At 36.8% G+C, this 60,948-nt stretch overlaps 1 protein-coding gene across 2 annotated transcripts; it reads right to left on the bottom strand.

Annotated features, from left to right (window-relative positions):
* Nucleotides 1-395: 395 nt before the first annotated feature.
* On the bottom strand, nt 396-42,964 carry PNPT1 (polyribonucleotide nucleotidyltransferase 1). Of its 2 annotated transcripts, none has more exons than XM_061155412.1 (28): nt 42,780-42,964; nt 38,410-38,470; nt 37,761-37,835; nt 36,961-37,066; nt 34,927-34,976; nt 33,873-33,936; nt 33,726-33,773; nt 31,305-31,418; nt 27,559-27,745; nt 26,473-26,524; nt 26,112-26,169; nt 22,391-22,487; nt 21,821-21,923; nt 17,480-17,550; nt 15,482-15,518; nt 13,486-13,552; nt 13,307-13,396; nt 12,053-12,106; nt 7,525-7,631; nt 6,996-7,067; nt 6,848-6,911; nt 6,446-6,529; nt 6,026-6,109; nt 5,179-5,285; nt 5,033-5,088; nt 3,457-3,535; nt 1,898-1,945; nt 396-677 (listed from the first exon to the last, which is right to left on the bottom strand). In XM_061155412.1, the coding sequence occupies exons 1-28, from the start codon at nt 42,938-42,940 to the stop codon at nt 519-521; spliced, it is 2,355 nt and encodes a 784-aa protein (XP_061011395.1). In that variant the 5' UTR covers nt 42,941-42,964; the 3' UTR covers nt 396-518. The 2 variants fall into 2 exon arrangements, with proteins under 2 accessions (XP_061011395.1, XP_061011396.1); XM_061155413.1 differs by having other exon boundaries at nt 37,761-37,831.
* Between the last annotated feature and the right edge of the window lie 17,984 nt (nt 42,965-60,948).

The raw sequence follows: 60,948 nt of genomic DNA, 5'->3' as shown, positions 1-60,948 counted from the left end.
GACTCTGTGCGAGCCCATAGATGGCAGCCCCACCAGGCTCCGCCGTCCCTGGGATTCTCCAGGCAAGAATACTGGAGTGGATTGCCATTTCCTTCTGCAACACATGCATGCATGCTAGGTCGCTTCAGTCATGTCTGACTCTATGCGACCCTATGGATAGCGGCCCACCAGGTTCCTCTGTCCACAGGATTGTCTAGGCAAGAATACTGGAGTGGGTTGCCATTTCCTTCTCCATCGGTCTCTAGAGGTTAAGAACTAGTTTTATTTTTCCAAATTATTAGCAGCTGGGAGTCTTATATGTATAAATGATTTACTTTTAATAATAAATATGTATTGATTTATAATGTAAATAATAATACAGGTAACTCGGAATTTAAAAAATGGAACACGTAAAATGAGCATTTTCATACAAATCATTAGAATATATTTATATTATATATAAATCTACATGTTAGAAGATGCTACTGAAATTTTGCTCTATAGAATATAGAATATCACTCTAGAATTCTTAAAAAAAATCACCGGGAAGAATTAGATGATGACTGTGAAACAGATTCTCCCATTACAATACTACTTCTGTCATTTAAAGTTTTGACAACAGTTGTAGCTGGAGACTGGAGCACTTTACGAGAAAGCCTCATTCTTCCATCAGCTGGATCACGTCCAAAGTATTTCACCTGTTTTAAAGAAACAAATATACTTTAAATATACTGGCGTGCTGCAGTCCATGGGTTGCAAAGAGTTGGAGATGACTGAGTGACTGAACAACATACTTTATAAGTTATAGCACATTGACTGATACCCAAATTAAAAGATACTTGGTCCAAAAAGACAATGATTAAAGTTTTCACTTGTTCACTGAAACCACACCTCAGTGCTAATTGGAGGTATATGCTAATAAATACTTGGTTAAGTAGTGATTATATATATATATATTTTTAAGTAGTGATTATAAAAAGAGAAAAGAGACGGATATTTAGTTGCCCAATTATAATCTTCTGTTAGACTTATCTGTGCCTTTTTGTTTGTCCCTATTATGGAACAACAGTAAAAAGCACGGTGAATGAATCTAGACAAGAGCTTCTTGACCCTAACTGTGCTACAATCTATTTAGGATTATGCTTAGGTCACTCAGACTAACACTCAAAGGACCATCTATCATGCTGAAGGTTGTTCGGCTTGACCTTAGACACTGAAGGTCAGGGGGAGATGTGCTAAGTTTTAAGTTCCTTCTGATGTTAAAAAAAAAAATCTCATACAGAGAGATTATGTTGTAGTTCTTACTTTTCCCCGGAGGCTTTGTGGATAATGGAATGACAGATTGGGAATAAACTTATGTCTAGTTTTCACTCAGGTCATAGGTATTAGGTACTACTGGAACAGAATGTAGTGTAGCCAAAAAAAAAAAACAAAAACCCAAAAAACAGACTGGCAACCACTTCTTTCATCTATTCATAAGGACTATTACAAAGGTCAATTTTGTTATCAAAATTCCAGAACTGACATCATGGCTTTCATCAAACTTAAAAACTTTCAGCCTCAACCAGTATACACTGAAGCAATTCAAGTCTTAACTCCTCAAAGTTACTTATCATGTTTCTCATGTCCTGTCTCTGAATCACTGATTCTACATATCCATCACTGAGTTGCTCATGTATTTTTAAAAGCTTTAAAGGGGGACTATTGTCCTAACTAACCTGTAAGCTCTTTGAGGGTAAGAATTGTATCTAAATCCCTAATGAGTCTGTTTTAAGGAAGAAGTTAAAAAAGAAGACAGCATATAAATAACATAAACCACAAATGTAGATTTGATTCTTTCAGCTTATTTGATTAAACAAATAATTGAAACTTAAAGTATAATTTACAACTTTAAGGCTAAAACGATGAATACAAGTACCTGAATTTCTTGGCCAACTTCTAATCCTAAAGCACTGGGATGTTTAATCTGAAAGACAACATGTTAATCTATTAGTTGTCATGCATAACTACCTACTATCTATGGTAGTACACATTTTTTTCCAAGTGGAAAATAGCTTTATTGGTTTAATCTATGAATCTAGGGGCAAGGTATATAAATATTTGGCCTATTATTTTTTCAACTTTTCTGTAGGTTTAAAAATTTTCAAAATAAAATGCTGAGGAAAAATAAATTGCAGTCTTACAATGATTATATATTCATGTACTCTTATCTTTTCAGAACAACGTCCTATATGTGATGGGACTCGTAGGTCCAAAAGTACTTGTACCTTTACTAGACACTCCAAAAATTTGCCCTAATTTACATTCCTGTAAGTCCATTTTTATCTTTACACTCTGATGTACACTGGGAATTTTCAACTATCTGAAAAGCTGAAAAATGGGAACTTGGCTTTACTTGCATTTAAAAAAATTGCTATTGACACAATATCTTGGTCAGCTTAAAAAACAATTTTTCCATGTTCTTTGCTCATTTTTCCTATTGATACTCATCTTTCTTACTGGTCTATACAAGCCCTCCATATATGAAGCCTCTGTCATATGTTAAAGTGTTTTTTTTCCCTTAAATTGTTGCTTGTCTTTCAAACTTACTATAATTTTGCCAAAATTTTAAAAAATGATGGGGTCAAATGTTATCACTTTATTTACATTTTTGGCTTTGATATCATGCTGAAAAAGATTCTTCCAGTTCCAAGATTAATAAAATATCTGTATTTTCATCTAGTGTTCTGCCTCAACCCTTACCCTTCCGGATGTCCAGATTTTCTTTTTCTGCCCTCACTGCCTTAAACATTTTTTTCTTTTTTACATTTAACTCCTTGATCCAAATAGGACTTTGGTATAAAAAGAGGAAAGATCTTGTTTTATGAAAACAGGCTATTCCAATATGATTTATTGAATAATCTTTGTTTCTCAACTAAAAATGCAACTTTTAGTATGTATTATATTCTTATGCACATCACTGGGTTTATTTCTGATTTTTGATGTCCATTTCTGGGCCAGTAATCCATTGTTTTATCCTGTATTGCTTTATATAATATTTTAATATTTGGTAAAACACCTATTATTTCTCTGCCCCATAGTATTCTTGAGTAGTTTCATATTCTTAAGTCTTCCAAATATAGAACTATAATAAAGATTAAGGACATCCTAAGAATTATCTTTCCATGACTGGCTAGTCAGGAAAATTGGGAAAACAGGGCTGTAGCTAGATGTTTTTAGAAATTGCTATGTGTTAATTCTAGAACTGTTCCACCTCAAAACATTCAAGAATGTTTCTACTCCATCATCGAAGGAGAAACATTATCTGGTAAACAGTGTAAATCCTTTTGTCAAGCAGTATTTCTGTCTTGTTTGTTTTGTCTTTGTATTTAGTCTAGTAGTGGACAAAGTGTACAGTCCTTATCAACATAGGTAATTTCACTATGGTTATTTTAAGGCAGTTAAAAAAATAATCAAATCTGCCTTTCTTGTTTTTACCTTTCGTTGATCAAGTTGTGTGTTGTGGAGTAGTACTGCAGTCATATTTGGATAGAGTTTAACCATTACTCCAGTGTCTCTATAGTAAGGAAATAAGCCTGATTAGAATAATAAGGAACTTTATTATCTACAGATAATTAAACTGTGGTTATGTTTTCACAGGAGAACAAAGTAAAAAAACACATAAAAACCACTCTCTAGTACATGTTTTTTATAACTATAAGAAGTATGATTATCTAAGTGGGATACTTATTTTTCTAACAGAAAATACATATTGTATTTAAATACTTACGGATCAAAGGACAGAGAAAAGATAAAGGAAAAATAGGTAGGGAAAAGCTTTTGGAATATACATTCTTTTATATTTCTCTTCATAATATTTTCCAAAAGCTTTTGAAATGGCCTTAAATATTTTAAAGTAAGTGTAGAATTATCAGCAACCTGTTAAGTAGTGATTTAAGGAAGTGAAGTGAAGCGAGTCAAAGTTGCTCAGTCGTGTCTGACTCTTTCCGACCCCATGGACTATATATAGTCCATGGAATTCTCCAGGCCAGAATACTGGAGTAGCCTTTCCCTTCTCCAGGGGATCTTCCCAATCCAGGGACTGAGCCCAGGTCTCCGACATTGCAGGCGAATTCTTTACCAGCTGAACCACAAGGGAAGCCCAAGAATACTGGAGTGGGTGGCCTATGCCTTCTCCAGTGGATCTTCCCAGCCCAGGAATTGAACTGGGGTCTCCTGCATTGCAGGCGGATTCTTTACCAACTGAGCTATCAGGGAAGCCCAAATTTAAGGAAGCGGGTTAGATAAAATGGGATACCTATTTTATTAAAAAAGATAGCTTTTTTCCTTTACCCTACTAAAATAAGCCAGCAATTTCTTAGTTTTCACTTGTGATATTAAACAAACTATTCCACTGTCTTTTATAATTCATTTCAATTAGTTTGAACATTATGTTGTATTTGATAATTTCTTTTTTCTTTTTCTTATTAAGTGAATTTTCTTTCTTTTGGTGGGGAGGTGGGAGGGAGGGGATATGGGATCATAGTTGCCTGACCAGGGATCGAACCCACACCCCCTGCAGTGAAAGCCTGTAGTCTTAACCACTGGACCACAAGGGAAGTCCCCAAAAGGTAATTTTCTGCTTCAGAAAATTCAGTCTTTTTAGCTAAAAAAAATGAGTTGAGGTTGAAACTGGCATTTAAAAAATTGTACTACTTAGGCATTTAATACTAACTTTAAAACAAGTCAACAAGAAACTACCAAAAAGAAAAAAAGTACAAAGAGAAAGGAAATATGTTTAATGGAAGATTAAAAGAGTGGGAACTTCGGTTAAAGAAAGCAATTCAGTCAGAAAAATCTATTAGTATAATAATCATCACAGAACCATGTTCATGAGAATCTACAAACTGGTGTAGAAAATAAATTTTATCTTAAGAATAATGATTATATGGTAATTGACACATAATCTAAACACCTTATACTTGCAAAATAAATAATGCAAATGTGAAGTTAATATGAGGTTATAATATAAAATCTTACACAAAAAGTAGCACAGCATTTTAGTTGATATTACCTGATTTCAGTTATTGTGGCGGTGTACACTGCTCCAAATTCTAATTGCTGCTCTTGCTGTAAGTACAAAATAAACCATAAGATTCATAAAGAAAACAGTAACAAAAGGTAGAAAAAAAAAGTAACTATCAAAAGCTCAATACTTACATCATCTTTGCAGATATCAGTAATGAAGTCTCTTGCTTCATGCATGGCACTAGGTGTTGGTGCAAAGATAGAAAATGTTTCTTCATCTACCTGGCTGATAGTGACTCCTTTTAAAAAGATAATTTATTACATATTGAAGTTAACTTGCTCATTCCAGTGGAGAAAAGACTTAACACTGTGCCAGGCCCTGGGGATACAATAGTGAACCAGTGTCCCTACTTTCTTGGTGGGAGAAAACATTTAAGTTCTAATTTTGGTTCTGTGCTTTTAATTCCTCACCGTTTCTTCTTTTTCCCTCTTTTTAGAGTGGTCGTCGGATGGATGAGGGATGAAATCATGTCATTTCTCAATCTTGAGAACTGCCTAAGGTTACTTGACTTCTTATGCTCCTTCTATAACCTCAAAGCTGGTAAGTGACTAGGTATCCCAAAACATTGATTCCAGAAAAAAAAGCAAAGTAAAGCATACTACTTCTACACATATATTCTCTAAAGAAATAAAAGAGTCTAAATAAATAAGACTAAATGAAAAATAGAACTCATAATAAGAAAAATTAAAGAAAACTCTTCTAACGTAAAAAGTAGTTTTTCTAAATGTCTGATTTTTAAATGTTGAGGAAGAATGGATTAATTCTAAGCCACGCTTCTTGAATATAAGTAAAGATGATCGTTTACTAGTTAAGAGGCATACACAGAAATAAAGACATGTCGATGTTACATCCTTTTCTCATCTCATTGAAATGTCAACGTTACATTTCTCAAACATATTTTTGGAGAAACACAGTAGAAATGTAATGGCAAACCTATATGACCTAAATAAAAAATCCCAAACATCATACGACTCTTACCTGTTTCAGCCTGAAGTTTTTTTAAATGATATCCACCTGGTCCAACAAATTTTGCTCGTTTTGATAACGGAACCTGAACAGTTTCTGAAATGCAGCATAGACAAAAATAGAAATAATTCACATTCATTCATTCATGAATATATATATATATGTATGTACTTATGAACCTAGAAATGTACTGGTCAGTCAAGACTTGGATAAGACACACGTAGAAATATTTTAGTATGAAACAGAAAAACAGTTTACTATGTGACTAAAAAAGTTCTTATGTTTCAGATTATCCCCTCAAATTTAAAGTATTTTAACTACAAAAGCATTTAAATTGTTTTGTTTTGTGTATGAATTAAAAAAGTTTTACATAGCAGTGTACTTCCATATAATAATGTTTACCTTATCAAATCAATAATTTTAATGTATTACCTACAACAGGTCCATTTTCTTTTCTAGATGCTCGAGGTTTTGAAATAGTTTTGTTCATTATCTGTAATATCTCCTTTTTTGCCACTAGAAGAAATAAAAACATAATAATCAAAGTTCTTTGCATCTCAATTACCTTAAAAATTCTATTTGTATTCCCCTCTCCATAAATCCTATCTTGGGGAGTCAATTTGTAAAGACTGAATTTTCACTGGTCATCCACTTTGGTGATAGTCATGTACCTAGTAACTTAATACTTCTTGGCTTAGGTTATTACGTTAAATTTCATTTTCTAAAGCAGTGTTTTAGAATAAGCCTATTTTAAATAATACACCTAATGGGAATTATAATTCACATTTAACACATAGTGATGAAAGAAGAATCAGGCATACTGGCTTGGTGTACCTGAGGCTTGCTGAATGGCTTCCATTACAATTTTTATTGGTATCCCAGGTAATTTGATGTCAGCCTAATATGGAAAAGTCAAAAAACTATATAAATATTGATTTCTGATATAATTAAGTATTTAAAAATAAAATAGGTTCTAAAATACCTGCAATGCAGTTATTCCTTTAGAAGTGCCAGCTATTTTGAAATCCATGTCACCATGGTAATCTTCAATCCCCTTAAACAATTTAAAAAATTAAGATATAGTAATAGTTTTAAACAAAAGTAAAATTCATCCATAGTCACTGTAGAGGAATTTTTAAAAATAGCTTTATAAGTAAACTATGCCCTTTAGAACATATATATTTCACATATTAATAAAATAAACTCATGTATTAAATACAAAAAAATATGGTGTTTTAAGTTACATATATTTCATCAGAAAATCAGTTTATTTTTAGATAATGTCCCATAAATGCATAAGGACTAATTTATAATCATCCTAAAGTGAGCTAATATGAATACTCATACTGTAATATTTGTTTTTAACTCACATCCTATAAAATCCAAGGCAGATATGCAGGAGGAAAGTAAGAACACGGACATTTTTCTAGCACTAGCATTCTTCTAAGCACTTTGTTATAAAGTGTGTATAATCTTCACCATTAAACATTTGAAAATGTGAATATACTTGCCAGAATATCTGTCAGCAAACGATAGTCTTCTATTTCACCTTTGTCAGGATTGTTTTTGGTGACCAATCCTATTGCCACACCTGCCACAGCAGATGAAATTGGAACTCCTGTAATTGAGAAAAAGAACTTGTGTACAATGTGTATGTACCAGCCGAACATAGGTTATTCATCGTTCTGTTGACCTTTATTCAGAATACTGAGTGGGTACCCTTTCCCTTCTCCAGGGGATCTTCCCAACCCAGGGATCAAACCCAGGTCTCCCACATTGCAGGCAGATCCTTTACCAGCTGAGCTGCCATGGAAGCCTTAATAAATCATCTGCCTGCCTCATTTCTTCTTAAATATATAATAAAAGTCCTTTAACATAATTCTTTGTTCTCAACAAAAACTTCTCTAATAATGGCAAACTTAACTTTTAAACTAATCCATTTCTTTGTGCTTTGCTTTTGGAGCCTTCTTTTTCTTTTGAAAAAATAATCATGTATTTGATAAATCTTTTTAGCCTGAGTCCTTCAATCCACTTCCCCGTGACAGCACCATTAGGTTTTGTGGATCCTCCCAAAAATTATACCCAAGGAATCTAAATGTGAGTCTAATCTTTTCTTTATCTTATTCTTTTGAATAGCTGCAGAGCACTCCCTGTATGTGCTTATAAGAAGTGGGGTTACTGAGTTGAAGCGGGTGTGGATTTACATTTCTTACAATGTCAAACTGTCTTCCACAGTGTGTAGTAGTTTATACTTTTACCAGCAGTATATGATGCTCCCTGCTACTCTACATTCTTGTTAATTTTTGTTAAATCTTTTGACCTTTGCCATCTGAATGATAAAGATGGTAACTTACTCTTTTTAACTTGATTTCTGTTTTTATGAGAGAAGTTGAACTTTTAAAAAATGTTTTAAAACCATTTATATTTCTTTCTCTGTGAACTGGCTCTTCATGGCCTTCAGCCATTTTCTTACATGGTTAGTCTTTTGTTATTGATTTGTAAGAGTTTTTAATATGGACAGATCTTTGTTAAATATATAGTCTGTTACAGTAAATAAAATACAAATATGAAATACATGATAAAATATTATTTTTTAGTCTGTTGATTTTCATGTGTTTTTTCCTGTATAGGATTTTCTATGTAATCATAGTTCCTGGATTTTGCTTAGAAAGGTTGTTTTTTTTTTTTAAATTTTTTTTGGCTACACTTCACGGCTTGTGGGATCTTAGTTCCCCAACCAGGGGTTGAATCCAGGCCACTGTAGTGAAAGCACTGAGTGGCCACTGGATGGCCAGGGAATTCCCTAGAAAGGCTTTATTTTTTTCTGTCCAAGAGTTTCATAAAATCTTGTTTAATTTTTTAAAAGGAAATTTAAATTTTTAATCACTTGAAACTTACATGGCATAAAGGAATGCGGTAGGGACCTCATTTCATATTCTTTATGCCAACAGTTTTAACTATCATCTATAATGTTGATGACTTAAAATCTATCCCTCCTACCTAGTTCTCTCTGATAAACCTAGATCTGTACAACCCATATGCTTGCTGGATATTGCCAGCTAAATGTCCCTAATATATCTTAAATATGTAAATAAATAGAAAAATTTAAATTTCAAAATTTAATCACCCTTGATAAATCCCTTTTCTCCTGCATTCCCTGTCTTGATTGAAAGCAATGACATATTAGAATCAACACTTCCTTTCTCTCTTCCTTCATCTTAATCAAGTCACAAAAATCTGATTAGAGGTTCATCCTCTAAATATTTTTTGTAGAAAATCTGTCCTTTCCTCCAAATACTGAAATATCCATTGCTACTTCTTTAGTCCAAGTCCACACTATTTCTTCCCCTGGCAAGAGTTTCCCTGTCCAGTTTTCAGATTTTTAGCGCCCCTACCCCTACCCCAGCTCCTATTCTCTCCCATGTCATCGCCTAGGTCTATCATGTAAGCTAGGAATAACTACCCCTCCAAAGAATAGCAGATTCACATCATCCTACTTTTCTCTATAAAATCCTTCATGTTCCCCATTACTTGCTTTCAGGAATTTTTTATGTAAGTTCTGTGGCCAAAAAAATTTGGGAAATATCCTGTTCCTAGAGATTCAATATTCACATTAACCTATTTAAGCTTATTTAAACCATATTAAACAAACTTGTTTAATCCCATGTAAACATATTTTTTTCCATAGTATATAATAATCAACATCCTGTGGTACTCTTTTTCACGGAATACTAAGTTGGGAAAATTTCAAACTCCTTAGTATAATAATGATCTTTGAAATATGGTCCCAGTGTATTACATCATCACACCTTTCAAATATATTTCAGAAACACACTATACTGTTTCATAACTTTGCACATGCTCCTTTCACATGAAAGATGGGCCTTATTGCTAATATGCCTGGTCAACAACCATTCAACCTTTAAATTCAAATGAAATGTAGCTGTCTCTATGAAGCCAATTATGTTCAACCTAGTTCTTCATCCATATTGTACATATTTGTGCCTTGTACATATTTGTATTATCTCTTTGATGTGTTACTATCTTTATGTTTTTGTTCCTGTAAACTTCTAAAAAACTGGGTACCCCTGTAGAGTCTGATGTAAGACATTGCAAGCACTCATATATTTGAATTGAATACCATTTGTTGGCTCTTCCCACAGAATCTGACATTCATTCTTGTCAATTTCTTTTTCTATTTGGCTCCTTATTTTTTAATGTTAACATTTTTTTAAAGAGGTCAAAACTGTCATATAACACATTAGTCACATACTACTTTTTATCAGTATCTTTTTTATTGGCAGACCAGTGTTCTTAGTCAATTCAGTAACATTTTTAGTCAGTTTTTAAGGACAAGGTTTAGGATGGAGCATCTTCAAGCTCCACTTCAGAACTCTCTCCAACCTACTGATCAGATTCTAGTTCCGGCTGCTCACCCTTCAAGTAGTTATAAATGGTATACTTATCACCCATTATCAGTTTCTGCATCCTTTTCTGCCAAGGTCACAAACTGCTAAGCTGAGCTCTAGATACACTGTACAAGCAGCATCCTCCCTCTGCTCTATGGCATGGCTTACTTGGAGTGACTCTCCTCTACCTCCTTGTTACAATACTTATACACTAGGGTCACTGTCAAGTTCACTGGGTTATTACACTTTACAGGAAATACATATATCTTTCAAAAGTAAGAATTCTTTGTTTCTTTGATATACTAACCTCCATGATTTCTCTAATACTGCCAAACTGGTTCAGCTATCTTATCCTGAAATTCTCATTACTTAGGATGAGTTTCTGTCTAGACCTGAAGATCTGAATTCATTTAGAGCAGATAAAGACTCTCTTGTGATCTTTTATCTGTCAGTTCACCTTTTTCAGGATGTGTTCTGTGTTTTCCAATATGAGACTGTAAGAGTAATGAATGCAAGCTGCATGAGACAGAGAATTTCTTTTGTTCACCACCAAGTCCCAAGAGTTTAGATCAGTGCTTGGCACAGAGTCAGCATATAATAAAAATTTGTTGAATTAATATATGAAGGTGAAAATAGAAATGGTATTTTAACCAGCTACCTTAAATATCAGGTTATGTTTTCCTTCCACTGAACAGAACTAGAAAAGTGTCTTTAACTGCTTTTAGCTTTTTTTACTTTGCCTTGTTTTAAGGTTTTTAGATAATAGTATCATGGTGGGTCAGTGGTAAAGAATCCACCTATCAATGCAGGAGACGTGGGGTCAATCCCTGGGTCGGGAAGATCCCCTGAGAAGGAAATGGCAATCCATTCCAGTATTCTTGCTGGGAAAATTCCATGGACAGAGGAGCGTGGTGGGCTACATACGATTCATGGGGTTGCAGAGTCGGACATGACTGAGTGATTGAATACACATTATACATTTATACCATTCTTTCATTTCATTCTTCATTATATCATCCTTTCTTTCTTTCTCCTTTTCTGTACTGTAAATGTGAGAACTTATAGGGAACTCTGTGTGTGGCCTCTTTGATTTAGGTTCCTCTTCTCTTTCTTTTTAAATAGCATCACTGGTAACTGGCAGATACTGTTTTCAGAGTCTCTTAACATGCTACCTCTTTCCTTTTTGGTGTTTCAGATCCAGAGATTATACTGAACCACTTGCAGTCTTCCTTCCTAAAGTTCTGTGTACTCTTCTATGAGTGGCGTTCTTCCCAGGGTTTGCTTAAAACGACTGAAAGATTACATAAATCATTTTCCTTTATGGGTCCTAATACTTGTGCTTGCTAAGCCAACCTTCCTTAGTGAATGGTATCAATTGCAGAGCTCTCAAAAGCCCAAGGGGTCACCAAATAAATAATTTCAATTTATTACTTTTAGCCAAGAATAAGAATTTCAGCCGATATCTGTAGTTAAAACTGTGCTTTTTAATTATCTTTATTCTGGCCTGGTTTGGTAATCTGACTTCTTCAAGTCTTGCTAAAATACAGTTTTAAAAAATCCTATATTTTATTACTGATTAAGTCTATTTATATAAATAAGCTTTGGTAGTTTTGAGACATAATTCTTTTACCTGCATCCATTAATGCTAAACTTCCACCACATGCAGATGCCATAGAAGATGATCCTATAAAAACAAAGGAAAATACTTGCTTTAATATGGATTTTTGTTAAATGTAGAAAATTGCTACTGTTAGTTATTTCCTTACAATTACTCATTTATAATTTAAATATTCAATATTCTTTCCTTCCTTCTTTTTAAAAGCACTTAAGGCAAGCTTTCCTAAACCACAGACTACAGAGCTGCACAGATAGTGTGACAGCCATTAACAATGTGTGGCTAAATTTAAATTATCTGAAATAAATTCAGTCCCTTAGCTGAATTTAGCACAGCACAGATAGAGAATTTCTGTCACCACAGAAAGTTCTATTGGACAGCAGTACTAGAGATTCTGTTTCTAGGAAACTACCAGAAAAACCAGCATGCCTCTTTTGTTGCTTAACTAGGAGGCAGTTAAAAATACAGGGCTCTAGCTCTCTCACTGGGCCATAAGCTATAGCCTAATCACACCCAGTAAAGAACTGGAAGTCCTAGTTTAAATTTTGAGCTTTTTACAAAATATCTATAACCATCTGATCTAGGTAGGCTACATGTTTGAGAATCCTGTGCCCTTTCTGCATTTAATGATTATGCTACCTTACCTTGACCTGCGACCGAGTTTCAGTTTAAATTTGACTGTTGGGAATTTCCAGGCAGTACTCAGTGGTTAGGACTCTGTGCTCTCACTGCCAAGGGCCTAGGTTAAATCCCTGGCTTGGGGATCTAGAAGAACTAAAATCCCACAAGCTGCATGGCATGGCAAAAAAGAAAAAAAAAAGATAATTCTTTTGAAAAAATAAAAAAATAAATTTGGCTTTTTAAACCCAGCCTTTCTCTGTAATATATTCTTTTTTTTGGTAATATATTCTTATATCTGTGATACATGACAAGTGTCCCCTGCTTAACGGTTCTCTATGTTTTCCTCCGTTCCTCTTTCCAAGCTGGCCTTGCTCTATGGTTTGTTTATAAAAATAAGGAAACAAATAACCAAAACTGGATCTGCTGTAAAAGAGATACAAAGATAAACATTTTTTTTTAAATTATATTGTTTTCAAAGCATATCATTAGGTAAGAACAGAGATTCAGACAAGTATATGATTAAACATATTTTTCTCTTGCAGTGGTTTTGGGTACTAATAAACATAATGAAACATTACTTATGAAAAGTTAAAACTCTTAACAGGGAGTCCATTCTTTTTCAATAGGAAAAATATTTCAAAACCATACCATTTGACTCTAGTACTTCCGATGTGACTCTTATGGTGAAAGGAAAATCTTTAGGAATAACAGGATACAGAGCTCTCTCAGCAAGAGCACCTAAATCAGAACAGAAAATAATGAGCCAAAAAAAAAAATAAGTTAAGTCTCTTTAGTAAAATCATGTACATACAGAGATTTGTACTTACCATGCCCAAGTTCTCTTCTATTTACACCAGTAACTTTGCCAATTTCATTAGTTGCATAGGGAGGAAACTTAAAAAAACAAACAAAAAGCACGTACTAATACAATTGACATGGAAAGATATCCCATATATATAAATAAGTTACAAATATAAATAGAATCCCATATTTGTTAAAAAAAAAACGAAAAAAGTACACTCATACACACAGAAAATGTCTGGACCCTAAGACATATACCAAATTGCTAAAAGTAGGTATTTCTAGTGTTTATATGACCTGGGGTAGGAAATGGATGGTTATGAGGATTTACAACTCAAACTTCTGTAATATTTAAATTGTTAACAATAACAAAATACTATATTTTTATAATACAAGAAATATACATTAAAAAATGCACATTAAGGAAACAGATCTTTTCCAATAAGGGTATTACTTTAGCCAAGAGTTGCAAACTATTTTATTTGATTGATATACTGTCTTAAAAGAATGTAAACTAGATGTAGTTATTTAAAAAACTGAAAAATTCCTGTAAAAATCTGGAATTCCACTTACTTTAACTAAATACTTTTTAAAAAGAGAGATGGAACATGAATCTGATAAAGCCTCTAGATCTAGTGGTCAATTTGCAGGAGACAGACCACTGAACTGTATACCATGAGTGCCATCAGCCCCCAGGCTGTGGGGAATACTACAGGTCAGATGGCTCTGGGAGTTCAACAGAAAGACTGTAAAGAAAAGAATATGATGGAGGAGAGACCTATAGATTAAAAGAGACTTAAAGAATATCAAATTAAAAAAAAAAAAGGATGAGACTACACTGTTGTATTTAGGGATGTGTGACAGAAACCCAAGGAAGTGATTACTATTAATATAAAACTTAGAATAGTAGTTACTTTTAGGGAAAGAAGGCTTTTAAGACTGGGATGAAAAACATGGAAGGACTGACTGGACACCTTCTATTCTATGACTTTGGTGGTAGTTACAAGGATGTCTGTCTTATGAAAACTCATTAAGTCATCCTTTGTTTTATATGGTTTTCAGTATCTGTATTTTATGATAAAAAGATTAAAAAAAAGAAAATGAAATAAAATAGCAATACAGCCCCTATCTTTCTCCTGCCTCTGCCCTCACCTCTTTTCCCAATTATCAGCTAGAACTGTATTTTTTGCAGGTGCCCTTTTTAAAGACTTTATAAAGATTTTTTTTAAAGACTGCCATGTGCTCTTCAGTTCTTGACCTAAGATTTGCCTTATCAATTATAATTCCTCTCTGGCTTCTCTAGCATCTGTATATATCCCAAACAGGATATTAGGGATTTAAAACCTGTGAAAATCTCCAGGTTTAGATATTCTCTAGCATATATTTTCTACATGAAATATTCTCCTATTAGCTATAGCAGATTCAACAAAATTGAATGCTGGGATTCTGGGTAGCCAGCAACAGCCACTCAGAAGGCCTGCTGCTGCACACTAGTCTCCCAAACTGTGTGCTTCAAATACTAGTATTAGAGTGCTATATGGTTGTGTCATGGCTGGTCCCTTAGAAAAGCTAATCAAAAACTCATTGCATGTACTGATGTCATACATAAAATAATTTAACATTAAATACCTCAGTTCTTTTGCTGCTAAGCAAATGAGTAAAAATATGAACATTTAAATGAACTAAAGGGAGATGGTGATTTGCCAGGTGAAGTATTTGAAAAGCCCCACTTGTTGGACATACATGTGAACAGTTACAACTCTTTCTTGACTAATACAATATTGTCTACTATACTTTAGCCTTTCTGTATTGACTCAGAACAGGATGTTGTTGGTTGGAAAGGTATTGTCTCTCTACTCTCTAAATCCCTCTATAAGCATTAAAATAAGTGCCCAAACCTTAACAGATATATAATAAAACTGGCATAGTAAAATGTTAATGGCAGGAACCTAGGTAGTGGATATAAAGGTTATGTACTGTAAAATCTTTCAAAATAAAATACTGGGGAAAAATTCACCTTACCTCATAGTGCAGCATGAAATTTTTATCTTTTATCCCACTACAAACAAAAAGCATAATATTAAAGACATCATGCAGATATAAATTTATTCAATAAACAATGAAAAAAGATGTAAGTGAATTTAAAAAAACAATTGGTTATTAAGGAGAATTGGTCTGAAATTAAATACCAGAAGAATTAGAAGGATGAATGTCAGAGACAGTTGTGTTTCACGCCCCCCCCCCCCCCAAGGTTAGGGCTTTTGAATGAATTCTACACAGATTAAGAAAACAATTTTGCTTCAAATAAAGACTTAGATATCCAGACTTAAAATACTAAGACAGCAGACACATTTTAAAGCATTAATAACTAGTGAGAATCCTAAATGTTATATATATATCATTTAAATCTCAGTTATGATCTTCTAAGACAAACGTGAAATGAAAATCAATAACTGAAATGACAGAATAATCAGAGGATCTGACAGGCAAAGATTTTTTTCAGGGTTTGAAAAGATTGCGAAGAGAACTGTTACTGAATGTACAACATTGGGGAGAATAAAGATGAGAAGAAAAAATTTCTGGAAGCAGGAAACCAACTTTTTTTAATTGAGGAAAAGACAGGCATACACAGGTTCTTGGCACAAGCAGTGTTCCCTTTGAGTGGGATTACAAAAGGCACTTCTCTGTACAGAGGATTTAGAAAGTCTTAAGCCAGGGCTGGATCTGCACAACCATAAATTACAGCCTTTTGGAAAGAAACTTGAAAACAAGACACCTCCAGAAGATTAAAGGAATCATAGATTTAGGGGGCTATAGAGGAGCCTAGGGATCATTAGCCAAGTACCTGCACTTCATAAGGTGAGAAGACAAAAGACCAGCATAGATGTGTGATATGTACCACCTCACTTACAGAGGTTATAGACCTGGGACTAGAACGTAGAGAGGTACCCTGGCCAAACCCAGTACACACACTTATGAGGCTGTGTTGCCTCCTAGAAGAAGGGAGTCAGTATGAAGAAGAGCAGGGCAACCAAGTTTTGGCCTAGGTGGGAATTTAAAATACAGAAGTTTAAGAGCTCCCCCGCCACAAAGAATCATAATTATGATGAACATTCAAGTCTTATACATACAGCTGCATTGTTATTTTTATTAGGTACATGAAAAATAATTAGTGATGCTGTCTTAAAGATGGGCATCCCTGATGGCTCAGTGGTAAAAAAAAAAATCTGCCTGCCAAGGCAGGAGACACAAAGACATATGTGTTCGATCCCTGGGTCAAGAAGATCCCCTGGAGAAGGAAACAGCAACCTACTCCAATATTCTTGCCTGGGAAATCCCATGGACAAAGGAGCCTAGTGGGCTACAGTTCATAGGATCACCAAAGAGTTGGACACGACATGGTGACTAAGCAACAACAATCTTGAAGGTACTAGGGATTATCTTCATCAGTTGGGAAGCAGAAAATGGGAGGTAGTGCTTTGGTCATTTGAGACCCTTAACAAAGGAAAGGGAAGCAACCCTGTTAGGCACTGAGGAAAATTGGTGGCTCTGAGTTCAGAACTCTGCGGCAGAAATGTTGGTGAGGACTGTAATATAGATTCTGATCATACAAAATTGATCAACATGATTTTACTGCTGACTTTTTAGGAACAGAGGAGGAGAACCAAGTGTTTTTAAAAACATAAGTTCCAATGTACCTTAGAATTAGATCAGTTTTTTTAATTTAACAACTTCCAGATTCTTTTTGGGAACTGGGATTCTTACTTATTGTTAATAGAAAAATCTATCCAGAGTAATGATTCTAGAGATAAGAGAATAAACTAAATGTACCCATGCTAGAGAATTAAATACTTTGTTTGAATAAGTAAGTTAGGAGACAAATATAGCACAAAAAAAACCCTTGCAATCACTTATGTAATAAACAGAAAAATTAAGTATAGAGATACGATTTTAAGAAATAATGATAATATGCCACATGAGTTATATATTGTAACATCATAACCAGGAAACATAACTTACTTTATAGCTGTTATAATTCGGTCTGACTTAAAATTAGATTCTAATGAATCAAATGTAACAGTACAAAGCACCTAAAAAAGAAAAAATGAAATTCTTCAGGCTTTAATTTACTAACAACAAAGATGAAAATGAAAAACATGTGAAAAACTCATTTAGCTTTTAAAGAAATAAGTACATTCTATTCAAAGCTTGCCAAGGTACAATAAACATTTATTCAAGGTACAGTAAACACCAGAAATTATATAATTTACATATAAACATTATATGTAAATCTAAGAAATCCAGATGTCTAATATCACACAGACTACATACGAAAGGTATTAGGAGTGCTGGGGGAGGAGGACAAGAAGAAGAGTATTTATAAACCTGCCCATAAAGGAATCCTCAATAAAAGTTCAGCCAATAAAACTAACTTCCTGCTTAAAACTGGAAAAAAGAAAAAGCCAATCTAAGAAGACTGAAGGGATATAATATAATCCAGAGACCCTACACTGTATCATTCACAACATCCAGGATACAATCTATAAGAAAAGAGAAAATAGGGGCCCATTCTTAAAAGAAAAGACAATGAATAGAGACAGATCCTGAGTGGATTCAGATGTTGGATTAAAAGACAAAAGATTTTCAATAGCTACTATAATTATATTCAAGGACATAAAAAAGAACCAATAGAAATTCTAGAACTGAAAAATAAGATAATGCAAGAGTCAGTGAATATGAGCAAGGATTAGAAGAAACTGCCCAACTTATAGAACAAAAAGCGGGGAAAAAAACAACACAACCTCCAGGACATATGGGACAATATCAAAAGGCCTAAACATATGTACTGGCAATCCCAGAATGAGAGAAAAGTGAGAATGAGATAGAAAAAATATTTGAAGAAATTACAGCTGAAATTTCTCAAGTTTGATGAAAGATTCAAAGTTACAGGTTTAAAGCTCAGGAAACTCTTAGTAGGATAAATAAAAGAAAACCACACTTGTCATAGTCATGCTGCTGAAAACCAAAGACAAGGAAAACCCTGAAAGCACCCAGACAAAACAATAAATTACAGGGACAATGATAAATGAATGAATCCTGACTTCTCATCAGAAAAAGGAAAACAAAGAGGAACAGGCCATTTCTTTGAGTGCTAAAAGATATCAACCCAGAATCTATATTCTGGCAAAAAGATTCTTTGTAAAAAGATTAAATTGTTAAACAATTATGTATACATAATTGTTATTTTAAACAATAACAATTTAAACAATTGTTAAACAATTATGTATACATAATTGTTATTTTAAACAATTGTTAAACAACTATGTATTTAAAGAAAAAAAAGATAGACTTTTATATTGACGCACATATTTGACATTTCTGATGGGTTTTATTTCTTCCTGAAGATCCAATGGGGGAAAAAAAAACATAATTGTTTAAAATAAAGGTCATAATGTTGCCTTGTAGAGTTGTAACACACGTAGATATAACTCCTGAAGTAAATACAGCATAAAGGATAGAATAAGGGGCAAATATACCTAAATGGTTGCACTTTACTCATTTTGTGTGAAGTGGGAAAAATAAACTGTAAAAAGACTATGAAAAGTTAAGGATGCATACCATATTCTCTAATAGTAACCATATAAAATAATATAGAAGTGTAGCTAAAAAGCAAATACACAAATTAAAATGGAGATCTTAAAAAATATTAAATTAATCCAAAAAGAAGGCAGAAGGAATAGAAAAAAAAAGAGGCTAGACAAAAAACAAATAATAAAATGACAGACTAAATTCAATTAATAATTAAACTGAACATTAATGAACAAAACACTCCAGTTAAAAGGCAAAGATTGTCAGAATGGTTAACAAAAGTATACAAAATATCTTAATGGAGCTATTTATTTTAACTTTTGGGAATTCCCTGGTGGTCCAGTGGATAGGACACCACACTCTCATAGCGAGGGCTCAGGTTCAGTCCGTGGTTAGGGAACTAAGATCCCTCAAGCGACTCTGCATGGCCAAAAAAATAAAAATAATAAACTTTTACTAAAAGGCATAAAAGAAAACACAAATCAAAGAAGACAGATTATATTTATTGAAAGACTGATTGAAATTGTAAAAATATCATTTTTTACTCATTCCATAAAGTCAGTGTAAAGCCAATCTAAATCACTGACTTAAATGAAGGAACAAAGGTACTAGAATAGCTAAGACAATTTTGGGAGGGAGGGAAGGAAGAATAAAAAGGGAGGTTTTGTCCCTCAGGTATTAAAATATATCTCCCAACTATAATAATTAAAGCAGTTTGACACTGGCCCAGGGAACTCACAAACAATGGAACAGAGTGTATAGTTCAAAAATGTACATTTTCAATATGATAAGGTGACTACAAATTAATGGGAAAAAATGAATTTTTAGTAAACACTGTTGCAAAACTGACTCATTCTGGAGGGTTTTTACCTCACACCATGTATAGGAATAAACTCCAAGGCAGATATAGCTAAAACTAGAAAGTTAACAGTAGGTGCATAATTCTATGCCTTTGGAGTAAGGATTTCTTAAAGAAGATCTCAAAACTAAAGATTTTAGGCTCACTGTAGACATATATAGGCATGTCTCATTTTACTGTACTTCACTGTACTGTGTTTAACTTTTTAATTATTTGCCAATAATGATTTTTTTAAAAGCAGGCTGAAGGTTTGTGGCAAACCTGTGTCAAGCAGGTGTATCAGCACCACTTTTCCAACAGCATTTACTCCCTTCTTATCTTGGTGTCACATTGTAGTTGATGCTTGAAATTTTCAAAACCTCCACCAGCAAAAAGATTATGACTTGTTGAAGGCTCAGATGATGGTTAGTGTTTTTTTAGCAGTATTTTTAAATTAAGGTTTGTACAGTTATTTAAGACATATGCTATCATACTATGTACTACAGACTACAGATAGTTTAAAATGTAAGTTTTATACGTGCTGGGAAACCAAAAAATTTGTGTGATTTGCTTTGCTGTGATATTTATCATGCTGGTTTGAAGCTGAACTTGCAGTATATCCAAGGTATGCCTCTAGTAGACTACCACAAATAAAGCTAGAAGGCTTATGGCAAAGAAGGAGATGATACATACAAATTATGGTTGCTGAAAAGGATTCATATTTAAAACACATAAGAATTCACTAAAAAATAGCATGAAAAATAGCATGAAAAAGACAGTAAACCATATTTAAAAAAAAAAGAAAAAAAAATTGGTCAAAGGATATAAGCAGATAATTCATGAAAGAGCAAACCTAAACTAGGGCTACCACTTTATTGAACTCTATCTATAGTGTTGAGACAGTATCTATAGGAGTGCCCTGGAGGTATGCACCCCACAGGGTATGGTTTATACAGTTACCATGTTAATTGGCTATCATATAAAGACAGATTCATTCACTCCTCAGAGGAAATACAAATGAAAGCAATGACATACCACTTTGTACCCATTACGTGGGCAGAATTAGTAATTTACATAATTAAAGCATTTTACCATACATGAAACAATGCATACAAATATATGTTAAATATAAGAGAACAGGTGCCTATGTAAAGGAAAAGAACAGGACTGAGGTTCAGGCTAAATGGAGAAAACAAGTGAGAGCCTCGAATAGACCAACAGTGACAGTATCATAAACTGAGGAGTATGAATGACTTGGGACTTCCCTGGTGGTCCAGTGGTTAAGACTCCTCACTGCCAATGAAGGGGACAGGGGCTCAATCCCTGGTCAAGGAATTAAGATCCTACATGCCACGTGGTACAGCCAAAAAAATGCTGGGCTTCCCTCTTAGCTCAGTTGGTAAAGAATCTGCCTGCAGTGCAGGAGACCTGGGTCGGGAAGATCCCCTGGAGAAGGAAATGGCAACCCACTCCAGTATTCTTGCCTGGAGAATCCCATGGAGAGAGGAGCCTGGCAGACTACAGTCCATGGGGTCGCAAGAGTTTGACATGACTGAGCAACTAAAGAGAAAGAGAGATGAGTGACCGACTTAGTGACTAAAGAGAGAGATGAGTGACTTAATTTCGTATACCTAAGATTAAAAGAAAAATGTAATAAAACTACCAGATAATTCTAGAAATGCAACTAATTTGCAGTGATGACAGTTGCCTAAGGAAAGGGAGGGGAGCAGGAACAAGAGACCAGACAGCAACGAGGAAATTCTTTGGGGCAACTGATATGTTCATTATCTTTAAACATATTTTTTAAAAAATCAGATCTTATTCTGAATAGATAATATATTACATACGATAAAAACCTACATAAATGTACTTCTATTAGGACTAACTAAACAATCATGTATTAGCAAATAATTGTAGCTTTTTACATACATTACCTGTGTCTGTCCCCTCTGAAATAATGACGATCCGTGAAGAATCTTAAACATATCTACCTCACAATTTATATTCCTAAGTGAAGTCAAATCTCGACCGTCACACCTATAGTAATAAAGGAAATACTTATTTACAGCAGAGTTGTAAGTCAGAAAAATCACATATTATCTCTTGATCACTACCACAACATTCTCTACTTGAACTGCATATCATAACCACCTGCATAAGTTTAAAAAATAATATAGATACCTGGCCCCATCCTAAGACCCACTGAATTAGAATCTCAGGGGTTGTGACCCATACCCTTGTTAAAAAGCTCTGCAGGTAATTCTGACATGCAGTCATGGCTTTGAAGCAATGCTCTACACATGAAGCCTACAGAGAGACAGTCAAAACATATCGACAGAATCCACACACTTGTCCACAGGTATCTAATGACTTCCTGTTATTTGAAGGAAAAAATCCTAGTTTCTAGCTTTCAGCTAGTTGTCACTTTCAAGGAAATTTGCAGAGAGTACGTGCTTCAATTCCATCAAAAAAGGATATGTTAAAAAAAAAAAGGATATGTTTACCTTTTGTACTCATTCAAAATAATACTTCTAAAAACATCCTTTGTAGCAACATTGAAGGATTCTATTATTTCATAGGAATCAACCTCTGGAAATTTTTCTGTAGAAGAAAGACAAACCAAAACAAAGATGTTCTCTTTTTGGAAGATAAAATTTCTCTTTAAGTTCACAGTGTCAAATCAATTAACTATGGAATTGAGCCAAAGGAGCTGACTGAACATTAGTCCTCTAAGCAAAAGTTTTTAAGTAGGAGAGACACAACTATTATACCACAAATGTACCATTAATGGGAACCTAGTTTGCTCTTGAGAAACCTATATGCAGGTCAGGAAGCAACAGTTAGAACTGGACATGGAACAACAGACTGGTTCCAAATAGGAAAAGGAGTACGTCAAGGCTGTATATTGTCACCCTGCTTATTTAACTTATATGCAGAGTACATCATGAGAAACGCTGGGCTGGAAGAAGCACAAGCTGGAATCAAGACTGCCGGGAGAAATATCAATAACCTCAGATATCCAGATGATACAACCCTTATGGGAGAAAGTGAAGAGGAACTAAAAAGTCTCTTGATGAAAGTGAAAGAGGAGAGTGAAAGAGCTGGCTTAAAGCTCAACATTCAGAAAACTAAGATCATGGCATCTGGTCCCATCACTTCATGGCAAATAGATGGGGAGACAGTGGAAACAGTGTCAGACTTTACTTTTTTGGGCTCCAAAATCACTGCAGATGGTGACTGCAGCCATGAAATTAAAAGACGCTTACTCCTTGGAAGGAAAGTTATGACCAACCTAGACAGCATATTAAAAAGCAGAGACATTACTTTGCCAACAAACGTCCATCTAGTCAAGGCTATGGTTTTTCCAGTGGTCATGTATGGATGTGAGAGTTGGACTATAAAGAAAGCTGAGCACCGAAAAATTGATTTTTTTGAACCGTGGTGCTGGAGAAGACTCTTGAGAGTCCCTTGGACTGCAAGGAGATCCAACTAGTCTATCCTAAAGGAGATCAGTCCTGGGTGTTCATTGGAAGGACTGATGCTGAAGCTAAAACTCCAATACTTTGGCCACCTGATGAGAAGAGTTGACTCACTGGAAAAGACCCTGATGCTGGGAGGGACTGGGGGCAGGAGGAGAAGGGGATGACAGAAGATGAGATGGCTGGATGGCATCACTGACTCGATGGGCATGGGTTTGGGTAGACTCCGGGAGTTGGTGATGGACAGGGAGGCCTGGCATGCTGCGATTCATGGGGTCGCAAAGAGGTGGACATGACTTAGCGACTGAACTGAACTGAGTTTGCTTTCTACCAGAACAATAGTGCTTTAAAATCAACTATTTCATTGTTATCTGACATATCCAGCCAACCATTTTATGAGAAGATTTAAGTGATATTTTTAAGAGTAGTCTCCTTCCCTGTTTTGCCTTAGGAACTTTTATTTTAGTCCACAAATAGAGGAATAATTTTCTTTATACATTACAAATCCTCACTGACTAGTTTTTGTTTTTTGTTTTTTTAATAGATTTTTGTTTCTTTCTTTATTTTTGGCTGTGCTTGGTCTTTGTTGCTGCATGAGCTTTCCTCCAGTTGTGGCGAGCAGGACCTACTCTTTAGTTGCTACTCTTTAGTTGTGGTGGTTTCTCTTGTTGTGAAGCATGGGCTCTAGGGAGTGAGTGCTTCAGCAGTTGTGGCTCCTGAGCTCTAGAGCACAGGCTCAACAGTTGTGGTGCATGGGCCTAGTTGCTTCACAGTATGTGGGATCTTCCCCTATCAGGGGTCGAACCCATGTGCCCTGCATTGGCAGGCAGATTCTTTTATCAGTGAGGAAAGCCCCCTGCTGACTAGTTTTTAGTTACCATTTATCAAGTTCTTTCATAACCCAGGTATTTTACATGTTTTTATTTAAATACCTTTAATCTCTATAGGAATCTGTGAGATAAATGCTATTATTGTTATCTCTGTCTTACAGAAGAAAAAACAGGCCTGAAGAGAAGCAAGTTGCCAGAGATCACCCAGGTAGTAACTGACAGCTGTGACCTGAATAAAGATGTCTGCCTAGGCTTATGCTTTTAAATGTTAAGCTACTTTATCTATTATCTTAATAGTTAATTCATGCCAAGTTCTAAGCACTGTTCTCTTAAGCATTTGGTTTATTAAATATAACTTGAAAGTGGCCAGAACATAAGAAATGGCCACAGAGAGATATATATTGTGTCTTTTTCAGACAGGAATAATTTTTAATATTAATTTTTATACTTTAACTAGGTTGCATTTAGAAAAATTAGTAACAAAACATTTAAAATATTATCCTATGAACCCAGATAGTCATGAAGGTATTCGACTCTGTATTATTATTACTACTTTTCTTTTTTTAGTGGAGTGGGTTGCCATGCCCTCCTCCACGGGATCTTCTGACCCAGGAATTGAACCCACATCTCTTATGTCTTCTACTTTGGCAGGCAGGTTCTTTACCACCAGCGCCACCTGGGAAGCCCCACGACTATATATTATTAAAATCACTTTCTTTTTAAATAAGGCAGCTGGTGTTATACAACTTCTACTCATTTTTTTTTTTTGGCATCTCCCCCGCTCCCCAACTTTTTATTTTGTATTGGGGTATAGCTGGATAGCAGTGTTGTGATGGTTTCAGGTGAACAGTGAAGGGACTCAGCTATGTATACATGTATCCATTCTCCCCCAAACTCCCCTCCCATCCAGGCTGCCACATAACACTGAGCTGAGTTCCATGTGCTATTCAGTAGGTCCTTGTTGGTTATCCATTTTAAATACAGCAGTGTGTACATGTCCAAACCAAACTTCCTAACTATCCTTTCCCTCCTTCCTTCCCCCCTGGCAACTATAAGTTCATTCTCTAAGTCTGTGAGTCTCTTTCTGTTTTACAAATAAGTTCATTTGTATCATTTCTTTTCAGATTCCACATATAAGGGATGTCATATGTTATTTCTCCTTCTCTATCTGACTTACTTCTAATCCTTAATAGGATGAAATACACTGAGAAAAAACCAAACTTTTTCAATGGCAATTACAGATATAGATAATGGATATAGGTAATTATAGAAATACATAATGGCCTTAATATTGATGCTAGCAGCAAAATTTTTGTCTTGAGATACGCAGGTAAGAGGATATTTGTCTATTAGAAAAATTAACAAGAACTATATGTCATGTGTGGTACACATCAGTTTGTGTGACTGCTATTAAGCAATAAAATCCTTTTGTTTAATAATTTTTAGAGAGAAAGATTCTCTAAAATCTAAATTATATAATTCCACATGTTAATAACATCAGTTGTTTACTGAATACCTGCTATGTGCCAGGCACAGATATAAATGGTTTATTCATTCAATCCTCACAAACCATGTTAGTATTGCAATTTTATAAATTAAACAAGAATTTTAAAGAGTATCTTTTAGGTTTTCATAGGACAGGATACAAGGGTACCCATTTTGGAGTGTAAGAGTTTGATCTAGAAAAGATTAGGAACACCTCATATTCAGCATTTATTGGTGCTCACTTTGGGTCAGGTGCAGTTCTTACCCATTCATAGAAGTCAGTTTAATAGTAACTTCGGGATGTATCATTATCACAAGTTTACTAAAGATAAAACTAAGGAGTAACAAGAATAACTGATCTCTTAACAACTGAAATTTTAAAATCTATTATTTCCTTTATTTTTTTAAAGTAAAAAAAAAGTAAAATTTACCTTTTAGTTGTTCCTCTGTATCTAACCTAATCTTGTTAACAGCTTCATCTCTGGAAATCTAAAAGAAAGTTGAAGTTCAGTTGTTATATATGGCATTTGTATTAAACATTTCTATTTTTTAAATTACTACACAATTAACACATTGTAATAGTAATCATATTTCCCTAATGGTAATAGTCTTTAAAAGATCGCAACTGGTTATTGATTTGTACAAAATATTACCTGTTTAATTCATGTATTCATGTATTCACATACTCCCCTTGTCATAAAAATATGACAAATATTCATAAACAAAATTGTGTGAGCTATGACAAAAAAGAATTCCAGAACAGTTATATAAACAAAATTCAGGTATACCTACTTTATCATGTTCATGATCTGTAAAAACTGTGTAGAGTTTTTCCATGGCGAGTCTATTTTAAGCAAAAAGTAAAGGTCAGCATAATATGTAGAAACATTAGGTAGTGTTTATTATAAACAAGACTGAAATATTTAACAGGATAAAATACTTAACATTTCATAATTAAAAATATGTATTTATTGCTCTCTAACACTGTTAATCTGTTTACTATTTATGATGAAGTGAAAGTCACTCAGCTGTGTCCGACTCTGCAACTCCATGGACTATACAGTCCATGGAATTCTCCAGGCCAGAATACTGGAGTGGGTAGCTGTTCCCTTCTCCAGGGGATCTTACCAACCCAGGGATTGAACCCAGGTCTCCTGCATTGCAGGCTGATTCTTTACCAGCTGAGTCACAAGAGAAGGAGAACACAAATTTCTTTCTCCTCACATATTAGGGGAATCACTCACACATACCTTCCCTTAACTGTTCAATTAATTTCATCTTAGATTTTTCTCTCTTCGCTCACTGTCATGGAACCAGCTGCCTTTTATTTTTTCTATACATTTTGGCTGTTATTGCAGGTAATCCTTTGATTGGGTAGTGTTAAAACTCTAATCTCTAAGTAATGGCTGTGAGACTCATACTAAGGGAAATATTAACTTTTTTAGTTTATTTCAAATGAAATAATTCTCTGGTCATTCATTCAAAATTTATTGAGTACTTTATGTACAGGCACTATTATAAGGACTGGGCATATAGTGGTGGTTATATTTCTTTTTGAGAACCTCAACAGTTTCCTTAGATATTCAAATATCTTATGCTTTATACTCTTTTTCCTTGACACAGAGAGAGGAGAATTATCTTAACTTAGACCAGGATACTCACTCTCCCCTTTCCTTTGAGATTTAAACTTAGGTCCTTGAAGAGATGTAGGTTTATCCTTTTAAAAGCATTAGACTGCTATTTATGGCAATGACTCTTGAAATAGAAAGCTGGTATTTAGGAAGTAATGCATGGACAGTGCTTCCATGAGACGTTATTTCTGAGAGGAAATTAAATCTGGTGATACTTTCATATTTTCTTTTGTACAGATGTTCTTACTTATGAGCGTGTTTGACAATCTCTGGCGAAGGGACAAATAACTTCTGAGGTGTCCTCTTGGTAACACCATTTTCTTTTACCAACTGCTGGATGCCCTGAATTATTTGTTGTGTATGTTTTACTCCCACTTTGATAGCATGGCAAAAGTCCTGCTGTAAAATATTCTCTGCAGAGGCTTCCAACATGACTAAAAAGAAAAAAAAAAAAGACTGCCATTGAACCTTTTACCAATTTTCAAATGTTTCAAATCTGAATTTTCAAATTTCAATTTTACCATTTTCAAAGACCATAACATGACAAATACTACAGATCAACGTTCTACCTTTTTTGATTTCCTTCCTAAGAATTAACACAATTCCAAAGTATAGACAGTAGTAAATGAATAAAGAAACCTTGATATTTGAAGTTAAGTATATACTCTTCATAAATTTACTGAGGAATTTCTCATTAAAAAAATGAAACAGAAGATGAAATATGCAATTTTTTCTAACAGCTCTATAAGATATAATTCAAATATCATAAAATTCCATTCTTTAACATATACAATTGCATCTATTTTTAAAATGTATTTAAATTGAAAATTTAAAATATCAGCACAGTAGATGTCCAATAACGTTTCCTGTTTAACAATTATTTGATGTGACCTCTCACTTAATTTGGTCCTTGTCACATTTTCTAATTCTTGCTTGGGTCAGGAAATCTTTGCAGTGATACTGCTTCAAGTTAGCCAACTAGAGGACCCAAGCTACTACCATAAAATGGTTGTTTTTAGTTTTGTAAAGTATAATTCCTGTGGAAAGCAGGGAAGCTCCAAAGTAAGGCTTGTAGCATTTTAGCTCTGGTTTCTATAAGGCTGAATAGACTCTTGCCAACCTGTGTGCCATTTCTGGCATCTCTCAACTTGTCCAAAGTCTAAGATCATGTCATGCATAGCTACTATCAAACTAGTGTGTTTAACCACATCATGTTGTTATTAAGATTTATTATGGCTAAAAAGTCATAATGAATTACTTCTAAAAAGTCACTTCTAAGACTTCTAAGCATAATAAAGAATGGAAAAAAAAATCTTATATGCTTTATATGTTGGAATTCCATCAGTCAGCTGAAGCAGATCTGTGAAACTGTAACTGAAGATCTAACATTTGTGTCACTGCTGTCTTGGAAAGAGAGGAGAAAGATGGCAGGGCTGAAAAGTACTGGGGGAAAAATAGCTGGAAATTTCCAAAATTTGGCGGAAACATAAACCTGCATATTCAAGAAGCTGAATAAATCCTACATAAGATAACCCAAAGAAAGACAAATCATAATTAAACTTCTGATAACCAAAGACAAAGGAAAAAAAATCTTGAAACCAGCTAGAGAAAAATGACACCATACCCATATGGGAAAAGCAATTCAAACAATAGCAGATTTATCATCAGAAACCATGGAGGCCAGAAGAAGAGGCATAATATCTTTCAGGTGCTGAAAGAGAAGAACTGTCAACCTAGAATCCTATTCCCATTGAAAATATTTAAGAGTGAAGGAGAAATCAAAATTCTTAGATGTAGGAGAACGAAGAAAATGTGTCACCCTGAAATGGCTAAAGGAAGGTCTCTAAATAGAAAGAAAACAATAAAGGAAGAAACCATGTTAGGAACATATTAAGCAGAAATATGGGTAAATACAACACACTGGAATACTTGTCTGGAATTTTCTAAACTGTTGGATGGTCGAAGCAAAAATTCTAACACTTCCCTGTTGTGGTTCTAAATGTAGAGAAATATTAAACAAATATACATGGGGCAGAATGAAGGGAGGTTAGGTTTCAATTGTTCACTTGAGGCACAAAGAAGCTTTCTCTGATACCATGATATGGAGATGGTTATATCCTGTCTCTTATCTGTGTTCCCATGACATCTCCTTTCCCTTTCACAGAACTGGAGATTTAAAAACATGCATTTAATGTATGTAAACTGTACCTCAGTAAATTAAATTAAAAAAGAGCATAGGAACAGGTCAGAACAACAGCTGGAAGGCTGCCTATTGGGTTTCTGTGGCATTCTGCAGATACAGTAAAGATCCTCAGTTCATTCCTCTAGTATCTCTTTAAAATTAAAGTGGTTCAGACATAAAGGCAGATAAAGGTATATGACCATTTAGGAGATTGTTTATTTTGCATCTTAACAGTAATATTAACCATTTGCTTACTAGGTTCTAGGTACTATGTTGGGTACTCTACAAACCTCGACTCTGATCTTCATAATGGCCCTATAAAGTAGCCAAATCAATTTACTAATTGATAAATCAGTAAATTTCTTTTCTTTTTTTTTTTTTTTTACTAATTTTGCTGAAACTTACTTTCAGCAGAAAAATTTCAGATATAGACCAAGTGAACTTCAAATAGCAAACCAACACTCTACTCAGGGCCCTTTTTGAGATGCTCAAATATAATGTAGGGGTCATTCATTATTCACAGCCTCCCAAAATCTTTAGAATCTTCTCTATATTGTGATAGTTACCCACCTTCACCTTTAAAAGGGAGGGTGACTTACTTAGTGGGCACATATCTTTTTACTATTCCTCCTGGTCCCTTGCCCCCGCCTCTTTTTTCCCCTCCTGCCTGTAAGTAAGATAAGTTGGCCAGAGTTCTGTTAGCCAGAGCTCTGGAATCCTGTGGTCAGAGAAGCCTGACAGGCTACAGTCCATGGGGTTGCAAGATTTGTACACGACTTGGCGATTATACCACCACTGGTAGCTAGTACGTAAGCATGAAGATGTGGGCAACACCCTGAGGACAGCAGAGTAGAAAGCTATAAAACAATCTAGATTTCTTAAGACATTAGGGATGCTGCTATAACTGTCCTGGACTCATTATCTCTGAATTTTTTTTACTTTAGAGAAAATAAGTTCTCATCTTGTTTAAACCTTGTTATTTAGCTTAACCACACAATTCCTAACTAACATGTAGATAATACACAATTCCTCTTTCATGTATTTTGTCTATCATCTAGTTCTAAGTCATTATGAACATTCCAAAAGCAGCAGCTGGAAATGAGGTATTTCACATGTTAACTGAACAAAAAAGCACTAAAAGTTTAATAAGTTTACGTTTCATCAAAATGTTCCTACATCAGAAGATTCTGTGTCAAAAAGTTCCAGACAACAAATATCAGGTAGCAGGATAAACTAGGAGACCTTAATTTATTTGTCCAAGATTGCATCGTTAACTATGGCAGATGCTGGGTTTCAAACCCAAGTCATTTTGACTGTTAAAGGCTATTCCCCTTCAACAGAACCAGCCTCTGATTTTTGTTCATGTTGATTATGGCATTTTAGTTGGAAGGAGTAAAGGTGACCCATTGTCCAGTGCATATCTTTATCCCTAGTTTCCTATAAGGAAATATGATACTCTTTCTCAGAGGACAACAAACAGGCTTAGAATGACTGCATTAGCTAAATTAAAGTATTTAAACTAATAAAACAATTTATTTACTACCAGATTTAAAACTTCAAATTTTAGACTAGCTTATCAGTCTAAGAATAATTACTAAAATTATCTTAATAAAAACTTTTGTATTTCAATTAGTTATGTAACATTCTATAATTCTAGGTATTGTTTGACATAAGCAAGAGCACTACCAAAATGGGGCAACAATAAAACAAAACAAAAATGTTTATGGATAATTAACGAAACACACATACATTTTTAGAAGCCAAAGCCTATACATCAAATCCAGAACAAATCTACCACATAAACTACTTACCAATCTGACTTTTAGGTGCTCCAGTAACCACTAAATTTAAAGTACTGTTTGCCATTTCTTTTCGTGTTGGGTTAACTACACATTCTCCATCAATCATTCCTATTCGTACTGCCCCTAAAATATATTAAAATATTGGCAACTGTTTAATAAAAACTCAGTTTTCAAGACATTCCAGTAATGGCTTCAATCCCTATCTTCAGTTGTGACCACAATAAAATCTGTATTTCTATCGTGGTATTTAAGGACCATTGATTATACTACCTCACCCTATCTTCTGGCCTCACTGGGAGACTCAAGTTCAGCATTCATCTCTGTGATTATGCTCGTAATCTTTTCCTAGTCTTGACTATATTTTCTCTTAAGACAAGTGCTTACCTTCTGATCCTACTAAGGTATAGCATAAATGTAGTGACTCTTGAGAAACCCTCTCTGACACCCAACCACACAAATACAAACCTGCCTTCTCTATCATTTTCTTAACACTCTGAATATACTTTTATAGTATTGTTTATAAAATATTGTTTCACTCATGCTGAAACCAAGAACTGTCTCATTCATCTCTGTACTGCTGATACCTAGTCTGCCTTAGTTCTTTCATTCAGTTCAGTTTAGTTCAGTCGCTCAGTCATGTTCGACTCTCTGCGACCCCATGAACTGCAGCACACCAGGCCTCCCTGTCCATCACCAACTCCCGGAGTCAACCTAAACCCATGTCCATCGAGTTGGTGATGCCATCCAACCATCTCATCCTCTGTCGTCCCCTTCTCCTCCTGCCCTCAATCTTTCCCAGTATCAGGGTCTTTTCCAGTGAGTCAGCTCTTCACATCAGGTGGCCAAAGTACTGGAGTTTCAGCTTCAACATCAGTCCTTCCAATGAACACCCAGGACTGATCTCCTTTAGGATAGACTGGCTGGATCTCCTTGCAGTCCAAGGGACTTTCAACAGTCTTCTCCAACACCATAGTTCAAAAGCATCAATTCTTCTGCGCTCAGCTTTCTTTATAGTCCAACTCTCACATCCATACATGACCACTGGAAAAACCATAGCCTTGACTAGATGGACCTTTGTTGGCAAAGCAATGTCTCTGCTTTTTAATATGCTGTCTATGTTGGTCATAACTTTCCTTCCAAGGAGTAAGTGTCTTTTAATTTCATGGCTGCAATCACCATCTGCAGTGATTTTGGAGCACAAGAAAATAAAAAGTCAGCCACTGTTTCCCCATCTATTTGCCATGAAGTGATGGGACCAGATGCCATGATCATAGTTTTCTGAATGTTGAGCTTTAAGCCAGCTCTTTCACTCTCCTCTTTCATTTTCATCAAGAGGCTCTTTAGTTCTTCTTCACTTTCTGCCATAAGGGTGGTATCATCTGTATATCTGAGGTTACTGATATTTCTCCCAGCAATCTTGATTCCAGCTTGTGCTTCATCCAGCCCAGCGTTTCTCATGATGCACTCTGCATATAAGTTAAATAAGCAGGGTGACAATATACAGCCTTGACGTACTCCTTTTCCTATTTGGAACCAGTCTGTTCCATGTCCAGTTCTAAGTGTTGCTTCCTGACCTACATACAGGTTTCTCAAGAGGCAGGTCACGTGGTCCCATCTCTTTCAGAATTTTCCACAGTTTATTGTGATCCACAGAGTCAAAGGCTTTGGCATAGTCAATAAAGCAGAAATAGATGTTTTTCTGGAACTCTCTTGCTTTTTTGATGATCCAGTGGATGTTGGCAATTTGATCTCTGGTTCCTCTGCCTTTTCTAAAACCAGCTTGAACATCTGGAAGTTCATGGTTCACGTATTGCTGAAGCCTGGCTTGGAGAATTTTAAGCATTACTTTACTAGCGTGTGAGATGAATGCAATTGTATGGTAGTTTGAGCATCTTTGACATTGCCTTTTATTGGGATTGGAATGAAAACTGTTCTTTCATTGCTAAGTCCAGTATAGGGCATTTAGGACACTCAGTAATTATTTATCTGAGAAATCATTTGTATATTGTATGAATACAACTTACATGAGCTGTAAGTTACAAACAAGTTTATATCTCAATAGTATCTTGAAAGAGTGTGTACACCCTGACAATTTCTCAGTCCAAAAATAGAGAACTTCTTCAAACAGAAGGGGCAACTAAGAAGTCACAGTATCTGAGAACATAAAATAATCTCTAACACAAAACATATTGCTATAAGAAACAAAACCCAAAGCAAAGATTAAAGTGTCTTAAAGATCTGAAAGGACTCTTCTTAGAATGTCATCTAATCAGATTCCCCAAGAAATAGTAAATCAAAGCTAATAAATCTTATGCCCTTGCTATAGCATGCTCACTCCTATTTTCTGAAAGAAATACGTTTCTTCAATGATCTTAGTCAAAAAGGTGAGAAGTGATAGAAAAAATGTTTTATTTTCAAATTGTAACTTACCAATAGGTCCATTCCAAGGAATATCTGATAATGAGAGGGCTACAGAAGCTTTAAAAAAGAAAGAAAATAAGAGCTGAAATAAAAACATTTCATTGCTTAAAAAAGAAAATCAACAGTAATAATTTTAATATTTATTTTTATACTTACCACCATTAATTGCTAGGACATCAGGTTCATTAACACCATCTACTGCTAACAGATTACAAAGGATCTGGTGCAAGAGAAAAAATGCAAAGCACTTTAAAAAAAATCTACTTGATTTGGGAGGATTATCATTTGGAATAACATCTTGGCCTAAAATATAGGAAAACTATATGATATGGTTCAAAGCAAAAGCTTTGTAGTCAAACCCCTTACTTCTGGCTATCATTTAACTACATGCTTGACCATAGAAAAAAATTACTTAAATTAAGCCTCAAAAGTTTCCTCATCTTTAAAAGGGAAAAATAATGTTATCTTCCTAAAAAGTTCTTAGGAAAATTATAGGAAATACTGTGTGTAAATTATTTATAGTACTGAGCAGTTAACGTTAGCTAGCTATGTTAGTAAATGTTACATAAAAATATTGTTGTCTCAGGTTTGTTAAGCATAAACAAATTACATTGTAATAATATGCTTATGTCAGGTACTTAGGAAAATAACTTCTTGAGGCAGTGACATTCTGACAAAGAATATCTGCAAGGCAAATTTATTTTTTTCAAACACATAAAATAGTTAATTAAAGTATATATATGGGTCATTGTTACAAAAGAAGGTAATATTCAGAAAGTAACAAAATATAACAAAGCAGACGTTTAGAGAACCCAGTGATAAAAAATAGGTAATAAAGACTATGTTGACAGTCCTTGTCTGTTACTAATATGACCTTCGAGGTCCAGTCTGAACTGTCCCCACTCACCTCAATTACTCTAACCTTTTTCAAATTTACCACTTTCTTTCCTGCCCAAGGATTTTCTGCTTCCTGTTCCATCTTCCTCTACTCCCACATTGGTTAATTCCTACTCATAATTCAGGTATCAGCTCATACTGATACCAAATAAATGTTAGATTTTAAAAATTAATGTAAACTGTAGCAGCATCACCAAAAATTCTTATTTTATACTGTTTATGTTTGGCCTAGGAAGTATTAAATAGAGATTACATCATTGTTTTTTTTTTTTTTAACTGACCTGGAAACAAATAAACCTAAGACGGAACATACCTGTGTATCATAAAAGTAGCCAGCTGGAAAGAGAGGTCTAATTGAACGATCTGCCAAAAGAAAAAAAAAAGAGATTAAATAGTTACTAACAGAAGTTGCTTCACAATTCAAAACTTTCCCCCATGGGAGGGATTGGGGGCAGGAGGAGAAGGGGATGACAGAGGATGAGATGGCTAGATGGCATCACCGACTCCATAAATATGAGTTTGAGTAAACTCCGGGAGTTGGTGATGGACAGGGAGGCCTGGCGTGCTGCGATTCATGGGGTCGCAAAGAGTCAGACACGACTGAGCGACTGAACTGAACTGAAGAGATGTTCTAGAAGGAAAGCTTTTTCATCTCCTCTTGTCTAGATACTATACTTCTATTACAACTTTGTTACCAGTAGTATTACACTGCTGCTGCTGCTAAGTCATGTAAGTCGTGTCTGAGTCTGTGCGACCCCACAGACAGCAGCCCACCAGGCTCCTGTCCCTGGGATTCTCCAGGCAAGAACACTGGAGTGGGGTGCCATTGCCTTCTCCAGTGCATGAAAGTGAAAAGTGAAAGTGAAGTCGCTCAGTTGTGTCTGACTCTTAGCGACCCCATGGACTGCAGCCCACCAGGCTCCTCCGTCCATGGGATTTTCCAGGCAAGAGTACTGGAGTGGGTTGCCATCATACTGCTAGTACACAACAATTGCAAGTTTAAGTTTCCTGAGTATTTTAATGTGAAAACAGACTCACAGGCCATTTCCTCACTATATTTTCTCCCACTTAGTTTAAGATTGATATGAGAGATTTGCAGTTATGTAAATTTTGTTTCCCTGATGATTACCAAAGTTTCTACACTAAAACCCTAAAAGGAAAAAGGAGGTAGTATAGTTGAAGGATGAGTATTCTATAACAAATGTACAGAACACAGTTCATATATCCAGTGCAGAATTTAAGTATTTTCCAACTATCATTTTACCAGTCTAGCGGCTCCACCTCCATTCTACCTTTAAAATCCTTAAACTAAACTTTACTTATCATCAATTTTTAATTCCTCTATTACCACATTCTCCCCCCTGAGAATTCACTCTAAGCCTCAAAGATTGAACAGCAGCTAAATTCATTAGGTATGATTTTGAATCCCCTCAAATAAATGTAGAAATATTGCCATCTTAGCCACAAATTTCACATTGAGGAGAGAAATCATCACAAATATGCCACTTCTTAAAATGAAAATAAAATAAAAATCACGACCTTTTATTAAAAAAAAAACAAAAACAAACCAAGCTAAAAAATAATGTAACTAACCATTTAATAAAACAAAACAATAACAGCAAAAACAAAACCCTTGGACTAATGTACTCACAGGGACACAGATAAATAATATGCACCAGGTCCTAAAGATGAAAAACCAGCAGGACAGGAGCACCTAAGTGTAAAACTGGGGAGCAACTTTTCATCCTGGTTCCACAGACATCAAAATTCATTGCTTAATTGTTATTTATTTATTTAAGCAGAGGAAAGAGGCTTAAGACCAACAGCACACCAAAATAAAACCCTTCCTTGGAATTCTGTGTCTGACGAGTGCATATAAACATACATAAAGTAGGAATTTTGGTTAGAAGAACTGTAAACTACAAATGATCCCACGATATTTAAGGATATCAAAGATCTGAAAAATCATAAACGTTTTTCAGTAGTTGATGACTATAATGCTTTTAGGAATTACTATGCTGAACATACAAATGAAAAATCCTTAGGACAGGTTCAACAGAGTAGAGGCGTGGGGCCCAGAATTTATATGATTAATAGAGATTCATTCATTTGGTCAACAAATATTTGTTGAATGCCTGTTTTGTGCCAGGTAGTATGCTAGGTATAGGGGATTCAGTATTAAACAAAAAGTTTTTTCTCATGAAGCCCACATTTGAATCAGGGGATACAGAAAGTAAATAACCTTAGGTGGTGTTAATGTAATGAAGAAAATTTAAGAGCTATTATAGAACATAGATGAAAGAGAAGAGATACTAACACAGGTATATCAGAGACCTTAATATCTTACCTATTACTCGACTTGTAAGAATTTCTTTATCAGAAGATCCAATCTCTCTTCTGAGATAGTTTGTGGGAATTCTACCTGCTGCAGCAGCCTTCTGTCTATAGTCAACCTGAAGGAGTGATGAAAAAAAATGCTGTTCATTTGACTGCTTTTTGTAGTAGCAAATTTTCCCCAAGAAATTACTGTGGAGATACAATTGTCCTGAGGTTGCCAGCAACATATTCCAGACTAAGAGTGAATATTTTGCTTACTTTTAGCGTTTTGTATCTCTTAGAGAAAGGAGAGTGACAGAAATAGTCAGTACACTGATTTTTTAAAAAGCCTTCCACTACCCAGTTAGATGACTGTGTAGACTCAATACTTCCCACAGTAGCTTATCCTGGTCAAGTTCAACACTGCCTTTTTTTTGTGTTAACTCTTAGATATAACTGCATTCCCCTTATCATAATAAAAGAAGCCATAAAGTACTATTTTCACCAAAAATATACTTGTAGACTCATACAAAGGGAAATCTATGAAAACAATGAATTCATTGCTTACTAAATATCAAAGTACTTATGCACTTCCACTGTTTCTGTCAACTTGATAAACCTGTATCTTTAAAAAAGTATGATAACCACTGATATAAGAACTGGTTATGAAGCAATCAATTTAAATTCTTTTAATGACTCAATATCACACAATAAAGGAAAATCCTTTATTGTGCAAAGTTTACAATTTGTACTCACTAGACATTGGACAAAAATATTACAAATTCTATATTTATTCTATATTACAGTTCAGAAAAATCAGCAAATACTTACCACCAAAGGCATGAATTGGGAAGGTGAAGGTTTTGTTTTACTGACTGCTGTGACCATCACTGCAGTGTCACCTGACTTAAACATAAACAACAACACTGGTAAATTCCTTTAAAATTAGATATTAACATATAAGCGGTTATTCATATAAGACTGACACTTATTCTGTGACACTATGACTATGAAAATAATTACTCACAAGCAGTCCAATCTTAATCCCTTCTGCACAACCATGATCTATATTAGAATAGTCACTAAGTTTTTCAAAAGTAACAGAACTAAAAGTGAAAAGGCTCACTGATAGCTTAGTCACATCCAATCATATTTTCTACTTCTTATTAGGAAATTTAGGCTATAAATAAAGAAAAAACTACTATTGAAGAAACCAGTAAAATTACTTTCTCTAGAAAAGCATTACAGAATTTATTAACAGAATGAAATAGAACCCCAAGTTTGGAAGAGACCTTAAAGGTCATTTAGTATACCTAGTCCTCTGACTCCCCTGTTGTCTGGAATGATTTTGACACTAGAAATGGTCTGAATTAATTTCCAGTACCAGAATTCTAAGCAGTTACATGATGTTATAAAGATACTCAGTACCAGTCTCCATAACCATTTTTAGGATGAAAATTTAACAATTTGGACTTTTTACCTGTACCACAGCAGAGCCATCTGCAAATCTGGCTAGTTTTCCAGAGGATATTTCTAGTTTTCTGTTCAAAATAAGAATTCAATACAAAAGGACTTAGGTCATTAGTACAATTCGTAACTTAGAATAAATCAAAGATTCTAAAGAACTAAAGGTCCCGTTGGCCCCTAACTAGCAAAAAACAAATAAATAAACAAAATAGGGACAGAGCTCACTATCATTACCAAAGATTGAAGGGGAGTCAAGGCACAGGAGTAATCTGAATGACAGAGTATTTCTGAAGAGAAGAAGCTCCTTTCTAAAGGTTAATTTCCCATTTATCACATCTTTTGTCTCTTGTCTTACCACCCTTGCCTTGTTGACTAAAGTAGCCTTTTAACACACAAACTTTATCATTTCTCTCCTTAATTCCTTTAAAATCTCCCTCATTGCCTTTAAAATGTAAACTCCAAAATTGCCAACATACACTTTCATGTTCTACAACAGTGCCAAGATAAGTCAGTGGGGGAAAGAAACAGTCTTTTCAACCAATGGTGCTGGGACAATTGGATATCCACATGCAAAAAAGTTAATACAAGTTGGACCCTTTCCTCATATAAATAAAAATTAACTCAAAATGGATTATTGACATAAATGTAAAAATTAAAACTATAATACTCTAAGAAAAAAACACAGGAGTAAATCTTCATAAACCTGGGTTAGACAACATCTTGCTATAGATGACATCAAAAGCACAGATAACAAAAGAAAAAAAAACATAAATCTGACTTTATCAAAATTAAAAACTTTCATGCTACAAAGGATATCATCAACAAAGTGAAAGAAAACCTACGGAATAGCAGAAAGTATTTGGAAATCATATACCTGATAAAGGACTTGTATCTAGAATATGTAAAGAACTCTTACAACTCAAAAATAACAAGAAACCCAATTTTATAAACCGGCAAAGGATTTCAATCAATGTCTCTTCAAGGAAGATCAACAGTACTGCATGAAAATATGCTCAACATCATTAGCCGCTAGGGAAATGCAAATCGAAAACACAATGAGATACTATTCACATCTGCTAGGATGGTTAAGATGGGTATGTGTTGATGGTGTGTGTGGAGAAATTGGCAGTCTCACACACTGCTGACTGAAATGTAAAATGGTGCACCTGCTTTGGGAAATGATCTGGCAATTCCTCAAAAGGTAAAACACAGAAGTACCCCAGATGTTCTCAAACACAGGCCTGGATTAGTAGTCAAATACCAAATCCTCCCACTTCTTTGTTCTTTCTGTTGATCTACACAGTGTCTCCTTTAGGGGTCCCAGACCACCTACCAGATAGCTTTGCCTTGGTGACTGACCTAATTTAAACTTTTCTCCCCCTAGGTGATTACTTTCCATTATGTCTCATGATCAGTGTCTAACTGATACATGTAATTATTTCCTGTAAATGCACTTTTAGTTGTTTTTGATGCAAATATGTTAATAGTTTTGTATTTCATGGTGATTTTACCTCATCAATTTACTTGCCAATATTTTAATTTTAATGTATAAAATACCTCCAAATATATAGAAAAGATTGTTAACAAATCAGTGGCTTCTGGAATTGGAACTGGGTGGCTATGGTACTGTATGAGATTTTTGAGCTTTTTAAATATTGAACAATGTGAGTGAATACCTAATCAAAATATACTTTTGAAAAAAATAATAAAAAGGATAAGATGAGCAGGGAGGTCCTATTGGTGGGCAAAAGAGTGGGAGGAGATAGCTTAGGAAGAGAGAAGGGAAAAGAGGAGTTATCTGCCACAGGAAGTAGAACTCCAGGGAGAGAGATGCAAGTATTTTTGGAAACACTTGCAAAATGGTATGGCATGTAACCACCTTCCTCCAAGAAAAATTCAGTAGTTCAAAACTCATGCTACCCTACCCCTACTCCCACAAAAATAAAACAAATACCCAGTTTTATGATTTGGCCTTGCGTTTGCTGCAAACTCATATTTCACTTTTCACTCCATCCACAGTGAGTTATTTGTAGCTAGTCAATACACTCTCTCACTTCTCTGCAATTGCACTGGCCATTTTCTCTGCTACTTTCTCCTTGCTCATTCCTTTTTGCATTTCAGGATTCACCTTCAACATCAAGCTTTACAGTGGGATAAACACCCCTTTGTGCTCCTTCAGCACCTTATTCATACCTTTCCCACACTGATTTTCTCAGCACTGAATCTGTGTTCTTCCTCATCAGACTATTTCTAGTTGCCTTGGAACTCAATATAGTAAATGCTCAATAACTTGCTGAAATGAAAATTACTACAAAGTTTATTGTGAGTAGTAAAGACATTTACCACAATAGTATACAACCTTCTAGGACATTGTAAAGAATACACATAACAAGTATCAAGTTGATGGTACAAAGCAGTCACCCAAAAAAGTTTGTTGCAAACTTATGACAAAGAAAATAATTTACCCAGCAGGTATGATATTTATGAATCTCACTGCTACAACACATGACACAGGTTTAAAAAGAGGTTACCAAAAAAAAAAAAAAAAAATCCCAGTTGACTAATAAATGAGATTCAAAGTAGATTATGAAAAATTTGGAGGGCAAACCTAACCTTGTTGTTTTGAGTCCCTAGTGCTTAACAAACAGTAGATGTCTGTGTAATGAAATGTTCTGGGGCATTTCTTCAGAGAAGAATAAATTTTCAGTCCTTGAAGAATGGAAGAGATATCTTTTCCCTCAAAAATCAGAATCAAAGAATGCAAGACGTGGAAAGAAAGACCTTAGAGATCATCTAGTCTAGCAGTCAACAAACTACAACTCTTCTTTTTATAGTCTTTAACCTAACAACTTTTTTTTTCTTTTTACATTTTTAGAGGGTATGTAAATGCATATGATTATGTGACTGACACGCAGTAGGCAAAACTGAAACACCCACCTTTATGATTTGGTCTAAAATATTTACTGTCTGACCCATTACAGAAAAAGTTTGCTGACTCTTGATCTAGTAACAGTCTCCTCATTCAGGGGAGTGGAAGGAGTGGTGACAACTTGTTCAAAGATCATTCAGTAAGTCAGGGAGGAAGTGCTGGATTCAAAGCCAGATTTTCTGACTTTTGTATGAACTAGGGTCAACGTTTTATAAAAAATACATGTGAAAAGTATATATAAAGTATTAGCAGTTTCATTTATTCTAAAAACGAATCCCATACTAGTTTTTTTTTATTTTTATTAGTTGGAGGATAATTACTTTACAATATTGTCGTGGTTTTTGCCATACACTGACATGAATCAGCCATGGATTTACATGTGTTCCCCATCCTGAACCTCCCCTCCCACCTCCGTCCCCATCCCATCCCTCTGGGTCATCCCAGTGTACCAGCCCTGAGCAGTTGTCTCATGCATCCAACTTAGACTGGCGATCTGTTTCACACTTGATAATATATATGTTTCAATGCTATTCTCTCAGATCATCCCACCCTCGATAACCCTATATGCAAGACAGAAAAAGAAACACAGATGTATAGAACAGACTTTTGGACTCCATACTAGTTTTATAAAAGTGATTTAAGACATGAATTCTGGCAAACAGACCCCAAGAGAAAGTATCAATTTGAAACACAAGTTCAAAATCCACCTAGTCTCATAGGAGTAGCTTTGACTGACCCTGATAAAGTTACCTAAACTTCTTTGAGCCCCTGTTGCTTTAACTATAAAATGAAAGTAATAGTACATTTACTACAGGCTTCCCAGGTGGCTAAGACCGTAAAGAATTTGCCTGCAATTCAGGTGACCTGGGTTCCATCCCCGGGTTAGGAAGATCCCTTGCAGAAGGGAATGGCAATCCACTCCAGTAATTTGCCTGGAGAATTCCATGGACAGAAGAGCCTGGCTGGGGTCGCAAAGAGTCGGACAGGACTTAGTGACTAACACTTCCACAGGCTTTAACAGAGTATCATATAACCAGTATCAAGAAACTGACTTTGTCCTTCCCTTCCTACCCAGAGTCATACGGGCCAAGCTTTATATGCAATAAACTGGACTGAAGGACGTAAGCATCAATTGTTAACGGGTTATCTTTTCATTTCATAGCCGAGGAATCACCAAAAGTAAAGAGAACGGAAATCAGGTGGGCAGACTCAGCTGGGGAAAAGAAGCTCGGAACAGGGAGGGAGGGAGGAAGAAGCAGCAAAGGACACTGAGACAGCAAGAGAAGTAGGGGGATGGGGGTGGGGGTGCCAAGAAACAGATTCCAAACACGGAAAGGGAAATTTGTAACTTAGGTTTAGGGTAAAGAGACCTGGGTTGCCGGATTCGTACTCTAGAAAGTGAATGTACTCAGACCCGCCTTGTGAAAGGACAGAGAACACACACGGTTCCTTACCTGCTGCCTAAATCCACGGCCACGGATCGCTGTCCGGTGCCACCCCATAGAGCTCGCACCTGTAACTGGGTGAGTATCCTATCCCGCCCTGGCAGACGGAGGGGACCATCGCCCAGAGGCCGCAGCCGGAGGCACGAGCAGCAATGCCTGCAGGCCGCCATGACACCTGGCACGCGATCAGCCCGGGCCGCGCCCTGATTGGCTTACTCAGCAGATAGTGGGGCGGAGCCTGATGCAGTTTCATTTCCGCGGTACCGGGGGGAACGCCGGGGAAGCGGATACCTGGCTGCTTTCTACGAAGCGTAGAGAGGGTCAAAACTATCTGAACGCAATTGAGCCAACTCGTCCTTTATGTATTAGCCAATCAACAACAATTGGAAAAATAATGTGAGTTTTTGGTTTGTTTTTCGTTTTTCTATGGTAGTTTAAAAGAGAATCTAAAATAGCACAAGTATTTAAAGGAGTACTGCAGTAATAGAAATAATCAGAAAACACATTGTTGTTATCTGGCTTCTGCCAGCTGAGAATTAGGAGAATTTGCGTAGTAGGCCATGGAAAGAGACCTTTCTCTCTTCCATCCTACCCCCTGGCTTTTATTTTATAAATTTCAAGCAACAAATATATTACTACTTTACCAAGGGAGTACCAAGGGCCACCATAGGAGCCCAATTTATTTCTAGTAAGTTAATTTCACCTCTGGTTGACCTATGTTATCATTTTATATATCATTATGATCATTTTGGGTTCATTTCCGTTTTAGTATTGAGCAGTTAATTTCTCTTCCTATTTTGGTCGAGTGTTCAGTTCAGTTCAGTCGCTCAGTCGTGTCTGTCTCTTTGCCACCCTATGAATCGCAGCACGCCAGGCCTCCCTGTCCATCACCAATTCCCGGAGTTTACTCAAACTCATGCCCATCGAGTCAGTGATGCCATCCAGCCATCTCATCCTCTGTCATCCCCTTCTCCTCCTGCCCCCAGTCCCTCCCAGCATCAGGGTCTTTTCCAATGAGTCAACTCTTCGCATGAGGTGGCCAAAGTATTGGAGTTTCAGCTTCAGCATCAGTCCTTCCAATGAACACCCAAGGTTGATCTCATTTAGGATGGACGTGAAGAGTTAATACTTTCTAAACCAAGTCTTAAATGCAAAAACCTTGCCACTATCTTTTAAAAGTTTTGGAAAATGAAAAAAAAAAGTTTTTTGAATTTGATTTGATAAATTTCTAGGGGGTGGATTAATTTCTCCCATCCCTCTTAATCCAGTCTGTTGGAGAAATCTTTATATGGTTCCTGGAATGAATCAAATAATTATTCTTCTGAGGATCATATTTCTCTTTTAAGGTCATAACCTTGTCCCCCAAAGAAATCCAAACAACAAATTGCTCTCAAAAGCAATTCCAACCACTTATTTGGAATTTCCATGTCAATAGAAGGGATTACAGATAACTCTGTTTATAGGTATTTAATGTTAAAGTAGTTTTTGCCTCTTTTCTACCTTTTTCTTTACCTTGTGTCACCAGTGTTTTCAAGACCAACCCACTGAAACCTGTCATAAGGACAAATCTATCAGAATCTACCTGCCACAATTCAACATGATTTTAGTTTTATAAATTAAGAATATTAAATCACCTTTTGGTAAGGGACCTAAGTACTGTATAATCCTTTTCGTTTAGGCCTAATAGTTTAGAGCATAGAGTTGAAATTGTTACCAATCCTCAAAGAGTCAGTGACCCCTCAATTGGTCCTTTGCCTGGAGTTGCAAATGCCACTCAAATGAAGCCAAGTTTGGTGTAGTACAGCAGAAGCTTTATTTATAGATCAAGGAATGGAAAAAGGAGAACTCATACTTCAAAAACACCTCCCCCCCAAAGGGAGGGGGAAATAAAGGAATTTTAAGAGGTAGGAGGCAGATAAGTCATCAGGGCTCTAGGAAAGGAGTGGAGATTGCCAGTGGCTGGGGCATATGTAGTCTTTCATGCTTCTTTGCAGAAGGCAGGAAGTATGCCTAGTATGCCTAGCATAGTACCAATCACCCCTTCCCCCACTGCCTTGGGCGGAGATGGTAGCACAATAATGAAGCAAAGGTAACTTTTGAATACTTCCAGGTCTTGTCTGTGTTGATGATTTCCTGTGGTAAAGTCAGAACAAGTTCAGGGCAGTTGACCACTACGTATCTCTTAGCACAGCAGCAAAACAACTCTGTCAAATACCAGATGATTTTGAAACCAATAGAGATAAATCAAGGCAAGGATCCATTAGTTCTCAGGGGCTGGTATGGGTGACAAAATATCTCCTTTCTCCATTCCTTGCTGAATGAATAAAGTTTCTGCTGTACTACACAGAACCTGGTTTCATTTGATTGACATTTTCAACTCCAAGCAAAAGACCCATTGACCCATTGAAAGATCTCCAACCCATTGGAGATCAGTAACAAAGTTAGTCTTGAGTGGTCCTAGTCTTGGCTTTGCCATTTTCTAGCTGTCTGGCCCTATCTCTCTGAGCCTTAGTTTTCTCATCTATAGCAATGGATAAGAATACAAATCTCATAGGACTTTTTTTTAAATTTAAGATTAAATGTGATGGAGGGTGTAGGGTGTTTACAGTACCTGGAACAGTCAGTTCAGTTCAATTCAGTCTCTCAGTTGTGTCCAACTCTTTGTGACTCCATGGACTGCAGCATGCCAGGCTTCCCTGTCCATCACCAACTCCAGGAGCTTGCTCAAACTCATGTCCATTGAGTAGGTGATGCTGTCCAACCATCTCATCCTCTGTCGTCCCCTTCTCCTCCTGCCTTCAGTCATTCCCAGCATCAGGGTTGTTTCCAAAGGGTAAGTTCTTCGCATCGGGTGGCCAAAGTATTAGAGTTCAGCTTTAGCATCAGTCCTTCCAATGAATATTCAGGACTGATCTCCTTTAGGATTGTCTGGTTTGATCTTTCTGCCCAAGGGACTCTCAAGAGCCTTCTCCCCAGTACCACAGTTCAAAAGCATCAGTTCTTCGAGTCAGCCTTCTTTATAGTCCAACTCTCTCTCACATCCATACATGACTACTGGAAAAACCATAGCTTTGACCAGATGGACCTGTGTTGGCAAAGTAATGTCTCTGCTGTTTAATATGCTGTCTAGGTTTGTCATAGATTTTCTTCCAAGGAGTAAGCGTCTTTTAATTTCATGGCTGCAGTCACCATCTGCAGTGATTTTGGAGCCCAAGAATATAAAGTGTCTGTTTTGTCTCCCCATCTATTTGCCATGAAGTGATGGGACTGGATGCCATGATCTTCGTTTTTTGAATGTTGAGTTTTAAGCCAACTTTTTCTCTCTCCGCTTTCACCTTCATCAAGAGGCTCTTTAGTTCCTCTTCACTTTCTGCCATAAGGGTGGTGTCATCTGCATATCTGAGGTTATTGATATTTCTCCCGGCAATCTTGATTTCAGTTTGTGCTTCATCCAGACTGTCATTTCGCATGGTGTACTCTGCATACAGCAACTCAATAAATGATAGATTCAGCTTTGATTCAGTCTTTTCTTAATTTTCCCTCTAGTTTTCTCTGTTTGAAATACTGAACAACCTTTTCTTCAGAAACCATGGTTCAGTTAGTTTTCATCCAGTTGGAAATGCTAGAAAACAGAATTCGCACATTGAACCCATCTATTTCCTCCCACCAATGCAAAATAATTGAAATGGTAGTAATTGGATCATAAACTGAAAGGCAAATGTGGATGCTGAGATCTTGTGGCAGAGCTTTGTTATGAAGTAGTCATCCAGATGATCCAGACTATGTTCATATTAAGCATTTTAAGATTGACTTAAAAACATATGAAGTTTACATTCTTGTGGTTGCAGCTACCGAAGCTGTGATCCATGAGGTTCAATCTGAAATGTCACATTCTGGAAGTACAGTTCTGCCAAGTCTAGTTCAACAGCCAAAATATAATTTAAACTCAACTTCTTTACCTTGCAGCACATTAAAAATGATCCAGTTTAAATCCACAAGCAATGTTTCTCAATGTTTCTCTGTTCCTTCTCTCTTTTCTTCAAACTCCAGTGAACCTGCATCAAAACAGTTAAGACCACTGCACCCTCTGAGCAGCAATTTCATTTAAGTAAAACACCATTGCATTAAATGATTGCTAATTAAAATTTAATTTGGTTTGTAGCTTGGTTTAAACCATATATATATACATACACACACACACACACACACACATATATAAATATTTGTTGTTGTTTAGAGTCTAAGTTGTGTCCTACTCTTTGTGACCCCATGGACTGTGGCCTGCCAGGCTCCTCTGTTCATAGGATTTCCCAGGCAAGAATACTGGAGTGGGTTGCCATTTCCTTTTCCACAGGATTCTCCCAAGCCAGGAATCAAACCCATGTCTGCTGCATTGGCAGGTGGATTCTTCGCCACAAAGCCACCAGGGAAATCAATATGTAAATATATGTGTATATATATACATACTTATGTATTTATTTAATATAGTTTATGACTAAGATACCAGAATAAGGCGCTCATGGTTTGTGTGTGTGTGTGTATATATATATATGCCTATTTAAGCAACATAATAAAAAGTTTTAAGATACTGAAGGAATTGATGAAAAAATATTTTTTTCTTGAAAGAATGTAGCCTATTCAACTTTAAGAAAGTCTGCTCAATACCATTGCCAGAGGAATCTTTCTAAATCACAAATCTAACTGTGTCTGCACCTTGATTAAACTTCTTCAATGCCTTTCTAAATCCTTAATCTACACAATAAAATTTAACTGCTTTGTGTGGACTGTGAATTTTTCCTATTCAGCCTTATCAATTTTGACTTACTATCCTTCCTTATCTCCCTCTCCTCATTTTATTTTTATATTTTTGGCCATGAAACACTTGTGTTCTTAGTTTCCTGACCAGGGACTGAACCCGTGGCCCCTGCAGTGGAAGTGTGGAGTCTTAGTAACTGGACCACCATGCAAGTGCCCCTCTCATTTTATATTCCATGTAAACTGAGCTACTTCTTGTTCTTTAACATACCACTCTCTCTTCTGCCTCTGTTCCTTTGCATGTATGATCCTCTGTGATTCACATACATCCCCTCGTGTGTGTCAGTCTTGCAAACTTAGTCTTCTGGTATTAGCTTCAATACTATCTACTCTGACCCCCCCCCCCGCCACAAGCTGACTTATGGGTACATCTATGTCTGTCCTCACACTTTATTAATTCATATAGTCATTATTTGATTCATAGAAATGAATGTGGGAATAAGTATTGCATAGTGGAGAAGGAAATGGCAACCCACTCCAGTGTTCTTGACTGGAGAATCCCAGGGACGGGGGAGCCTGGTGGGCTACTCACACAGAGTTGGACACGACTGAAGTGACTCAGCAGCAGCAGCAGTGAATAAAAGCACTGACTCTGGCCTCAGATTGTCTAGGTTTGAGTCTCACCTCTGTCACCTCTTAAACATATGACTCTTGGTAAGTCACTTACCATTTCTATTCTTCAGTTACCTTGTTTGTAAAATGAGAATGAAAATAATATCTACCTCTTAGGATTGTTATGTGATTTAAATGCAGTCATTTTTATGGAGCTAATCATAGACCCTAGCACATGGAAAATGTAATAGGGTGCTGTAATACTTGCTGAATACCTGCTTCATGTCAGGTGCTATATGCTAGGCTCAGAGGATATAAGGTGGCAAGATAGTCATTAGGGCATAAAAAACACTGCTTTATGGAGATTCCAGTATGGAGATTCAACAAAGACACAGCCAAACAAACAGAAAGACTAGAGTGTGAGGTGCTTCCCAGGTGGCGCTAGTGGCAAAGAACTCGCCTGCCAATGCAGGAGACATAAGACACTTGAGTTTGATCCCTGGGTTGGGAAGATCTCCTGGAGAAGGGCATGGCAACCCACTCTAGTATTCTTGAGTGTCCATAGAGAATTCCATGGACAGAGGACCCTGGTGGACTGCAGTCCATAGTGTTGCAAAAAAGTTGGACACAACTGAAGCAACTTAGCATGCAATGCTAAGAAAGAAATAAACTAGGTATGAAGGTAGAAAATAGTGAGATGAACGCATAATTTGCATCTAATAAGGTGGCCAGGAAAGGACTTCCTGAGGAAGAGACATTTAAGCCAGCCTGAACGATAAGAAGGAGACAGTTTCTGAGACATGGGGCCAGGTGGGAGAAGCTACTTGCAGGGGGATGGTTACCCTGAAGTCATGAAAGAGTTTGACTTCTATGAGGACATACAGAAAAGCCAGTGTGGCTAGAGCGTAGTAAAGAAGAGTGTGGTAGAGATGAGGAAGGAGAGAAAGGAATGGGAAAGTTTTAAAAGTCATGGTCTAATCTACATTTTAAGATGGTCTCTCTGGCTGCTGAGTTAAAAATGGATTGGAGGTGGATGAGAGAGTAGTATAGAGATCAGGAGTAATATGGTGACAAGTGCGACAAGAAGAAAGGATGGATGGATTTGGAATATATTTTAGTGTTGAGATTGGTAGGATTTGTTGATGAATTGGATTCAGGAAGGGGAGAATTACAACTATCAATAGTCTTAGATGGATTAGGAATGGAGTGTCTGAGACACCTGAGATGCTGTCACAATGTGGACCTGACTCAAGGAGAGGACTAGAGTAATATAAATATAAGATTAATAAGCATACCAACAATGTCACAAGCCACCAAAATGCATGATATCTCCTAGAGAGAGGTTAGAAAGAAAAGAGAAGGCCTGGATCTGAGCCCTAAGGTGGGAGAAGCTGCTAAGTCTATGGAGATGGAACCAACCTTAATGCAGGAGGAATGCTAGGATATATTAGGCTAGGTATTTTCCATCTGCATCTGCTCCTTCCACTTTCTACTCTTCTTAGCTCTGCCCTGTACCCCAGGGGGCTGATTTACGGGTTGTAACACTCTACCTCCCTGGCCCTCTGACTTATGGTTGGGTCAGCCAGTGGGAGACACCAGCAGGAGATCAGAGGGTTGGAGGAGAGAGAATTTAAAAACACAGAACCTGAATTTGTCATGGTGTGGCAATGACTGCTTCCACCTGTGGCCCTGCTGACTTAACTCTGGGTATCACTCCAATTACAGTGTTTCTTCTCCTTGCTACATCGGGCCTTAAAGGTTTCCTATTGCTGCCCATCTTTCAGTACCTCAGCATTCCTCACTGTTAATTCCAGAATCACTTTCCCCTCTGTAAATAGTCCTTTCATTAAATTCTCTTCAGAACTCCTCTGAGTATCCCCTCTGTTTCCTGCTTCCTTGGAGGGGCTTTCTTCACTCTTTGCATCTCATCAGTAGAACACTGTTACTTGTAGGTGGGAGATGAGAGATATGCTGTTCTGATTAATCCTCAGTCTTAGGAAGGATTATCTCCCTGGATCTTGGGTGCGAGAAGAATTCTCAGTGCTAAAGTTCCTCTTCCAGCTGTAATTCTATAATTCCCAACATGTATTCTGTCCCTTCCCCAGAAGTAAAGGGTTATGTTCTGTTACTTCTCCCACCTGCAGTGGATTTTTCACAGTGCCTTAGGTGACAGCATTTACCTTCCTGTAATGGGTAAGGTACCTCCCCCTTCCTAGGGGAGGTAGGGGAGAAGGATCCAGTGGGACTTCTGCCTTTCCTGCAGCGACTGCTGTGCTCCTTCCCAGGCCTGCACTAGGAAGGACACTTCTCAGGACTTTTGCTCTGTGCTCCATTGTGTCCAACTCTTTGTGACCCCTGTGGACCGTAGCACACCAGGCTCCTCTGTCCCTGGGATTTTTTAGGCAGGAATACTGGAGTGGGCTACCATTTCCTCCCCTAGAGGATCTTCCCAATCCAGGGATCAAACCTGTGTCTCCTGCATTGCAGTCAGATTCTTTACCCCTGAGCTACCAGGGAAGCCCACTCTTACTCTTATCCAGGCTTTTTTTGTTGAGTGCCCAAGTGAGGTCCTGGAGAAGGCAATGGCACCCCACTCCAGTACTCTCGCCTGGAAAATCCCATGGACGGAGGAGCCTGGTAGGCTGCAGTTCATGGGGTTGCTAAGAGTTGGACACGACTGAGAAACTTCACTTTCACTTTTCCTTTCATGCATTGGAGAAGGAAATGGTAACCCACTCCAGTGTTCTTGCCTGGAGAATCCCAGGGATGGGGGAGCCTGGTGGGCTGCCATCTATGGGGTTGCACAGAGTCGGACATGCCTGAAGTGACTTAGCAGCAGCAGCAGCAGCAAGTGAGGTCTGCAGAGAAGAGGCTGTGAGTGGTTGTGAATTCCTCTTGTATCTGCAGCCTCCAGAGGTTCTATAGTCTCTAGCTAGCCTACAATTGGCCTCTAGTAATTATTTAAAAATTATAGTTGAATTCTCCTTGCCAGTGGCTTTTGATGACTGTGCCAGGTAAGCAAGGGTTCATGTCCTGTCTCTCTTTGGAGGCTCTTATCTTTCTTTAGGTTCCAGATTATTTGGTTACTCTTTCATTTTAGCACTCTAATGGGTTCTAGGAGAGTTGTGAATCTCCAGATTGTCTGATGTTATTGTTACTGTTATAAGGATGGGATGTTCTTTCCAGATGTCCACCATTACTGCAGACATCCAAAAACTGTCTATGATATAGGGTGTATGTGTGGGACCACCTCTGTTGAGACCACCAAATTGCATAGTTGCCTAATGTGGATACTCTCTGGGTGACATTTTGTGACCTTCCCAACTTCTGCTCCTGGTCTTCTGTCGCACAGCTTCTTACTGCTGAGACCCTCTTGTCTTGGCTTTTAGCCCTCTTGGGTAAAGTACTATTGAAATAGCTTCCTTGGGTTCTCTTGGCCCATAAAGTCACACATCCTTGCCCCCTAAACTGGTAGCACTGCCTTATTTCAGCCACTGACCTCTTTTCTTACCCTCCTTTGCAGGTGACTCCAGTCAGTCTCTGGCCTCCAGATTCTCTCACGTGAAAAGCAGGCACTAGAGTCTGTGTTCTTTCTTCCTTGGCATCATCGGGTCTTAGTTGCATCATGCAGGAGCTTTGTTGAGTCATGTGGGATCTTTCATTGCAGCCCATGGACTCTCTAGTTGTGGTACATGGCTAAGTAGTTGCAGCACTCGGGCTTAGTTGCTCTGTGGCATATAGGATCTTAGTTTCCTGACCAGAGGTCAAACCTGTGTCCGCTGCATCCCAAGGCAGATTCTTAACCTCTGGACCCACCAGGGAGGTCCCTAGAGTCTATATTCTCAAATGTCCCTGTATGACTGCTTTGTAGTATTAAGATGGGCTCTGAGAATTTGGTTAGATGTCAGACTGATGTCACACCCGCACCTCTCCTCCACCTACATACCAAATTGAGTATGAAAAAGTGTATTAGTTACCTAATGAGGCTTTTGAGAGGAGTGAGACAGACTTCACAAGCTGATATATTTTTTCAAAAAAATGTTATTTATTTATTTATTTTCTTTTTGGCTGTGTTGTGTCTTCATTGCTACATGCCAGCTTTCTCTAGTTGCAGCAAGCAGGGGCTACTCTCTAGTTGTGGTACGTGGGCTTCTCATTGTGGTGGCTTCTCTTGCTGCAGAGCACAGGCTCTAGAGCGTGCAGGCTCATTAGTTGTGGCTCACAGGTTTAGTTGCCCCGAGGCATGTGGGATCTTTCTAGACCAGGGATCGAACCCATGTCCCCTGCATCGGCAGGCAGATTCTTAACCACGGGACCACCAGGGAAGTTCTACAAGCTGACTTGACTTTGAAAATGGCTTGAGAGAGCAGGGAAAGGAGACTGGCTTAGAGTTTTCTTTGTGGCTGTGAGGTGGTGCTGGGGTGAGTGTCCTTATGTGTGGGTGGCCAGAGGCTTGTGTGCTTTGAATTTCCCACTGGTACGAAAAGAAGGAGTGCTCAAACTTTCTTATCAGTGTGCCCAGATGTAAGGCACAAGAAGAGGGATATTGAGGGTTACAAGTTATCATCAATCAAACTAAAAAATGATGGATTCAAATTCTTTATTCCAGTCCTCCAGCTGTAGGTGACATCTATCAAGCCTTCCTGAGAACTCTCTTACTGTATTTGCTCCTATTTCATGGCATCACACAGCTATTCTATGGCTTAATAAATGTTTAGTTATGGAAGAAAATAATATTTTTCTTGTCCTCTTTCAGTGGTTCTCCTGAGTTCCCATTGCTTAGTTTGATTGAGGTGGAAATGGTGGGGAAGACTCTGTCTTCCTCCATGGAAAGGGCAGGAAAATGCCATATCATTCCTCATTAGGCTGGCAAACCTTTACCTACATGGCTCTTCTTAATTCAAGTTCCAAGTTGTTAGTGTCCTCTGTTTTGGCTGGAATGGACATTGGGAGTTGACAGTTATGGACTGGTTCTGCTGTCTTGTTTCTTGTAGAGTGTTGGGGTAATTACCACTAAATATTTTTATTTTTGGAGTGTTAACCCAAAGTCTGGTACAGTAGAAAAAGTCCTCATTTAATACCCTGTTTTACACATACTTGGAGGAAATTTTCCTTCACTGAAATAAGGGAGAAGGTAGAGATAGGAGCAAATGCAGGTGAGTTTGAAGGCTTGCCTAAAGGAGAATTAAGGAAATTTGTTTTACTTCAGTACCTTTAATGAAGTTTTCGATAAAGCCAGTAGCTGAGAGCTGAGGGAAGAGGGTTGTGGGGGAGAGAAGAAGTTTAGGAAGTTTAAGAAGTTTATGAAGTTTAGGAAGAAGTTATTTTGGGGGATAGAAAATTGAATTTTCTCAGGAAGTATGATGGGATTGCCAGACACTGGGGTTGCATGGCTATGTGCCCTTCGAGATTTGTGATCATGTATTTCAAGGGAAACCAATCTATTCATTTGGGTGATTTTTTTTCTAGCAAAGTCAGCTGTTTGGGGAATAAGGTTTATTTTGAGCTGAAGGAAATTAAGAACCAACAAATATAAGAAAGATTTTCTGCTCTCCCCTTATCTGCCCAGAAATAGGGCATAGATTTCCCTTTGCGAAGGTGGCATAAATTCCCCTCTACCCCTTGTGGAGTATCAGGATGAGGAGAATGGATTTTATCACTGGAAATGGAAAGCTGGAACTGAGATGAATCTGAATAAATAAAACCTTACTAAAATAGCTCTCATTTTCCACTGGTTTCCCTCAATTGATCACTATAGAAGCTTAACCCCCCCTTTCCTTTGTCTAGTTGCTTTTCTGCAATTTATCACACTTTGTTAAAATGGTACAGCCCCTGGGTCTAAATGCTTTGGGTTTTCACTTGTTTCCTTTGAAGCCTCTGTGGATATGTAAATATTAGCATGAGTAAAATTTATATACATTTTCTTTTATGAATACGGGGCTTCCATGGTAGCTCAGATGGTAAAGCGTCTGCCTACAATGTGGGAGACCTGGGTTCGATCCCTGGGTTGGGAAGATCCCCTCGAGAAGGAAATGGCAACCCACTCCAGTATTCTTGCCTGGAAAATCCCATGGACTGAGGTTTCTGGTAGGCTACAGTCCATGGGGTCGTAAAAAGAGTCGGACACGACTGAGCAACTTCACTTTCACTTTCTTTTATGAATACATCTTTTGTCAGTTTAATTTATGGACCTCACTTAACCTAAGAGGGTAGAGGAAAAGTTTAAAAAGCATCTGTTCCTCCTTGTCATGGATTATTAAGAAAGCTGTGACTGGATATCACCACTGTACCACATTTTCTGCTGTGAGGAAAGCAATAATGGGGATTAGGAAATTTTCCTCCTTTGGAATAGTCACTCAGCCTTGTTTATACATAAGGTAGCAGGTATCTCTTTGGAATCTTTCCCAGGAACCAAGTGAACTGAGCAGTTTTAGGGCTTTGAATCCTTTAGATAACTAAAAATTCCCACCTTATGGCAGAGGGTAGGAGCTAGTAAGGTAACACAGAGATAATACTTGCTGCTATTTTTGGGAGGAGAATGCATGCTAAATCACGTCAGTCATGCCCAACTCAATCGTGCGATCCTATGGACTGTATCCTGCCAAGCGTCTCTGTCCATGGGATTCTCCAGGCTAGAATAATCGAGTGGGTTGCCATGCCCTCAGTCAGGCAATCTTCCAAACCCAGGGATCAAACTCAAGTCATTGGCAGGTGGGTCATTGGCAAGGATCAAACTCAAGTCATTGGCAGGTGGGTTCTTTACCACTAGCGCCACATGGGAGGAGAATGAGGGATAGTAAAAATCCCTTCCACTTCTCTGTCTTGGTGTACTGAAATTTCCCTCCATCCCAATAAAAGAAGAATCAGAAGGAGGTCTGCCCCAATGAAGGTATCACCTTAATTTTTCCGTACCTTAAAACAGCTTAGGTTCTACATCCAGATCCTCAGTCTCAGGGGTGTTCCTGTGTCCTGATACCGTCAATCACCATTATGGTTATTTGTTACTTATCCTTCATTGTAACTTTTCCTATTGGATGGATTTTCCTATACTGATTACATTCCTGATGCATTCACTCATTGTTACTGTCTAGGAAAAAGTTTTATAGAATTTTAATGAATAAAATCAATTTACAAATAGGTTTTTGCATATGTTTGTGTGTCTTTTGAATTCTAACTAATTGCAACCTCCACTGGATTGTTATTTAAATTTTATGTTAGTTATTCTTTGGATAGTGGAATCATTGTTCCTTCTCACAAAACAGTTTCTTTGAAGTCTGCATGAAGGAACAATAATTGAGCACAAAAGCCTGACCTTGCCAACACTGCATTGCATGCACAAATTAGTTCAGGCCACGATGGCTTATAGTAACTGTGTTTGTCATTTTTAATTAACATAGATTAAAATTTGGAGATTTTTGGAGCTATTTTTTGGTAGTGCTAGTGGAAATTTCAGACCATATTAAAATTTTCTCTTGCTTCTTAAATTTTTTCTGTGTCTTCTTAACAGAATAATTATATCTTTGATCTGATTTTGGAATAGGCTTACATTAATGTTTAGTCAGGAACAACACAGAGCCATCTTTTGCACACTTTTCTCCTTTTCCCTTTGACAATTCACACAGAAGTCTGATCAGGAGAGAAGCAATCCACACATTGGAGTTTTGGCTGATTGGGTAAGATGATAATGTTGATACAAATTTGGAATGTCTTGGAGAAACTTAAGGTTTTGTATTAAAATACACTTAATGTGTCTTGGATGTGAAATAGGTGGCTCTGCAAACAGCTATGAGCTGTTGCTAATAAGTGGACTGTAGTGTGCAAAGTAGCTTTATATTATCATTGTTAACCCACATTAAAATCACAAGCCTTTAGCTTCTCACAACTTGTTCTTTTTTAAAGAGATGATGTCTAAGGTCACACACTATTCCTTGAAATGCTTGCATTTAAAATAAAGCTTCTCTTGTGGTTGTACACATGCATCAGTCTTATGAGAGAAGAAGCTTTGAAGTTGAGTAGCAATATTAGTTTTCATATTTTGTTGTCCTTTTCAGTCTTTCATATAGCTTTCAAAAATCAATAGGCATATAAGAATTCCATTTGTGCATCTTTATTTTCTCTTCCTTTAAACAATTGGTATGTCTTTTTTCCTATTTCTAATATTCATCATTCTTATTTCCACTAAACATTTATGGACCCCACACCATTGCATGAGAAACCAGAGCAATTTCTGTAGCAAATGCCTGCACATTTTTGTTTCTTAAATTCAGACTCTCATGGACTCCCAACAAGGCAATTCCAGGGTGAAGAGGGCAAATGAGATTTCTTTCAGGCCACTGCTTTGTTCTCATTAAGCCTCCTTTAATTTGGTTTTGGCATTAGATACATAGCTTAGTTTAATTATCCACGGCTGGTATGTTTCACTCTTCCCATACAAGTTTCATTCCTCCCCGCCTCCAATATTTTCTTATGGAAAACTTTAATTTTTATCTTTCATAAAGTTTGATAGCTTTGACTGTTAAGAAAGTATACTTCATTCAAGCCTTGATTTCAGTATGCTGCTGCTGCTGCTAAGTCGCTTCAGTCGTGTCCAACTCTGCGACCCCATAGACGGCAGCCCACCAGGCTTCCCCATCCCTGGGATTCTCCAGGTAAGAACACTGGAGTGGGTTGCCATTTCATTCTCCAATGCATGAAAGTGAAAAGTGAAAGCGAAGCCGCTCAGTCGTGTCCAACTCTCAGCGACTCCAAGGACTGCAGCCTACCAGGCTCCTCCGTCCATGGGATTTTCCAGGCAAGAGTACTGGAGTGGGTTGCCATTGCCTTCTCTGTGATTTCAGTATATATTTCAATTATTTTTTCCTTTTTATGAAGAGGTAAATTTGGAAAAGGTACTTAAAGTATTAGGGATTCCCAGGTGGCTCAGTGTTAAAGAATCTTCCTGCCAGTGCAGGAGATGCAGTAAACCTGGGCATGATCCTTGAGTTAAGAAGATCCCATAGAGTAGAAATGGCAACCCACTCCAGTATTCTTTCTGGGAAAACCCCATTGACAGAGGAGTCTGTGAGGGAGGAAAGAGTCAAATGTGACTGAGCGACTGAGCATGTACACGCACACACCCACACAATATTAGAGTTCAGTTTCAATAATAATTTATTGAGTATGTTGGATATAGGCACTATACTGTTTTCACATTTATTATTTTACTTAAATTTGGAAAAGGTACTTAAACTATGAGGGTTGTTTCAACAGTGATCTATTATTTTATCTAATTTTAGAGAATAGGGGAGCATAGCCATGCAGACTTGGATTAGTATAAATTCACAGGCTACAGGGAATTCAAATGATACAGAAGATTGTCCTTCTTGAGACATTTGCAAGGAGACATACAAGTATAGGGAAATTATATTTTTCAGATACTTATTCGTCTTTTCTAGTATTTTCAGCTGTCTTACCATTTTCCCTCACTCAGGAAGTAACTTGGGTATAATATTCTCACTGTCTCTGGGAAAGGTTATACAAAAGAGAGAAGATGATAGATACTTAGTTTATGAGTTTGAAAATGTATGCAAACAATACTTTGAAATAAATTATCCGTGAGACTTTGGGCAAAAATTTCTGCATACCATTAAACATAGATTAGAAAGACTACAATATGATATAGTAATCATTTTTCCAGTTTGTGAAAAGATCTCTAGTGAGTAGATAAATACAGGTGGGAAAAGAGTGGCAATAGAAACATCATGGAAGCTTGAGGATCTGTGAGTAGAGGTGACATCATCCATGAGAACCACTTTTATTCCCTTAAAGAGCCGTTCTCACATATGCCTTGATGATTTTGCTCATACTTCTACGTTTGCTTTCTCATCTGTATTTCTGGCTGATTCTTCTCTTTTAATATGCAGCTCAAATGTTGTATATATTAACAGGTCCTCCTTAGCCCACTTCAGTCTATTGAGTTTCTGTAAACTGAGAGGGATTAACTCAGCAGGCCTGGGTTGCCCAAACCCTGCACATTGTAAAGGTCTTGAGGATGGGCCCTTGATGAACGACCTCCTGGCATGTAACCTCTGAGCCCTTGAAATAATCCTTATTGACCAGAGTATCTTTATATAACTGAGACTTTGTACTGTGCCAGATACAGTTTTCCCAGGACTTTTCAAAGTTCTCTTTACACCACTTCACGTTCACAAAAGACCTGTGTTAGTTCTTGTGTTTGCCAACCAAAAGAAATCTGAAGAGGATTTTCACTTTTATGAAAAAAGAGAAAACAGTGTTCAGCGTTTGCTCTATAGTGAGCAGTTATAGAGGTAGGGGCACTCCCAGCAGCAGGAGTGGCACCACAAAGCTCCTTTCCCAGAGAACTACACTCAGCCTCTCAGTATCCAGCTGCCATAGTTTTGAACTGGCTTTATTTTGATTTATTTTGTACATCTGTTAGCAAGGTGTTTCCTAAGGTGATTGCTTCTTCACTTTATACCATTTGGCTTATGAAAGTTTTCTTAGACATACTTTAGTTTTGCCTATCTGGGGAAAACAATGGTTTATACTCACAGTGTGATTTGTGGTGAATGCCTGTTTCTTCATTAATTGGGTTTTGGGTTATCCTGTATCAGTTTTATCTTTAGGTTGGGAACAGGATACTGAGTAACTAGACTCAGTCATGCAGGTACTTTATGCCTTTGTGACTGACTGCCCCAGTAAAAATTCTGGAATCAAAGCTCAGGTGGGTTTCCCTGGTTAGCAACACTTTGCATGTGTTCTCACACATCTTTATTGGGAGAATTAAGTGCTGTCAGTGAGACTCCTCTGAGAGAGGATACTTGGAAGCTTGTATTTAGTTTCTCCTGGACTCTGTTTTATGCACTTTTTCCTTGCTGATTTTAATCTTTATTTTTCTGTAACAAATCATAACACACATTCTGTGAGTATATTCTGTGAGTATAACACACATTATGTCTTTTGAGTCCTTCTAGTGAATCATGGAACCTGAAGGTGGTCTTAATACCTATGATAATTTTATGATAAATATATCACACTTATCATATAGCATATTCATTAGTTCATTTATTTTTCCATCCATCCATTTGACCAATTAACTACTGAATTGTACTATCATGTACTGAGTATTGTGTTAAGCCCAGAGATTTGGGAGTGAACGTTATAGGCAAAATCTCTACCTTCAGTCAGTTTATAGTCTGATGGGAAAAATAGACAATTAAATAGATAAGCACAATTTAGTAAGGTAGCATCAATCATGGGCATAGTAGAGAGAGATTAGAATCCAACATAAACTGGCTATGGAGGAGGAGGTATCAAATAAGCTTCTAGATAGGTAGAAAAGTGGTCAAGAGATAGAAAAAGTGGTTAATGCAAATGCAACATACATTTGGAAGCCAGAAATGAGAGAGGCATGAAATAAATTCATTGTGTCTGGATAAGGATGTTTGAGGGAGAAAGTGGCAAAAGATGAGGCTGGAGAAGGGGCCAGAAAATGCAGCATTCTTTCAGTTATCTTAATGGGTGTGCCCTTTAGTCTACTGTAAATGGGGAGCCATTGAAAAGTTATAAACAGGAGAATGAACTTGTTAGATTTGTTTTTTAGAAAAACTGGTTGTGGTTTGTAAGAATGAATTGGAAAAGCATAAGGAAGCACAGAGGGATTCCCATGACAAAGCTATTTCAGAAGTCCAGATATGAGATGATAGAGGTCTAAATTGGGATGTTGGAAGTTCACTGGAGAAAAGTGGACAGATTCACAAGATACTTAGGAGGTAGCATCTATAAAACTAGGTGATACATTGGGTGTTGGGGAGAGGGCATGAAGAGAGTCAAATGTGTCAGGTATGCTTGTCTTAGAGCGGAATGAGAACACATGTCTCTCTTAGAGAAGTGGGAAGAAGGCCAGATTTGGGGGAAAATATGAGTTCTGGTTTTGTCATGTTGATGTTTAATGATTTTTTTTCTTCTTTAGTCTGTAAGCTTCATTTGATCAGCCAGTTGTCCCAATGCCATTTTTAATATAATTCTTTCTGCTATTACTGAATAGTATCATTCCTGAGATACTTCTCACTATGTAAGTATGTTATCAAAACAATTGTTTCAGTAGAAAAAGGAAATTAGGGGTTAGAGAGTTTTAGATTGGCAATAACCAAGTTATTTTTTGCTGCAGGGATTTCAATAATACAGGAATTTTAAATATAAATGTATTGAGTTATTAAACACTAAAAATAATAACATATTAAAATAGACAAAACAAAGCAATCTGCTTCATTTTCTTTACATTCCACTCACTCCAGAGCCTCATCCCACTTTAATCTTAAGACTTGACCTGGCAATTTTTCTTGTAGCATAACTCACAAACACCAAAAGTAAATATAATAGCAAATGTTATGCCCAGGTAAATAAATATTGGACATGCCAACAGAGAGGTTAGTCTTCCTAGCAAGGTGGTTCTGTGTCCTGTGCTTTATACACATTTTCTCTACTTACTCAGCATTATCTCCCTATCACAATCAAATAATTAAATTATTGATCACAGAATATCTTCTGGATATGATAAAAAGCACTACTGGAGAAATAATTGCTATCCTTCCCCTCACCGCCTGGTACTATGGAAGGTCACCTTTGTAATATACCCATTTCTCGGAAACTATACTTAAAACTCCTCAGATTCTGATAGTCAGCTTTGTGTATGATGAGTATAGAGAATGGAAAGATATATACTAGAAGCCAGAATTCCTCCTCTCCAGCAGACCACAATCCTGACAGCAAGATGGCATGAATATAACATTTCAGTTTAACCAGTATTTAT

Source organism: Dama dama, chromosome 11 (genome assembly GCF_033118175.1).
Source record: "Dama dama isolate Ldn47 chromosome 11, ASM3311817v1, whole genome shotgun sequence".
NCBI lineage: Eukaryota > Metazoa > Chordata > Mammalia > Artiodactyla > Cervidae > Dama > Dama dama.
This window is presented reverse-complemented; position numbering and strand designations above follow the sequence as displayed.

What these genes read in the sequence shown, in the direction of transcription:
- PNPT1 (XM_061155412.1), bottom strand. Translation starts at nt 42,940, where the DNA reads ATGGCGGCCTGCAGGCATTGCTGCTCGTGCCTCCGGCTGCGGCCTCTG. An exon ending in ATTTCATGCTGCACTATGAG is followed by an intron (nt 13,553 to 15,481) that starts GTAAGGTGAATT and finishes TGTTTTTTTAAG; the next exon opens with TTTCCTCCCTATGCAACTAA. An exon ending in AAGTTGGCCAAGAAATTCAG is followed by an intron (nt 678 to 1,897) that starts GTACTTGTATTC and finishes TCTTTAAAACAG; the next exon opens with GTGAAATACTTTGGACGTGA.